This window comes from Amblyraja radiata, chromosome X, assembly GCF_010909765.2.
Source record: "Amblyraja radiata isolate CabotCenter1 chromosome X, sAmbRad1.1.pri, whole genome shotgun sequence".
NCBI classification, from domain to species: domain Eukaryota; kingdom Metazoa; phylum Chordata; class Chondrichthyes; order Rajiformes; family Rajidae; genus Amblyraja; species Amblyraja radiata.
Window position 1 is genome coordinate 3388559 of NC_045999.1, and position 71909 is coordinate 3460467.

The following is a 71909-nucleotide window of genomic DNA, read 5'->3' on the forward strand; positions in this document are numbered from 1 at the left end:
CATTCACTGCCCGAGCAGAATTGCAGGACGGGATCATACAGGCAAGTTCCAAAGGACGATTTAATTGACAAAATAACTGCACTACATCCATGGAAATGACCGCCATTGTAAATAGGGATTCATTGTCTTTACATATTGGTCACCCCTCCTCAATTAACATCACGATCTTTTCACGATTCGCATAACTCACGTTCTATAAGTACATTCAATGATTCAGTACAGTAAACCGCATTTCAGCTTGCAGTATTCTCTGTAATAAGTAAAGTGGAAGCACAACAGCTATGAGCAAAGTAAAGATTCTCCTGTCATTAAATATCGATGAACAACACAAACATGGCTTTTGGCCCTCAGGTTTTTTTTTTTACTTGACCTACAAGAAGGAGATAAAACTAGGAGCCAGAGTCAAGCTCTGCGACCCATCATATACGGGTTGCCACAATGACCCGCTCCTTATGCACACAAGGCAGAAAACACAATACAGGACTTCCAATATCACTCACTGCAGCGCTTTGATGAAAGAAGAAGCGGAATTTAGTTTAGTGATAGATTAGAGATAGTGCGGAAACAGGACCTTTTGTCCACAACGACCAGCGATCCCTGCACATCAACACGACCCTACACACACACTAGGGATAATTTACACTTATACCAAGCCAATTAACCTACAAACCTGTATGCCTTCGGAATGCGCGAGGAAACCGGAGCACCCGGGAAAACCCACGCGCTCACGGGGAGAACGTACAAACTCCACACAGACAGCACCCGTAGTCAGGATTGAACCCGGGTCTCCGGCGCTGTAAGGCAGCAACTCTACCGCTGCGCCACCGTGATACACAAAAAGTATTTTTCGGTGCTGGTGTTAACAAAATACAATTTTGGTGATGGAAAAGTCAAACTAAAGTAAACTTCATACAGATGTGTTTGGAAGTGCCAGGAATTTTCAGCTACATTGGGAATTTCTCACTGATAATTTTCGATGGGTTGTCTACGCCATCTATACTTCTGCCTCAACCAGTAACAGGAGAGGAGCAGAGAAAGCTCCCTTCAACATTCAGCAGCTCCCAGAGCCGGCAGTTTTCAGTTACCGAAGATAGACACAAAAAGCTGGAGTACCTCAGCAGGTCAGGCACAAGGAGTAGGTGACGTTTCGGGTCGAGACACTTCAGACCCGACACGTCATCCATTCCTTCTCTCCAGAGATGCTGCCTGACCCGCTGAGTTGCTCCAGCATTTTGTGTCTATCTTAGGTGTAAACCAGCATTTGCAGTTCCTTCTTTCATATTAAGCATTCAGTTAACACCCATCTGAATTCATCAGTCAATGTTCCAGTCGAGGTAGCAGTTAGAACTAAGTGTCAAAACTGGAAGGAATCAATTAACCATGCATTTAAAACAAAGTTCATACTCCAATTCCAATATTTCAGACATTTCTATATTAGACATGGTTTTGAGAAAATTCACATGAAAGAATTGCAGATGCTGGTTTAAACCGAAGATAGAAACAAAATGCTGGGGTAACTCAGCGGGACAGGCAGCATCTCTGTATAGAAGGAATGGGCGACATTTCAGGTCGAGACCCTTTTTCAGACTGAAGAGTGTCACCCATTCCTTCTATCCAGAGATGCCGCCTGTCCCGCTGTTACTCCAGCATTTTGTGTCTACCTTTTTGAGAACATTCTCCAGTCCAAATTCTCCAATCAAGAAAATTCCAGACGAGGCAGTTCTCTGTGAGTTAACGATTCTCCAGAATAATTTACAGTGCAGGAATCACTTTACTCGCTGTATGTACTCTTCCCAATATAGATCGAAACAACTGAACTGTGCAAAGATGAGGGCTAAGCAATTCTTCAGAGGGCTATTTGATGGAGTCATTAACCTGCTCATCTTAAAAACTTCCTATCAAAATGGGCCACAAATGATCGCACATAAAATGCATCCATTATTCAGACCGTAGTGTCCACCGTAAACTCGCAGAGTAATTAGTGACTGCGAGATGTGCAATTATTTTACACCCCCCCCCCCCCACCTCCCACCTCACAGTTTAAACACTCAATAGTAAAACGATAATTAACAGGATGCCAAGATGTCTTGCCCACACCGTGCAAGAAGACAGAATTTTGGTGATATCTATATAAAATAATTGGAAGTTTTTTTTAAAAGTTAGTGTTCCAACTGCGTTTAGTTTAGAGAGAATCAGTGTAGAAATTTGGGTCAATATCCTACACACTAGGGGCAATTTACAGAATCAAGAGACAAGCAGTATTGTTGCACTATGTTGTTGATATGAAGATTACTGTGTGAGAACGAGCCCAATTTTTCCGCAGGAACACTTACAAAAGTCAGTGTAGACATTTGAATCAAGCATCTGCTGTGATGAGGATCAGTGCATCAGGTAGCACTAGCTTCAAACTAAGCAAAACAGATATCCACATGCTCAATATACCCTTGCAGGTTCATTTAGGTGGCAACATGTTGTAAAAGCTGATGCGCTCCCAACTACCCCACTCATTGCAAGTGACACCGCTCGCACACAATTTTTTAACCAGGTTTGAAGACATCACATACATTGAGAACAAAATAGTTTAGTTTAGAGATACAACCCTGGCAGCGAGTGTCTTTGAAAACTCACGTCGCCATCATTCCTCAGTAGAAACCTCTCACTTCAAGACACCTTCAAGATAACACCTTTACAACCTGGAACTTATTGATTTGGGGGCTGTGGACATATTCTTCCACTGTGACAATAATTGTAAAGAACCCACTTACAGGGTCTCCAAGGAGACAGTTTAAACATTATGTTATAGACATGATTATGGATACTACATTTGGTACCAGGGTCATTCTTAATTCTGATCATTCCTGTGTACGGTCCCTCCGACAATATCCAAAAGCTGATTCGTACGAGTTATATCTTTAGAGTGCCAATAATAAATGTCGCGTGAGTAAAAGCAAACACAGATTTAAGCTGCTTGCATTTAGAGTTCAATATAGCACTCCTATTACCGCCCATAGGCCATAAATAGTCAATAGGTTGGAGTTAGTTTTCATTTCCCACCCAACTTCCGTCTTGTTCAGGTAATCCTTGCGTCGAGGTTTCGCCAGGACTTCAGTCTTCACAATCCTCCATTGTCAAGTCTCCCATTAAATTCGGTCCTTGCGTACGGGATGAAACAGTGCAATCCATAAACAGTCTGTACAAAATCTTTTTTTGTTGTTGTCCCAGTAAGAGCTGCCGTGTGCAGAATGCGGCGGGTGAACATCTTAGGTTAATGCACAGACATGCACCCTCTGATAACACAAAATCAATCACTTACCCCCAATATTTTGGATCTGTTTCTAATAATATCTTTCAGTTTGAACCAGTGACCGACTCCAGCAATACTGCATCATCGGCGTTCAAATGGCAGCACATCCTGGAGAAATGTACTTACACACATCCGGACACTCAAACAGATACGAACAGACCACATCAATTAATGGGACATGGATGATATACCCAGGTGATAAAGGGGTGAGCAATTACATTCCACACATCAGGTTGTTAAAATTGGACTCGTATATGCAAATATACTTTCCCTGTTCAAAATATATAGATATTCACACAGTCAGGTCTGCAGTGCCGTAGAAATCACAATCGCCCCCAAATTAGCGTCTCCTCCGAGATGGTGCGGGAGGGGCTGTCATTACTGCACAGTACAAGAGCTTTCCCCCTGGCAACAGGCACAGACTGTAGAGGTAAGAGGCTTTGGGGGAATCAGGTCAAGATCTTCATCGTCTGGGATTTCATCCAGGTGGTAGCCGTCTTTCAGGAGCTGACGATTCAAGTCCTGATTCACTTGCTGCTGAAAGAAAAAGGGGCGCCTTTTTTTTTCTCTCCCCCCTGCCAAGCAAGACAATCCCACGCTCAAACTGCACAGCACTCCTCTTATTATTTGGCTCCCACCAAGTAATAAGACAGAGATGGGCACACAAAGTGCTGGAGCAACTCAGCGGGTCGGGCAGCATCTCTGGAGAACATGGATAGGAGACGTTTCTGGTCGGGACCCTTCTTCAAAAAGCTGTCGTCTCAAGTGATGCTGCCTGAGCCGGTGAGTTACTCCAGCACTTGGTATCGATCATTGGTACAAAGCAGCATCTGCAGTTCCTCCTTATTACATTATTAAACGGTTAGCCAGACGAGAATCTGAAGGGCCAACAAGCTAATTACAGAACAAATATAAGATAGACACAAAAAGTGGGAATAGCTCAGCGGGGCAGGCAGCATCTGGATGAAGGTGTGGTAAATTGGATTAGTAAGTATGCAGATGATACTAAGATAGGTGGTGTTGTGGATAATGAAGTAGATTTTCAAAGTCTGCAGAGAGATTTAGGCCATTTGGAAGAATGGGCTGAAAGATGGCAGATGGAGTTTAATGCTGATAAGTGTGAGGTGCTACATCTTGGCAGGACAAATCAAAATAGGACGTACATGGTAAATGGTAGCGAATTGAGGAATGCAGTTGAACAGAGGGATCTAGGAATAACTGTGCATAGTTCCCTGAAAGTGGAATCTCATGTAGATAGGGTGGTAAAGAAAGCTTTTGGTATGCTAGCTTTTATTAATCAGAGTATTGAGTATAGAAGTTGGGATGTAATGTTAAAATTGTACAAGGCATTGGTGAGACCAATTCTGGAGTATGGTGTACAATTTTAGTCGCCCAATTATAGGAAGGATGTCAACAAAATAGAGAGAGTACAGAGGAGATTTACTAGAATGTTGCCTGGGTTTCAGCAACTAAGTTACAGAGAAAGGTTGAATAAGTTAGGTCTTTATTCTCTGGAGCGCAGGTTAAGGGGGGACTTGATAGAAGTCTTTAAAATGATGAGAGAGATAGACAGAGTTGACGTGGACAAGCTTTTCCCATTGAGAGTAGGGAAGATTCAAACAAGAGGACATGACTTCAGAATTAAGGGACAGAAGTTTAGGGGTAACATGAGGGGGAACTTCTTTACTCAGAGAGTGGTAGCTCTGTGGAATGAGCTTCCAGTGGAAGTGGTGGAGGCAGGTTCGATTTTATCATTTAAAAATAAATTGGATAGCTATATGGATGGGAAAGGAATGGAGGGTTATGGTCTGAGTGCAGGTAGATGGGACTAGGGGAAAATAATTGTTCGGCACGGACTTGTAGGGCCGAGATGGCCTGTTTCCGTGCTGTAATTGTTATATGGTTACATGGTTATATCTCTGGAGAGAAGGAATGGGTGATGTTTCGGGTTTCGGATGATCCTTCTCTCCAGAGATGCTGCCTGTCCCGCTGAGCTACTCCAGCTTTTTGTGTCCATCTTCGGTTTAAACCATCATCTGCCACTCTTTCCTAAACATAACAAATAGACTGGTGTGAAGGAGCCACCAAGTGTTTTAATTCCACATAGAAAACTCTAATTTGTCTCCATGTCAGTCTAATTTGTGTCCAATGATTAGAATCCAATGAAGCCCGCTCTGCAGCCCTGCAAGAGATCGGATGGGCCAAATGGCCTTCTGTGCAGCAAGCAAGCATCAAAATATACAAAGGACAAGCGATACACATACAAGCCAGGCAACTGAAGCATTCCAATTTTGCTACATGCAGAAACAGGGTTGATATCTTTACTCGCTGGTCTCTCAATATGTAACCACCAATGCCCAAGGTCTGGAACTTTCATTGAAGTCGCCGCTGAGTGCCCTGCTGAGTGCCCCCCACCCCCATGAACTATCTCCCTCGGATGGTCACGTCGCACAGACACATTTGCACTTTAGACTGTTTTGACTGTTTTACTGTTCTCTTTATAAATCATGTTTCTCGGGGTATCTGAATCTAAATGTTATTAGTTGTTTAAGTTATGACATGGGATGGAAGCTGCATACCAAACCTCGTTGCACATATGTGCAATGACAATAAAATATATTATTATTCACCCAAAAACCTTTATGCTGACGTTTTACTTTCTTGACACAGGATCTGGTTGTTGTGGAACTCTTGGAAGGATGCAGTTACTCACTGTCTCCAAACTTTAAGTCCCAGCCCTTTACTCCAGAGGGTATAATATCTTTCATGGCATCTCCAGTCAAGAAAGATTGGGCTCAGAACCAAGGGCGATATGATGATCAGCTCATTAGGCATGTCTTGCGCAGGAAGGGACTGCAGATGCCAATTTAAACCAAGGATGGACACACAATAAGCTGGAGTAACTCAGCGGGACAGGCAGCATCTCTGGAGAGAAGGAATGGGTGACGTTTCGGGTCGAGACCCTTCTTCAGATCCTTCGTCAAAATATCTGAACTGCAATATCTGAAGTGGTTGAGAACAGGGTTTGGAAAACACTAAAAGTCACTTCTGAAACCCTGTAAAACACGTGACCACTGGGGAGTGGACCTCACTATGAATGTCCACTTTAGAACTGAGACAAAGTACAGAAGCCAAAGGAATGGCTTCATAGATAAAGGATATATGGGAAAAGACTGAGAATTTCTATTTACACCTATTTATACAAGGGCGGCACGGTGGCGCAGCGGTAGAGTTGCTGCCTTGCAGCGCCAGAGACCTGGGTCCGATCCTGCTACTGGTGCTGTCTGTACGGAGTTTGGACGTTCTGCCTGTGACCTGCGTGGGTTATCTTCCTCCCACACTCCAAAGACGCATCAGTTTTTAGGTTAATTGGCTTCAGTAAAAATTGCGAATTGTCCCTAGTGTGTGTAGATATGTTTATTGTGCGGGGATCACTGGTCGGTGCGGACTCGGCGGGCCTGTTTTCGCACTGATTCTTTAAACTAAAGCCTAATTTTATCAAAACAACAAAATTAGCCAAACAAAGTGAAAGTATGATTCATGCTTAGCAAAGCAACGGAGACACCACAACCACACTGGCTGAAAGAACAGTAGCAGAATGAATATAAAAAGCTGGAGTAACTCAGCAGGACAGGCAGCATCTCTGGGGAGAAGGAATGGGTGACGTTTCGGATCGAGACGTCTGAAGAAGGGTCTCAACCCGAAACGTCACCCATTACTTCTCTCCAGAGATGCTGCCTGTCCCGCTGAGTTACTCTAGCTTGTTGTGTCCATCTTCGGTTTAAACCAGCATCTGCAGTTAACTTCCTGCACAGTAGCAGAATTAACCATTGCTTTCATAGAGAAGCAGAGATAAAGGGGAACAAACTGCGGGGTTGCAGATGGCAAGAGCAGGGAAAGTAAAAGCTCAGATAGATACAAAATGTTGGAGTAACTCAGCGGGACAGGCAGCATCTCTGGAGAGAAGGAATGGGTGCCATTTCAGACTGAAGAAGGGTCTCGACCGAAATATCACCCATTCCTTCTCTCCAGACATGTTGCCTGTCCCGCTGAGTTACTCCAGCATTTTGCGTTTAGCGTCGATTTAAACCGGCATCTGCAGTTCTTTCCTGAACAAAACGCTCACATAGGCCCATTGACCAAATCATGGCTTCTTTCAATGAGACATTCATTTTATGATGCCTCTGCTTCATTCAGCTCACCTCTGCAGAAGAATAGCCCGATGATGAATAATACTTGGATTCAAACTCGCCCTCACTGGAAAACAACACAAAGAAACCAGTTTGTGATACATGCGATTAAACCACAAGAAGTAACATTTCACAGAAACTTACTCGATATAAATCTTCCCGTAACATAAAATTTTAAACAGCAAAAGATGGAACTTGCAAACATCAATTTCTCTGTGTTTGGTTCATAATTAATAGGGGCAGAATTAGGCCATTCGGCCCATCAATTCTACTCCGCCATTCAAACATGACTGCTCTAACTCTCCCTCCTAACCCCATTCTCCTGGCTTCACCCCATAACCCCTGACACCCATACTAATCAAGACTTCTGCGGTAGAAACATCCATTGACCTGGCCTCCGCAGCCTTTTGTGTGGCAACTAATTTCACAGATTCGTCACCATCTGACTAAAGAAATTCCTCCTCATCTCCTTCCTAAACACAATATTTACTGGAGTAACTCAGCGGGTCAAGCAGCATCTCTGGAGAAAAGGTTTAGGTGATGTTTCGGATCAGGATGCTTGCTCGAGCACGAGAGGAGTGATGGGAAGCCCACTGATACCCAGCTTGATGCTGCTACTGTGATCAAACCATCAGCAGACTTAAACAAGCAGATGTGAAAGCGTTTTCCTTGTGAAGGCTTTCAAAACCAATGTGAACCATCATCGATACAACAGTAGTCACTTAAGCAATCATGTCTTCGTGAGACAGCAGAGGTGGTAGTCAGTGCCAAGATGCACAACACTACTTCAGTACATATCTTTTCCATGCTACGAGTTTGGAATCACAACTACCCGTTTACAAACCCAATGACTATGTGCCACTCCACCACCAAATTCTAAATTACTGCTTCATCTATCCAATCTTCCCCATTTGTCTGTGGCACAGTGGCGCAGCGGTAGAGTTGCTGCCTCACAGCCCCAGAGACCCGGCTTTGATCCTGACTACGGGTGCTGTCTGTACGGAGTTTGTACGTTCTCCCCGTGACCTGCGTGGGTTTTCTCCGGGTGCGCCAGTTGCCTCCCACACTCCAAAGACCTACAGGTGTGTAGTTTAATTGGCTTTAGCAAAATTGTAAATTGTCCCTAGTGCGTGTAGGTAGCGTTATTGTGCGAGGATCGCCGATCGGCGCGGACTCGGTGGGCCAAAGGGCAAGTTTCCACGCTGTATCTCCAAACTGTATCTCAATGTACGTAATAGCTTCAAAGTGAGTAAATCTTAATAAAATATTGCGTGCACTCTTAAAATCCGTCCATGATTAGACGTTAACCCTCACCTGTCTGATTCCAAGGAAACTAACGATTCATCCGGGTTTTGTTTCAAGGCAGAGTATCCTTTATTGAATTTTACTAGCCTATAAATGAAAGAAAAGGAACAAAGACATAATGGGTAAAACAAACTAAATGTTATTAAAACCAGCACCTCCCCTGTTGGCTTCTTTGAGTCTTTTACTTGAATTTGCTCAATTGTGAGTTAAGAGACATGAGCGTTTTGTCACATATACTGAAACGGAGCAATGGAATTCTTGTGGGGAAACAAGGAAGTGCAGATGCTGGTTACACGAAAGGACACAAAATGCTGGAATAACTCAGCGGGAACAAGGAAACTGGAGTACCCGGAGAAAACCCACGCAGGTCACGGGAAGAACGTAATAGCCCTGCCCCACGGTACGAGTTCATTCCAAGAGCTCTCCAGCGTTAAAAAAAATCAAACTCGTGGTAAGCACGGAGAATGAACGTAGCGGGTACGTCGGAGCTCGGGAACGTCTCTTAGCAGCTCGTAACATTAACGGCAGGTACTCGGGAAGACTTGCTAACAGCAGGCAAGCACGGGAAGACTCGTGTAGATTTTTCAACATGATGAAAAATGTCCACGAGAGCCCCGAGTGCCGACGAGTGGCCATTACCGTAAATCTCCGAGTTCGAATCAGGGCAAACTCGGGAGAGCTCTTGGAATGAACTCGCACAGTGGGACAGGGGTTCAACGCTGCCAAATAGAAAAAATATCAGAAATTATAACCAATAATCAGTACTAGCCCAAATGACTTGGAACATGATGCTGAAAGAGAAAAGTATGTCCTTCAATCCAATTTGAAGATTTGTAGGTTAATTTTCCTCTGTAAATAGCTTCTTGTGTGTCGAAGAGACTGCAGATACTGGTGTAAACTGAAGATATAGACATAAAAAACTGGAGTAACTCAGCATGTCAAGCAAGAAAAGGAATAGGTGACATTTTGGGTCTCGAGAGATGCTGTCTGACCCGCTGAGTTACTCCAGCTTTTCGTGTCTACCTTGTGTATGGGTGGACTATTTTCGTTGGTCCATTGTCTAACTGGTGTAAATGGATGATCGATGATTGACATGGACTTGGTGAGCCGAGGAGCCTGTTGTATCGGCCAAATAATGGCACAAGGGAGATGATCATGTACGGTATGAAGGAAGGAAGGAAAAGAGACAACAGGATGAGCGAGAACACCAAAGATATTAATATATCCCTGCAGCTATTTCAGACTACAAGATTTTACCGCATAGAGTATGCTGGTGTATTGGGTCAACAGAGTCAACACCACACTTAGATGAGGAGGCATGGGGGTAGGTAAGTGGGGAGCATTGGGCAACATGTTTAGCTGAAGTGCCTCCTCTAATATTGTGTAACAATTTCAGAACGACCAGACTTGCCTGCAATTGCGGCAGGCTTAGTGTTCAGGGAGGAACTGCAGATGCTGCTTCACACCGAAGATAGACACAAAATGCTGGAGTAACTCAGCGGGACAGGCAGCACCTCTGGAGAGAAGGAATGGGTGACGTTTCGGGTTGAGACCCGTCTTTCTGAAGGCTAAGATACTGAGTCGCCCTGCGATGCAACGCTTTCTACCAAATGCTTTCTTTCTGATGGAGGAGATAATTTTCATTCCCATTAAATTGATTTCCTAAATTATCGCTCCTCTGAGTCACAGCAGCTTAAGGGCGTGTTGGAACAGAGGAAGATGACTAACCTTTTAGTTCCAGACTTGGGCTGGTGTAAGACTGGACCTCCAGCCATTGCTTTCTTCTTGAGAACCCTCTTGGCCAATTCTCGATGCTTCTCTGCAAAAGGGAAAAGCAAGACAAAATTCAACTCGGACAGTGAGTGGCACAGTGGTGTAGCTGGTGGAGCTGCTGCCGCACAGCGCCAGAGACCCAAGTTCGCACCTTCCGTGGGGAATTTGCACGTCCTCCCTATGACTACATTTCAGTTGAGTTTTGTTTATTGTCACGTGTGCCGAGGTATAGTGAAAATCTTTTGTTCGGCGGAAAGACAACACACGATGACAATCACAGTGGACAGCTCGGAGCAGAGATTTTAAATGCGGAGCTGGGAAACATGGGTTTCGTCCGGGTACTGCCGTTTCCTCCCGCATCCCAAACATCTCACCTATCTGTGATAAATGTCAATACCTAGAAGCCAACTTAACTCATACCTTGGTAAATTGCATTAAAATTAAAAGATTTTGGGTGGATATTTTAAAAATTATTTCTGAAGTTGTTAATATCCAATTGGATCCCGATCCAAAATTAATGATATTAGGAATATCAGAACAAAGTATAAAACTTACAACAAATCAAAGAAATTTTCTTGATTACAGTATAATTACTGGGGAAAAATGAATACTAGGATTTTGGAAAAATCCAACAACCCCCCACAAATAAAATGTGGATTAAAGAAATGTCTGAGACCTTACATTTGGAAAAAAATAGATTTGTCTTAATTGACAAACCTTCTAACTTGCACAGAAGCAAAGGAAGACAAAAAAGCTGGAGAAACTCAGCGGGTGAGGCAGCATCTATGGAGCGAAGGAATAATATGGAGCAAATGCATCTATGGGGCAGAAACAAATGTCACTGAGCTATAACCTTTCCTGCTGCTGGGATTTTCAAGAGTCAACTCTGGGCAGTGGAGGGATGACTTCCCTTGTACATTTACGCATGGTTAGAAAACCATGTGCACAGTCACCACCCAAGACAGCAGCATCGCCCAGCACCAAAGTCCATTCTCTGATGACATGGCAAGCGTGCCTTCGTAATGAATAGCTTTCAAAGTGTTGGGGCAAAATGAGGTAACGACACACTGCAAACTACTGCCTGGAGCTATCCACAGATGCTGCACGGCCTGCAGAGTTCATCTGGAGGATTGCGTAGGAAGCAACTGCAGATGCCGATTTAAACTGAAGATCAACACAAAATGCCGGAGTAACTCAGCGGGACAGGCAGCATCTCTGGAGAGAAGGAATGACCGATGTTTCATGTCGAGACTCCTCTTCAGATGCTGAGTTACTCCAGCCTTTTATGTCTGTCTTCATCTTGAGGATTGTTTTGTGCTCCAGATTCCAGCAATCTCGTGTCCCCGACTCATTATCTATTATTATTTTATTATAATATAATATATAATATAATATATAATATATAATATATAATATATAATTAATTTATTAATTTTATATCTATAAAACTCTCGTGCCATCCTTCCGGCTGCCGTCCGGCTGCCTTTCTGCCTTTTGATTCGTGCCCGATACTCGCAGATGTCCAATCCGAATGGCCGATGCTCGCAGATGTCCAATCGGAATGGATCCATTTACATGTACGGCTGCCGGCTGCATTTCTTCCTTTGATTCCTTGCCACGCCGGATCCAGACGCTCAATCTCCGAGATCTTTTCCATTTCGGTAGAGATTTCGCTTCTCTTTCTAAGTATCTCCTCCACATACATTTCGTCGCGTTTAAGTACACGTTTTTAATCACATCCTTCTCCCCTCCCCCCCCAACCCCCAGTATTTCAACAATAAACTCGCTTCTCACCCATACAAGCAGCCATTTCAGCTTCCAACACACTTCGAGACAAAGTTGCAAGACAGGAACACTCTGAACGTTTCACTGCTGCAGCAGGCAGGGGAGGTGCAATTGGATTTTTTTTTTTAATCCACTGCTGAGGGAGGCAGGGGAGTGCTGGAATCTTACATTTGGGGACGGCTTCAGTTCCATTGGAGGAGACGGGTGCATGGTGGAATATTGGCTTGGGGGATCACACCATTGGGGGAACAGACCCAACGGGTCTGCACTTGGTCTAGTGTCCAATAAAAGGGACAAATATCCCAATAGTTCTCTCGGGCACTAGTTCCCACCTAACTACAGCCTATCCTTTTAATGCCAGATTCATGAAAGCAAGAATGTTATTGTCCTATCAGGGACACATGACATAAACTCACTTGAACTTGATAATTAAATGATAATATTGTAGGAAATTGCACTATATGCATCCAGGTGAATGGTCCAAAGGGTCTTGACCTGAAACGTCACCTATTCCTTCTCTCTGGAGATGCTGCCAGTCCCACTGAGTTACTCCAGCTTTTTGTGTCTATCTGTATGGGTTGGGCATCTGTATAAAATTAAAAAATCGTCCCGAATGTGTGTAGGGAGTGGATGAGAAAGTGTGATTACATTGAACTGATGCGAGACAAATCCTGGCCTTGCCAACTGTGTCTCGATGCCAAAAATCAAAATCCAGTTGGGTAGCTTGGAAAACATCAATTTAAACCTCACAATATAAATAATTAACGCTAACGCTCGCTTCCATTGCTCGTCACGACTATACCAAAGAACCAAGAAACTTAGATGGATGCAAAACGCTGGAGTAACTCAGCGGGTCAGGCAGCATCTCTGGAGAGTAGGAATAGGTGATGTTTCGGGTCAACAACCTTCTACAGAACAGTCTGAAGAAGGGTCTTGGCCCGAAACGTTGCCTATTCCTTTTCTCCAGAGATGCTGTCTGACCCGCTGAGTTACTCCAGCATTTTGTGGCTATCTTCAGTTTAAACCAGCCTCTGCAGTTCCATCCTACACATAGGCAATCAAGTAAAGTCAAGTTAGCTCGAGTGAATAATCTTACTTCGCCAAAGGGTGCTGAGTTACTCCAGCTTTTTCTGTCTGTCCAGGTTAAACCAGCATCTGCAGTTCCTTCCTACGTAAACCAAGGAACTATAGAAGGGTTTAAGCTTGTGCAGTGCAAGTGTTCAATCAATGATCTCTCACCTCCAGTAATGAAGGAAATAATTCCTTTTGAAGTTTCAAGACAGATTTCCAATTGCCGCAATATATTTTCTTTTGTTGGTTTGCTCGCTTTTATTGAACAGTTTAATCACCAAAGTTTCCTCTCAGATTAATTGCCCCAAAGCCGATGCTGTTGATCTTTTTCAAACTAATGCGTTTGAACAACTAGTAAAGCCAAGCAATTCATCACCACACAACAACTTGAGAATCTGATCCAGAGTGCAATCTTTTCATTCTTAAATTGCAGCTTTTGGCACAGATTTACTTCTTCAGCGCACGCTGGGAAAGCAATATAGTTTACGCTGAGAAAAAGCGAACTGAAGCAGAGACGCAAGGATCTGCAGATGCTGGAATCTCACGTAGAACACAGTCTAAACATTTCCACTCAGATACTTGCACCGATGACCGAGTTATGTAGAAATCTGACTTTTTCTTGTGCAAGAAAAATTGTGAAACAATGCTTGTATTCAGATTTGGTAAAGTCATGCCACCTCACAACCCCAAAACCACTACGAAGGACAACTGTAACAATATTACCTCAAGTCCCAAGGACTGGGAGAGGAGCCAGTTTAAGCTGTTATTTTAACAGGGTACAGAACAATGATTCATACTTAAAATATGAGGATGAAGTTCTGAGACCATAATAACAAACAATCTCACTTGATAATTTGAGTTACTCACAGGGCCAATTTGTACTTTGCATTTGGCAAGCTTTCCTCATCACTATGGGGATTGGAGAGAGAAATTTAAAAGAGACTAGACCAAGGAGGACCCGTTGGGTCCCGTCCCCTCAACACGCAGTTGTGTGTGGGGGGGGGGGGGGGGGGGGATGGAGAGGGAGGGGAGCGGAGGGAGATGGAGGAGGGGGGGGGGGGGGGGGAGGGAGGGGGAGGGAGGTGGAGAAGTTGAAGAGCCAATTTAGCAGATGAAGGCGGTGAAAGATTGCAACCTTCACGTGGTCCGCCCTGTTTCGACGAATGCAAACAACCCGGTGTGCACAGTCAAATAAGATCAAACAGAACAAGTTGTCCTACAACTTTAGGCTGTGCACGCCACATGCAAGAAGACGGTAGGAAGTGTACCGACATAGTGACTCCTTTGTGATGTTATCACTGACATTTTGTACTTTTACAATGGGAAGCTCAGCTTTATCAGTTGCATCAGTTTATAAGTATTGGCAGTGTAGGAAGGAACTACAGATGCTGGTTTACGCCAAAGAGACACAAAATGCTGGAGTAACTCAGCGGGACAGGCAGCATCTCTGGAGGGAAGGAATGGGCGACGTTTTGGGTCGAGATCTTTCTTCAGACTCGACCCGAAACGTCACCCATTCCTTCTCTCCAGAGATGCTGCCGCCTGTCCCCGCTGAGTTACTCCAGCATTTTGTGTCTATCTTCACAGTTGTATTTAGTGTTTACACAGTGAGATAATACATCAAGACAGTAACTGCCCCACCCCTAACGTTGACATAATGGAAGGTTCACGCCTCCCGAGTGCTTCACAGCTAGATTGCAGAATCCTACAACCGTACAAGGAAACAGGCGGCAGACAGAAACACCAGCGCGCAGATGGCAACCAGAATAATTAATGAGCTTGCCGACTCCACTGGCTCAGGGGCTGAATCGCTCAGCAGAAGCGAACCAGGAACAAAAAGTCACAACCCCCCCCCCCCCCCCACCCAATCACACACTGTCCTGGGTTGAGGACATACAATTCCTGCAACGGTACATGGTCAAAGTCCCAGAAGTCCTTACCCAAGTACTCCCCATTCTTTTACCCCCACACACCCCCTCCCCCCAAAGTACTCGCATTAACTCCCCCTCCCATTCCCACACTGACCTTTCTGTCCTGGGCCTCCTCCACTGTCAGAGTGAGGCCCAACGCAAATTGGAGGAGCAGCACCTCATGTTTCGCTTGGGCAGCTTACACCCCAGCGGTATGAACATTGACTTCTCTAACTTCAAGAAACCCTCTCTCTCTCTGTCCCTTCCCCAACCCAGTTCTCCGACTAGTTTCACTGTCCTGCTGTTTGATTTTACTGATCGTACACCACCACATCACCTCCCCCAGCACTAACAATGAACCATTCTACATTTCCTTATCATTGTCTGCTTTGATCTGTCATTTTCACATCTCACCCTTCCACTGACTCTCAGTTTGTAGAAGGGTCCCGACCCGAAAACATCAATCATTCCTTCTCGCTAGAGATGCTGCCTGTCTCGCTGAGTTACTCCAGCATTTTGTGTCTATAGTTGGTGTAAACCAGCATTCCTTGTGTTTAAGAAGGAACTGCAGATGCTGGAAAATCGAAGGTAGACGAAAATGCTGGAGAAACTCAGCGGGTGCGGCAGCATCTATGGAGCGAAGGAAACAGGCAACGCAGGAAGGTCATGCAAACTCCGCACAGACAGCGCCCGAGATCGGGATCGAACCCAGGTGCCTGGCGCTGTGAGGCCACTGTGCTCGTTCATTCCCTCCGCAGATGCTGCCTGACCCGCTGAGTCTGCTCAAGATACCCACAACATCAGTTTTTCGTGTCTCCATTAAAGATAGTTTCTTGTTCAAGAAGGAACTGCAGATGCTGGAAAATCGAAGGTACACAAAAAAGCTGGAGAAACTCAGCGGGTGCAGCAGCATCTATGGAGCGAAGGAAATAGGCAACGTTTCGGCCCGAAACCCTTCGGGTTTCGACCCGAAACATTGCCTATTTCCTTCAGGGTTTCGGCCCGAAACGTTGCCTATTTCCTTCGCTCCATAGATGCTGCTGCACCCGCTGAGTTTCTCCAGCATTTTTGTCTACCATCTGTAGTTCCTTCCTCTGCAACGTACCTACACCCTCAGGGCTGATGCAGTTTGGGGCAGCTCAAGCGACTCCTCATGTCAGCATAACACACCTGAACACATCACACACCTGCAGGCATTCAAAGAGCAAATTGAAGTGACAGATTTGGACTTCTGCAGAACCAACTATTAAAGGGGGTCAAGGAAAGAGCGTTCACGTCGCGGCCCTGTTTCCACCAATCTTTCCACCACCACGCACAAGAAGCACAAGAAGCGACAAGACAGACACCCATTGTATGCAGATGCCGAGAGGTGTGTTCAGCTCTGGCTGAACAACTTCTAATCCTGTGTGTGGACTCGATAAGAAGAAGAAGAACTATTAAAGGGCATCAGTGTAGAGATCCAGCATAGAATAGGCACTTGAGCCCAGAATGCAGGCTGACCATCAATCGCCGGTTCACACTAGATCATTATCCCACTTTCTCATCCACTCCCGACAACACCAAGGGCAATTTACAGAGGGCCAATAAACCTCAACCCCGCATGTCTTTGGGATGTGGGAGGAGACCGGAGCACCCGGAGGAAACTCGTGCGTTCACAGAGAGAATGCGCAAACTCGTAGAAGCATAGACAATAGGTGCGGGAGTAGGCCATTCGGCCCTTCGAGCCAGCACAGCCATTCAATATGATCATGGCTGATCATCCAGAATCAGTACCCTGTTCCTGCTTTCTCCCCATATCCCTTGATTCCGTTAGCCCCAAAAGCTATATCTAACTCTCTCTTGAATACACCCAGTGAATACAGACAGCAGGTAAGGCAGGTAACCCGGGTCTTATTGACCTGAGAACGGTTACGCAGCTGCTCTGCCGCTGCACCACTGTGCCGCTTGAGAGGTTTCAAGCTTTCGTATCGTCTGCCCAATCGAGGGGGGGGGGGGGAACAACTGGGGTGAAAGTGGTCTTTCATGTTACATCTGGGCTCATCTCTTCTAAAGCACAAGTCATGAAAGAGCTAAAAATTCTCCGAGGTTCTGACTCCTGTCAGTCAACTAGCCCACACTCCACAATTATATAATTCACAGCTGAAAATATCCCAACTATCCCAAGTCTTTACCGACATTTTCAATCACTCACTGGCCCAGGGTGTTGTCCCCACTTGCCTCAAGACATCAACCATCGTGCCAGTGCCCAAACAGTCAGCCACAGGGAGCCTCAACGATTTCCGCCCAGTGGTACTCACCCCTGTCATTGCTAAGTGCTTTGAGCGGCTGATCTTGGCTCACCTCAAAGCCAGCCTCCCCCCCACACTGGACCCCCATCAGCTTGCCTACCGGGCCAACAGGTCTACAGAGGATGCCATATCGGCGGCCCTACACTCTGCCCTGACCCACCTGGACAACAACAACTCCTACATCAGGTTGCTGTTCATTGATTTCAGCTCCGCTTTCAACACTGTCATCCCCGCCAGTTTGATCACCAAACTCAGCGGGCTTGGCATCTCCACCTCCCTCTGCAACTGGACACTGGATTTCCTCACCAACAGACCAGTCTGTTAGGGTCAACAACCTCACCTCCACCACTATAACACGTGCCACAGGGCTGTGTGCTCAGCCCTCTCCTCTACTCCCTCTTCACCCACGACTGCATCCCTAAGTACGGATCCAACGCCATCATTAAGTTTGCTGACGACACCACGGTGGTAGGACTGATCAGTGACAACGATGAGTCAGCCTACCGAGAGGAGGTCCAGCACCTGACAACCTGGTGTGCCAATAATAACCTCGTCCTCAACTCCAAGAAGACGAAGGAACTTATTGTCGACTTCAGGAAGGTCAGAGGGGGCAGACATACCCCCATCCACATAAACGGGACTGAGGTGGAGCGCGTCTCCAGCTACAAATTCCTCGGGGTACACATCTCGGAGGATTTGTCCTGGTCCCTCAACACCTCCAAGCTGATCAAAAAGGCACAGCAGCGCCTTTACTTCCTGAGGAGGCTCAAGAAAGCCCACCTGTCCCCCCAGATCCTGACCAACTTCTACAGGTGTACCATCGAGAGCATCCTGACCGCCTGCTTCACGGTATGGTACAGCAGCTGCACTGTTGCGGACAGGAAGGCACTACAACGGGTGGTGAAAACCGCGCAGCACATCATCGGCGCCCCGCTCCCTGCCATGGATGCCCTCCACCGAAAACGGTGTCTGAAACGAGCTGGGAAGATCATCAAAGACCCCTCCCACCCCAATCATGGACTGTTTGCCCTCCTCCCATCAGGGAGGCGGTACAGGAGCCTCAGGTCTCGTACCAGTAGGATGAGGAACAGCTTCTACAATCATACCGTCGCATTGCTGAACTCGGAGTCCCGCCGATAGATTCCTCCGGTCCCTCCGTCCCCATTGTTTAATTATTCTGCATTTTCTATTGTTCTGTATCCTCTTTTTTTTTAAATTTCTATATTGCACTACTACGGACTGACGCAAAACTGCATTTCGTTGTACCGATACTCAGTATTTGTGCAATGACATTAAAGTTGAATTGAATTGAAAAGCATCAAGGCTTACAATGGGCAAGAGCCCCGTGCTGCGGGTTGGATGAATCAATAAACCTATTCATTTGGGTGATGGAGCATGTTGGTACCATCAAGCCTCATGCATTAGGAATGACCGCAGGTCCAAAAGACTGGAATGTAGCCAACCTTTGAAATAAGATATAGACACTAAATGCTGGAGTAACTCAGCCGGTCAAACAGCATCTCTGGAGAAAAAGAGGAGGCGACGTTCCGGGTCGAGACCCTTCTTCAGACCGAGAGTCAGGGGAAAGGAAAACGAGAGATATAGAGACAGTGATGTGGAACAAATGAATGAAAGATATGCCAAAAAATGAAATAAGATCTAGGATTCAGACAAGATAACACGTGCGAGTGTGCACTATCAGGTTACCATTGCTACCTGCAGCCTGTGAGATTATACAGCTTATGTAGTGTCCGGGGGACTCGAGTGCCTGTACTGCCTCACTTGATCAGCTAGCTTGTGACTCACGTAATTTGAGATGTATTGCTGAAGTTCTGGTGCTGGTCGGCAGTTTCTTCTTCTCATTCATCTTGAAGGCAGTCTCATTCTTCCAGCTTTTGTTGTAGCCCTTGAAACGGAACAAATAATGGGGGATGAGAAAACACTAGTTACAATCCAAGTCATCTCCCTCTAAAAGACCACCCTGCCTGGCGAATCTGTTCCTATCATCCAACAGACTGATCTGAGCGCAATCCAAGTCTAGAACTTGGGGGGTCATGTTGCAGTTGTATAAGATGTTGGTGAGGTGGCATTTGGAATACCGTGTTCAGTTCTGGGCACCATGTTATAGGAAAGTTGTCAACAAGCTGGCAAGAATACAGAGAAGATTTACGACGATGTTGCCAGGACTAGAGGGTCTGAGCTACAGGGAGAGGTTGAGTAGGCTGGGACACTTTTCCTTGGAGTGCAGGAGGATGAGGGGTGATCTTATAGAGGTGTGCAAAATCATGAGAGGAATAGATCGGGTCGATGCACAATCTCTTGCCCAGAGTAGGTAAATCGAGGACATAGGTTTAAGGTGAAGGGGAAAACATTTAATAGGAATTTGAGGAGTAGCTTTTTCACGCAATGGGTGGTGGATGTATGGAACAAGCTGACAGACGAGGTAGTTGAGGCTGGGACTATCCCAATGTTTAAGAAACAGTTAAGACAGGTACATGGATAGGACAGTTTTGGAGGGATATGGGCCAAACGTGGGCAGGTGGGACGAGATTAGCTGGGTCACCGTTGGCCGGTGGTGGCAAGTTGGGCCGAAGGGCCTGTTTCCACGCTGCATCACTCGATGACTATAACCTCAGCTCCACCTTCATGCCAATCCCCAAAATTTCCATCCTGTCCTTGTCATAAACCCATCCACCTCAGCCTTAAAGATATTCAAAAAGTGCTTCTGCTCCATTTACGAAGAGAGTTTCATAGAGTTAGTGCTGGATGTGGAAAAAAGAACAATCCCATCCCACCTGCCCACGTTTGGCCCATATCCCTCCAAAACTGTCCTATCCATGTACCTGTCTTAACTGTTTCTTAAACATTAAATGAGTGATCTCTTATTTTAAACCATGATCCCTAGGCCTAGATTCTCTCTCAAGAGACCATCATCTCCGCATCTACTGAGTTACTGACCGGGTAACTCATGCTGGGTGTAAAGAGATTCAGGTTCACGGAAGGCACATTGCTCAGAATGCTGTTTGAACAAAGAGCAAGTGAACTAGGGAAATGTTAAACCCCACAATCGAGAGCCGTGAGGTTGCCTCATCCTTGTTGCAATGTTAGACTTTAGAGATACAGCGTGGAAACAGGCCCTTCGGCCCACCGGGTCCGCGCTGACCAGCTGTCACCCCCCATACACTAACACTATCCTGCAGACTAGGGACAATTTACAATTTTTTCCCCAAGACAATTAACCTACCAACCGGTACGTGGGTGTGGGTGGAAACCGGAGAAAACCCACGCAGGTCACGAGGAGAACGTGCAAACTCCGTACAGGCAGCACCCGTAGTCAGGATCGAACCGGGGTCTCTGACGCTGCAAGGCAGCAACTCTACTACTGCACCACCTCGACCTTCTATTAGAAATTCTCCATCGTAGCCATTCAAATCCAAGGAGGCTTTCTTCAAAAGCAGCTGCATTTGGCTCTACACCCTGGCACCCTTCCAGGCAACCAAGCGATTGCTTTTCATATTTAACACAACTTTTCACAACCATGATTCAATGTACCTCTCAGCACCCCAACTTGCAAACTGGAATGTCAACAACTATCAAAACAAAACAGCCGCATAAAACTTGAGACACAAGTAACTGCGGATGCTGGAATCTTAGGCAAAACATAATTACTGGAGGAACTCAGCAAGTCAGGCAGCATCTGTAGAAGGAAGTGGACAGACGCCCCATTTTGGGCAGGGCCCTTCTTCAGTCTGATTGTAGTAAGTGGTGGTGGGGGGAAGAGGTGGTACAAAGTCAGACGAGTGATAGGTGGAGATAACTCAGTGGGTCAAGCAGCATCTCTGGAGAACGTGGACATGTGATGTTTCGGGTCAGGACCCTTCTTCAGACTGATTAAGCTTCGGGGGAGAAAGCTGGAAGAGAGGTAGTGGTGGGACAAATCCCAGCAAGTGATAGGTGGATGCAGGCAAGGAAGGGGTTTTAGCGGGACATGGGTCAAACACAGGAAAGTGGGACTAGCTAAGATGTGGCATGGACAGGTTGGACCAAAAGGCACACTTCTACAGTGCATGACTCCATGAGACAACAAGTGTGAGATGCGGAGAAAAGCATTGAAGCGTGAAATGTGAAGCCGGATGAAGGAATATGTTTAAAAGGGGGAGCGGGTGGAAGGGACAGGGAGAAATGTGCATCCGGGTGGGACACCAATGCTGCCCGACCCACTGACTTACTCCAGCACTTTGCTTCTTTCTTTGTAAACCAGCAAGAGAGAGTTAGATAGAGCTCTAGGGGCTGGTGGAATCAAGGAATATGGGAAGAAGGCAGGCACCGGTTATTGATTGGGGACGATCAGCCATGATCACAATGAATGGCGGTGCTGCCTCGAAGGGCCAAATGACCTCCTCCTGCACCTATTTTCTATCTGCAATTCCTTTTGCCTGCTTTTAAAATCAAGTAATTATGTGTAAAGATAGACTCAGAACATCTGTTGTCAACAGTTTTAGTAGAATATTTTAAAAGGTGTTTTCATTTTACAAGAAACAAGACTCCTCTGATTTTATGGGACCGTAAAGATGATAATCGCAACTTTGCATTCTGAAGCTATCGTTAAAGGTTTAAAGTTCGAGTGCAACAGAAGTGCTAATGAACCATTTTCCACAAGAGATGCTAATTACAGCTTTTAGTGTGTTCATGCAGTACAAAAACAGGTCGAGTGCAGATTCAGCAGCTGCTGCAATCATCCGGCTCCACCCAAACTCATCAAGGATTTGCAGGTTAAGTGGTGGGTGCAGAAGTGACTTGCTCCAAGTAATCAAGAAACTCCACAACTAATCTTGTAGTAATCTTGGGCACCAGGAAGACAAGTGCATTCATTGTCAAAATGAAGCCCAGTGCCCCAACATGGTCCTTCAGGAGCTGAACCGGGACACACTTTCAACAGTTGTAGCAGCCAGATGCACCAGCAGTGTCCCTGACCTCCCACATCCTGCAAGTATCACACTGAATCATCTCGCCTGTCATTCCTTCGCTGCGTCTCATCCTCTCCAACTATTGGAGTAGTCTCCGCCCTCAGCCTCCTCGCCAAAGACTCTCGACTCAAAGACTCGCACTTTTCTCACAAGGCACTTCCCTCAACAAGGCCGCTCCCCTAGAGCCGACCTTGCTAAATTTAGCTGATAAATTGACTGATTCGTTAACTTGCCGATTTGCTAATTAAATTCCTCAGCCAATCCCCGCACTCACTCCTTCACCTAGAGGGAACGTAGAAACTCCGCCCGGCACCCAGCGTCAGGATCAAACATGGGTCTCTGGCGCTGTAAGCCAACAACTTTACCACTGTTTCACTGTACTTTAGTGAAGGGTCAAGGCAACCACAAATGTTATGACTACACCATGTTAACTAAATAACCTCCAGTTTAGTTGAATTCTATTTATATTAGCAGGACTGTATGCATAAGCTGCAAAGACGATTTAAGTGACTCTGCAGTGGAGTAATGACTGGAAGGAAAGTGATGTGAGTAACTACTCAATCAGAGCCCCACCTGCAACTATACATCTGCACCTTGGGTTAACATATGAGCGTTTGTCAGCACTGGGCCTGTACTCTCTGGAGTTCAGAGGGATGAGGGGGCGCCTCATTGAAACTTACCGAATAGTGAAAGGCCTGGATAGCATGGACGTGGAGAGGATGTTTTCATTAGTGGGAGAGATATAAGATCACCCTCCTTTTCCTGCACTCCAGGGAATAAATTCTTAACTTGCCCAACGTCTCCCTGGATACTCTGGATACTGGGTTCCCTGGATACTTTCAAGAGAGTGCTAGATAGGGCTCTTAAAAATAGCGGAGTCAGGGGTTATGGGGGTACTGATTGGGGATGATCAGCCATGATCACATTAATGGCGGTGTTGGCTCGAAGGGCCTAATGGCCTACTCCTGCACCTATTGTCTATTGCCTAAAGCTCATGCCCTCATGTTCTGGCAACATCTTCATAAATCTTCCACGCATTCTTTCCAGTTTAACAATGTTTCCGACAGCAGTGCGACCAAAACTGAACATAGTTTTGGTCACCCTGCTAATGTGGCCTCACCAACGTCTTGTAGAAATGTAACATAACATTCCAACATCTATACTCAATACCCTGACTGCTGAAACTCAAGTTTAGCAGCAATGAACACCCATCTATTGATTTAACCCATCTTCTCTGCTACACTTCTCAACTTTGCTCACGATAAGATTGTGTGTTACCCACTTGCAGTGGGCAACTTTATGGTCATCAAGGATAACACCACAGACAGTCCTTAACTGATCCATCATGCATGCATGCCGTCAGAATAACAGTGGGTGAGATAGTGAAATTGCACATTCTTCCAGTGACTCATGCGTTTCCTCTGGTTGAAGGTAGACAAAAATGCTGGAGAAACTCAGCGGGTGCGGCAGCATCTATGGAGCGAAGGAAATAGGCAACGTTTCGGGCCGAAACCCTTCTTCAGACCTAAAGAAGACCTCAGACCTTCTACTTCCTCTGGTTGATCTGTTTCACCCCCCCACCCACCACAAAATTGGCCTCAATAAATTGGGATAACATAAAACTAGTGTGACTAATGGTAGACGTGGACTCCATCGGCTGAAAGACATTCTGTCAAGTTGTATCTCTAAACAGTGGATCAACTGTGTAAATAATCCTGGCCAAGTGCCATCTTTAGCATGCATCAATGGAATCAACATGTGCAGGGGATTGTAAACCTCTCCCATAGAAAGCAGGACGCAAAATCTTGTAGAGGAACAAAACTGAAAGATAGCTGGAGAAATAAGCACCTGCAGTTGCTGGTTTAATCCAAAGGACACAGAGTGTTGGAATAACTCAACGGGCAGGCAGCATCTCTGGAGAGTAAGAATGGGTGATGTTTGGGTTGAGGCCCTTCTTCTACCCATCTTGCTGAATTACTGCAACATTATGTGTCCATCTTCAGTGGAAACCAGTATCTGCAGTCCCTTCCTCTACATCTGCCCCCCACAATTCCTTCTGCCACATTAACCCTTGTAGATACATAGAAAATAGGTGCAGGAGTAGGCCATTCGGCCCTTCGAGCCTGCACCGCCATTCAATATGATCATGGCTGATCATCCAACTCAGTATCCCGTACCTGCCTTCTCTCCATACCCCCTGATCCCTTTAGCCACAAGGGCCACATCTAACTCCCTCTTAAATATAGCCAATGAACTGGCCTCAACTACCTTCTGTGGCAGAGAATTACACAGATTCACCACTCTCTGTGAAAATTGTTTTTCTCATCTCGGGCCTAAAAGATTTCCCCCTTATCCTTAAACTGTGACCCCTTGTTCTGGACTTCCCCAACATCGGGAACAATCTTCCTGAATGCCGCCAAATTCCCTCAATACCTGGGGTCGGGCCCAACCCCTCTCCAGACTTGAAGGGGGCACAGCAAACCACTAAAACCTGGAGGTGTGCGTGCGCCCCCAAACAGCCCCCCTCCCCCCTCCAACCCCAAACGCCAAGATTGTGAGGGAGGTGAGGTGGGTGGGGGGAGTGGGAGACCCCATACCCACCCCAGCACCGGGAGGAGCGCCCCAACGTGAGTGTCCCTGCCCCACCAGCGCCGCCATTACCGAGGGCCCGGGTTGCTGTGGTAACGCGCCGTCCACCGGCCGCTGAAGCTCCGCCGCCTCCATCACATCGCCCCGCGCTCGGCACTTCCGGTCAGCTGACAACGTCCGCGGCTCCGCCCCCTAGTGACGTGTCCTAGAGTCCCCGCCCCCTGGTGACGTATAATAGACTCCGCCCCTGGCGACGTGCACTAGAGACCCCGCCCCCTGGTGATGTAACCTAGAGACCCCGCCCCCTGGAGACGTAAACTAGAGACCCCGCCCCATGGCGACGTGCACTAGAGACCCCGCCCCCTGGCGACGTGCACTAGAGACCCCGCCCCCTGGCGACGTGCACTAGAGACCCCGCCCCCTGGCGACGTATAATAGACTCCGCCCCTGGCGACGTGCACTAGAGACCCCGCCCCCTGGTGACGTAACCTAGAGACCCCGCCCCCTGGAGACGTAAACTAGAGACCCCGCCCCCTGGCGACGTGCACTAGAGACCCCGCCCCCTGGCGACGTGAACTAGAGACCCCGCCCCTTGGTGACGGATAATAGATTCCGCCCCTGGCGACGTGCACGAGAGACCCCGCCCCCTGGCGACGTGTACTAGAGACTCCGCCCCCCTGGTGACGTAACATAAACTCCGCCCCTGGCGACGTGCACTAGAGACCCCGCCCCCTGGCGACGTGCACTAGAGACCCCGCCCCCTGGCGACGTATAAAAGAGACTACACCGCCTTGTGACGTGTCCTACAGCCCCCGCCCCCTAGTGACGTATGATGGGCTCCTCTATAATCTTTGGACACAACCACAACGCCCGCCCTCCCAGCATACGTCATTCTGTTCCCGCCCCTCATGACGCGTGATGGAGACCCACCCCCCGGTGACGAGGCCTGAAACCCCGCCTTTCTGTGACGTATCTTGCAGTCCCCGCCCCCCCCCCCCCCCCCCCCCACCGTGAGGTCTATATGTCCCCGCCCCCCGATGACGTCGCGGAGCTCGGCCCCCCTCGTTGACGTGTAATGGTGACCCCGCCCCTCTGTGGCGACCCCCGCATGCAGCCCCCAGGGTCCTAGCGCCCACCCTCCGGCTCAGCATCAGCTCAGCTCCCCCGGGTCCTAGCGCCCCCCCGTTCCACATCCTACTCTCCACCCTCTGGAGAGAAAATACAGGAGTTTAAAGCCTCAGGTGTCCTCTATGGGTGTCAGAGGTCATGGGGAGGTGGCAGGAGAATGGGGGGGCTAGGAGGGAGAGATAGATCAGAATAGACCTGATGGGCCGAATGGCATAATTCTGCTCCTATCCCTTACGAACATGATTTAAGAACAGCTTCTTCCCCACCGCTATCAGACTCCTGAACCCATCACCCCTTTCACATCGAAGATAGACACAAAAAGCTGGAGTAACTTTGTTTGAAGTGATTGATCTTGAGAAGGGTCTCGATCCGAAACGTCACCCATTCCTTCTCTCCAGAGATGCTGCCTGACCCACTGAGTTAGTTACTCCAGCATTTTGTGTCTATGTTGAATGAGAATTTGTTTCTTTCTGCCATCTAGTGCCCCGTTGAAGAATCACACAATCTTGGACAAAGACCCTTCGGCCCACTGAGTTTGTGTCAACCATCAAACATCCATTTACATTAACCCATGTTTTACATCAACCCTATGTTCTACTCTGTCCATATTCTCCTCCACGCCCCCAATATTTATCACGCGCCCCCCCCCCCCATGCAAGAGTCAAGATTTGTTATATTTCATTATCTCATCGTTTCATTCGTTTTATTAAGAATGGTTTTTATTGTTATATGACCCAAAATTCTTACTTGCAGCAGCACAGCAGATATGTAGACAAGGTACTGTGTAAACACTATCATAAGCAACATAAAGAAGTTCACTATATAAAAAAAACAATCAATAATAGTGAAAAGACAACAACAATGCCCCTCAAATCTAAGGTAGACAAAAATGCTGGAGAAACTCAGCGGGTGAGGCAGCATCTATGGAGCGAAGGAAATCCTCACCCACTGAGTTTCTCCAGCATTTTTGTCTACCTTCAATTTTCCAGCATCTGCAGTTCTTTCTTAAACAACCCCTCAAGTCTATGTAGTTCAGAGCTTATAGTGTTTAATAGCCTGATGGCTGTAAGGAAGAAGCTGTTCCTGAACCTGGATGTTACAGTTTTCAGGCTCCTGTACCTTCTTCCTGATGCAGGGGTGAAGTGAGAGCGTGGTCAGGGTGGTGTGGGTCTCTGATGATGCTGGCTGCCTTTTTGACTCCTGTAGACTACTGTAGATCCCTTCGATGGTGGGGAGGTCAGTACCCGTGGACTGGGCAGTGTTCATCGCCTTTTGCAGTCTTTTTCGGCACAATGGATGGCCGATGCTGGAGCCTTGAGCAATAAACAAAGTGCTGGAGTAACTCAGCAGGTCAGGCAGCACCACTGGAGAACATGGATAGGCGACGATTCGGGTCTGGATCCTTATTCAGAGATGCTACCTGACCATCTGGGCTACTCTAGCACTGTGTTTTTCCCTCCACTAAGGATGGGACCCAACCTAAAACGTCATATGCCCTTTCCATCCACAGATGCTGCCTGACCCGCTGAGTTTATCCAGCAGCTTTTTTTACTCAAGATTCTACATCTGCGGTTTCTTGCATTTTCCGCACACCGAAGTTTAGGCTATTTGTCATCTACGTTTTGCTTTGAAGTAAATATGGTGAAATAAGTTGCAGTCCTGCACATCTGTTCTCATTCAGTAATCCCAGAGTGACTCACTGTATTGGCTGGGACATTCAACAGAGTTAAAAAGTAATTTGGGAAATTCCCTGCCATTTTTCACTTTAACACAGACTGACTCTGTATCCTAACCACTGGACAACCAAATCCAACCTTGTCACCTCCCTACCTCCGTCTCCTCCTTTAAGTGCAGTGCCATGGAAACAGGCCCTTCAGCCCAACTTGCGTTTGGCCCAAATCCCACTAAACCTGTCCTATCCATGTACCACTGCCATTGGGAAGAAGGTACAGGAGCCTGAAACCTGTAACGTCCTGGTTCAGGAACAGCTTCTTCCCTTACAGCCATCAGGCTATTAAACACTACAACCTCAAATAGGCTCTGAACTACATAGACTATTAGTGTTATAATTATTATTATTGCACTATTGCTTGTTTTTTGAGTATGTGTGTATGTGTATGTGTACTGTATATATGTGTGTATGTGTGTATTTCTGAGAATGTGTATATTTACACACACTGAACTTTTTTCTCTCTCTTGTTGATTATATTGTTTACAGTGTACTATGCCTACATATTATGTTGTGCTTCTGCAAGTAAGAATTTCATTGTTCTATCTGAGACACATGGCAATAATGCTTCAATTTCTCAAATGTTGCAATAGTCCCTGCCTCAACTACCTCCTCCGGCGGCTTGTTCCATACACCCTACACCATACTATGTGAGAAATTTACTCCTCTGGTTTCTATTACATATTTCCCCCTCAATCTTAAACCTTGAGTCCTCTGGTCCTCGATTCCCCTACTCAGGGCAAGAGACTTTGTGCGCGTACCTGATCTATTCCTCTCATGATTTTGTACGCCTCTATAAGATCACCCCTCGCCCTCCTGCCATTCAAGTCCTAAGCTGCTCAACCCTCGTCCTCCACCTTTGCACGGGCACAGAAGACCCTCTAACAAAACAAAAAAAATGAATTATCAGTTCCTCTAAGCAATCAAGACAGTGATAAGGCAAAAAAACGAAGTATGGCAAATGGCCAAGGAGGAATTGTGCCACTGTAACACGAAGCAGGACTCAAGTTGTATCACGGGAACAGCAACAAATCTCCACATTCTTGTAGTTTACTGTAACTTGGGTGAACCGTATGTTGCAATTTATCAGTTCCCTCAAGGCATGCATTGTGTAATGTGTAGGAATGAACTGCAGACACTGGTTTAAACTGTAGACACAAAAAGTTGGAGTAAGTCAGCAGGTCAGACAGCAAAGTCATAGATTGATACAGCATGGAAACAGGCCCTTCGGCCCAACTTGCCCACACCGGCCAACATATCCCACCTACACTAGTCCCACCTGCCCGCGTTTGATCCATATCCCTCCAAACCTGTCCTATCCATGTACCTGTTTCTTAAATGTTGGGATAGTCCCAGCCTCAACTACCTCCTCTGGCAGCTCGTTCCATACACCCACCACCCTTTGTGTGAAATAGTTACCTCTCAGATTCCTATTCAATCTTTTCCCCTATGTCCTCTTGATCCTCGATTCACCTACACTAGGCAGGAGACTGCCCACTCAACCTCTCCCTATAGCTCAGACCTTCTAGTCCTGGCAACATCCTCGTAAATCTTTTCTACAGCCTTTCCAGCTCGACAACATCTTTCCTATAACATGGTGCCCGGAACAGAACACAATACTCTAAATGTGGCTTCACCATCGTCTTATACAACTGCAACATTGCCTCCCAGCAATTCTGTAGAAAAAGAACAGGTCATGATTCAGGTCAAGACAACCCAAACATCACCTACTCCTTTTCTCCAGAGATACTGTCTGACCCGCAGAGTCACTCCACCTTTTTGTGTCTATCATTGTGTAATATAATTGCTTAATATTGCTTTCTTAAATATTCCTCCTTAAATGTAAAGACATGAATTATCAAGATATTGAAATTATATTTATTTAACAATTTTTTTCTGATTTGATGAAGTTATTTGAATTCCTTCAAACTACATGAAGGAAAATCTCCATTTCCACATACACCAGCCTGGAGCCATTTGCAATTTTCCGTAATTATTTTTTAAACACTCCCCGGACATTAATTTTCCAGTTCTGTCAGATCTCAGAAGATGATCTAAACCAGGTCTAAGTTGGTTGTCAGGACCTGTCTCACACTTGGCAAACTAATAACCCTTTTACCTAATTCAAGGGACTTTACCCCTCCGTATCTGTCATCCGATCCTGTTCTAACACTTTGTAAGCTGTGCGGCAGATCGTTGAAAACATTAGCTACGCAGTGGCGCTGGTTTCCGTCGGGAACGGTGACGGACACACCCCACGTCCCTGTCCTCCAGTTCATGCAGACTTCCGCCGCTGGAAGTCTAGGATGTTGGTGTGTGTGTGTGTGTGCTTTATCATCGTTCCTTACAATGCCGTGTACGACAGTGATCGCAACTTCTACTGAAGTGTGTGGATGGCCGTTGGCTCGCTAGGAGCTCATCCGCCCTTTGCCTGGTCTTGTTTTTGGTCCTGCTGGGGGTCCACAGCCCCCTCCTCACCTGGCAAACCAGGTGGGGGAGACGGTTTAGTCACTGACTATCCGACCATGGAGCGGGTAGCACGGGATTACATGGTACCCGTGGCGGGGGGAACTCCCCCCGACCTGACCTGGTCGGGTATGAGTGCCAAACATTGCCAGAACCAAAGATCTACAATTCCCTTCTACAGCAGCTTTTTACCTCTGTTTTTCTCCTCTACCATGTTTGGACTTACAATCCACTTGCTTTGAACCGTGTTGCCCTGTTATACTTCTTCTCATTTGATTCAGTGTCAAATTAGTCCTAATTTCAACATAGAACAGTACAGCACAGAAACAGGCCCTTCAGTCCACAATGTCTGTGCTGTGTACATGAAGCCTGATCTTCTCTGCCTGCCTGATCCATATTCTTCCATTTCCTGCATATCTAAAAGGCTCTTAAACGCCACTATCGTATCTGCCTCCACCATTACAATTGGCAGTGCGTTCCAGGCACCCACCACTACATGTATATAGAACAAACATAGAGCAGTACAGCATACAGGAACAGGTTTACACTTACAATCCACCTGCTTTGAACCATGTTGCCCTGATATCCCCTGCTATAAATTATTCTTAATTTCAATTTCAATTTATATTTTCGCCAATTTAATTATTTTTTTAACTGAAAAAGATTACTCATGATGCCAGACCCTCTGAGTATTTCCATCCCTTTGTAAATTAGTTCCTTATTTAAACCCATCATCGGCTCTGACCTCCCTTCCATCGAGGGGATCTATCGCAGTCGCTGCCTCAAAAAGGCTGGCAGCATCATCAAGGACCGACACCATCCTGGCCACACACTCTTCTCCCCGCTACCTTCAGGTAGAAGGTACAGGAGCCTGAAGACTGCAACGTCCAGGTTCAGGAATAGCTGCTTCCCCACAGCCATCAGGCTATTAAACTCAACAAACAATATTCAAAACTCTGAACATTAATAGCCCATTGGTACACAAAAATGCTGGAGAAACTCAGCGGGTGCAGCAGCATCTATGGAGCAAAGGAAATAGGTGACGTTTCGGGCCGAAACCCTTCTTCAGACTAATAGCCCATTATATGTTTATTTATACATTATCAGTTTATTTATTCATGTGTGTATATATTTATATAATGGTATATGGACACACTGATCTGTTCTGTATTCATGCCTACTATATTCTGTTGCAAGAAAGCAAGAATTTAATTGTCCTATCTGGGACACATGACAATAAACTCTCTTGAATCTTGAATTGTTCAAATTGGTCTTTCATCTCTTGGTTATTTATGGTGGTGCAATGGGAAATGATTTGCAGAACACCAAAAGCAGTTCATTACATGCTTCCATTGGGTGCCATTATGCTCTCAAGTCAAGTCAAGTTTATTTGTCACATACACATACGAGATGTGCAGTGAAATGAAAAGTGGCAATGCTCGCGGACTTTGTGCAAAAAGACAAACAACCAAACAAACTATAAACACAATCATAAACACACACATATTATTTTACATATTAAATATTGGAAGGAAAAACGTTCAGTAAAGTCAGTCCCTGGTGAGATAGGCGTTTACAGTCCGAATGGCCTCTGGGAAGAAACTCCTTCTCAACCTCTCCGTTCTCACAGCATGACAACGGAGGCGTTTGCCTGACCGTAGCAGCTGGAACAGTCCGTTGCTGGGGTGGAAGGGGTCTCCCATGATTTTATTGGCCCTGGAGTTGCACCTCCTGATGTATAGTTCCTGCAGGGGGGCGAGTGAAGTTCCCATAGTGCGTTCGGCCGAACGCACTACTCTCTGCAGAGCCTTCTTGTCCTGGGCAGAGCAATTCCCAAACCAGATGGTAATATTCCCGGACAAGATGCTTTCCACAGCCGCTGAGTAGAAGCACTGGAGGATCCTCGGAGACACTCTGAATTTCCTCAATTGCCTGAGGTGGTAAAGGCGCTGCCTTGCCTTACTCACGAGTGCTGCGGCGTGTGATGTCCATGTCATATCCTCAGAGATGTGGACTCCCAGATATTTAAAACAGCTCACCCTATCCACAGTATTCACATTTATCCTCAATGGTGTGTATGGTGTCAACCTGTTGTCTCAGTAATACCACTCTTGGAAAGCAAGTAACTTGCTTGCACTGATGTTTGGACTTGGCATGTGTTACGACCATTGCATCAGGAGAAAATTCAACAGGAGTTCTTTAATACACCAATGTATTACGTGGCTAAAATTGTGTGCATGTAACTTGATTGTCCCTGACTCTTAATGTATAAGGAACTGCAGATGCTGGCTGGTGTACACCAAAAATAGACACAAAATGCCGGAGTAACTCAGCGGGTCAGGCTGCATCTCTGGAGAAAAAGAATAGCTGACATTTCGTGTCGAGACCCTTCAGTGTCAGATGAAGGTTCTCGACCTGAAACGTCACCCGTTCCTTTCCGCCAGATATGCTGCCTGACCAGCTGAGTTACACCAGCATTTTGTGTCTATTTTTGGTGTACACCAGCATCTGCAGTTCCTTCTTAAGCAAGCAAAACCGATCATATGCAAGACAACACTCCGGCAGCACCCTGCCTATTATTTCAGCACGTGAAAAAGATAATTTCACACCTTCCAAGAAAAAAAGCCAGGGACAATAATTGCCAGTGCATTTAATCTGCAGATCACAAAAAGAGGAAATACATTAGACAGATGCAGTTTATAAACAGCTCAAAGGAAACCACACAGAATCTGTTATGATGAAATACCACTTGCTGATTAATTTTAAATGAGTATCTTTTCAGCCAACCTTCATCAATTTTTTAGCTTGTTATCTCGTTGATACTTGAAGAAACTCCAATTTTTATAGGTCAATGTGGAAGCAGAGCAAAAATGGGACAACATTAAAACAGCTCGTGAGACCCAGTATTCTCATTGAATCGTCTACATTCCCTCATGCGATTCAGCATAAACAGGAAGGCTTTGGTGATAACTCACATCCTGCAGTTTTGGTGAAGAGTAAAGGGCCCTGTCCCATTTTCACAACCTAATTCACGACCTTTTTTACTCTTGGACATTTTTCATCAGGCTAGAAAAAACGCCCCGACCTACTTGATGCCACGAGTACCTACGACTAGCGTCACGGGTCTGAAGGTGGGTTTCGTCCTGAAATGTTGCCTATTTCCTTCGCTCCATAGATGCTGCTGCACCCACTGAGTTTTTGTCTACCTTCGATTTTCCAGCGTCTGCAGTTCCTTCTTAAACACTAGCATCACGGCCTGCAACGACCATGCTGCGAGTATGAGTCAAGGGCAAACTCGGCAGAGGTCGTGAAAGTGGGACAGGACCTTAACAGCAAAGATCTATGAAAAAGCAATGAACCCACTCAATGGCGGTGTTGTGAACGTGGCAGTTCAAATCTCGCTGGCAACCAGCGGAAGTTCACAATTACATGGGTTTTGCTGGACTGCAAGAGAATTTCACAATGTGGTTTCAAATGCAGGTTTCTGCTGCAGCTATCATTTACTACTCAAGCTTGACGTTCTTTGTGGTGTTTGTTGATTGAGGCATTAGGATGTTGTTGTTGACATTACGAGGGTTTCACCAATTTACAGGAAGCAGGCAATGCCCATCTATAAAGTAGTGTGGTCATTGTAGAGATATGGGTAAGTGTATTGTGCCTGTCTCTCTCTCTCTCTCACACATACACACACAGACATATTCTGGCTCAACACACAAACCTCGTCCTCCCTCTCTCTTGATCATTTGTCTCCATGTCTCAAAGGGCGGTGCAGTGGTAGAGTTGCTTCCGTACAGCACCAGAGACCCGGGTTCGATCCTGACGATGGGTGCTGTCTGCACGGAGTTTGCACGTTCTTCCGGCGACCGCTTGGGTTTTCTCCAGATTCCTGCCACTGTTGCTCGTTACCCCAGATGGAAGCATCCCCCCCCACTCCATCATCCCAGGAATGACTCCACCCAAAGCCTACAGCCTAGCCCAGAAAACTAACTGCTCAATACCACACAATGACCTTACGATGCAGGATGCTGGTGGTCCATGGATAGGCAGGAGGGTACTAAGCTGCAATTAGGATGCAATCTTCAGCCCATTCGATGTGTGTACGTTATAGAAACATAGAAATTAGGTGCAAGAGTAGGCCATTCGGCCCTTCGAGCCTGCACCGCCATTCAATATGATCATGGCTGATCATCCAACTCAGTATCCCGTACCTGCCTTCTCTCCATACCCTCTGATCCCTTTAGCCACAAGGACCACATCTAACTCCCTCTTAAATATAGCCAATGAACTGGCCTCGACTACCCTCTGTGGCAGAGAGTTCCAGAGATTCACCACTCTCTGTGTGAAAAAAGTCCTTCTCATCTCGGTTTTAAAGGATTTCCCCCTTATCCTTAAGCTGTGACCCCTTGTCCTAAACTTCCCCAACATCGGGAGCAATCTTCCATATCATCCATAACAGGCAACCCAATCTCATTACTTGCACCCACTTGCCCCTGGATCAAGGCTTCACTTTGACAAGCACAAGATGCACTTGTTACCACCACCATCCCATGTCAACAGAAGCTGCTCACGGGCAATTTACAATCCATGATGCTGTATATCTGGGGCACGATACAAAATTCTGACCACGGCCCCACCATCGCAGCCTTGAAACTTTGTTCCTTTGGCAGTGAGCAAAGCAAGGTGGGTGCACCTTCTGTGAAAACCAGGGAGAAATAGTCTGAGGGGTCTCAACCCAAAATGTCACCTGTCCATGCTGCAGATCCACAGAGTTGCTCCAGCAACTCTTGTTTGTGCTCAAGATTCCACCATCTGCAGTCTCTTGAGTCTTCATTGATGGTCTTCATGTTACAGCTTTGCCACCTAGAACAAGTTCATCTGGTGCCTCTGTTACCTCCCCTGTAGGATATTAACCCCTATCTTTTCCAGTGTTAGAGGAAGCCTTCAGTTTCCTCTAACTCTGTTGCAGCATTCTACAGCTAACAGTTTTACATCTCCCAGCTCTGAAAGTTATGGCCAACGCCCAGGAGGACTACAACCAATCTCCAGAAACCATTAAGATGGATAGAAAATAATTCAGATGTTTCCAAACCTCTGGATCACAAGACAGAAGCAGAATCCGACCATCAAGTTTGCTTTACCATACAATCATGGATGATCTATTTTCTCTCTCTCAACCCCACAATCATTGATGCCCTTACTAATCAGAAAAACTATCAATCTTCACATTAAAAATACAATGACTTGGCCTCCACTGCTGTTTATGGCAACGAATTCCAGATTCCAGATGTTAGCATTCATAGCAAAAGGATTTGAGTATAGGAGCAGGGAGGTTCTACTGCAGTTGTACAGGGTCTTGGTGAGACCACACCTGGAGTATTGTGTACAGTTTTGGTCTCCTAATCTGAGTAAAGACATTCTTGCCATAGAGGGAGTACAGAGAAGGTTCACCAGACTGATTCCTGGGATGTCAGGACTTTCATATGAAGAAAGACTGGATAGACTCGGTTTGTACTCGCTAGAATTTAGAAGATTGAGGGAGGATCTTATAGAAACTTACAAAATTCTTAAGGGGTTGGACAGGCTAGATGCAGGAAGATTGTTCCCGATGTTGGGGAAGTCCAGAACAAGGGGTCACAGTTTAAGGATAAGGGGGGAATCTTTTAGGACCGAGATGAGGAAAACTTTTTTCACACAGAGTGGTGAATCTCTGGAATTCTCTGCCGCAGAAGGTAATTGAGGCCAGTTCATTGGCTATATTTAAGAGGGAGTTAGATGTGGCCCTTGTGGCTAAAGGGATCAGGGGGTATGGAGAGAAGGCAGGTACAGGATACTGAGTTGGATGATCAGCCATGATCATATTGAATGGCGGTGCAGGCTTGAAGGGCCGAATGGCCTACTCCTGCACTTAATTTCTATGTTTCTATTCACCACCCTCTGGCTAAAGAAATTCCTTCTCATCTCCATTCTAAACACACACCCATTGACATCGGATGGAAGCTGCATACCAAATCTCGTTGCACCTATGTGCAATGGCAATAAAATATATTATTATTATTATTCTGAGGCAGGAGGAATGGAAGGAGAGAGAAAATGTAGAAGTTACCTAAAATTAGAAAAATCAATGTTCCTACCGCTGTGTTGTGGGCAACCCAAGCAAAATGAGGTGCTATTCATCAAAATTTGTTTGTGGCCTCACTCTGACAATGCAGGGCTAGGACAGAAAGGTCAGTATAGGAATGGGAAGGAGAGTTAAAATGGCTCACGGAACATAGAAAATGGGTGCAGGTGGGCCATTCGGCCCTTCAAGCCAGCACTGCCTTTCAATATGATCATGGCTGATCATCCAGAATCAGTACCCGGGTCCTGCTTTCTCACCATATCCCTTGATTCCGTTAGCCGCAAGAAGTTACATACAATTCTCTCTTGAATACTAAAAAGGGGACCCAATCAGCCTTGGCGGGGTAAGTGCAAGTGTCCCGAGAAGTGGTTGCAGCGCGATGTTTGGTCTCGCCGATGGACAGGAGACTACATCGGTGCAGTAGATGAGGTTCAATAACTAGACCAACACTGACTCAAAACTTTGCCTACAAATATTTCTTACAGATTTTCAATCAGTCATCAATGAGGTGGGTGAAAGCTAACTCCCCAGATTCTTCTCAAAATAGTGTGAGCAAGCTACCCAAGTGGCCTCACGGAGAAACAGCATCCGACAACTACCACAGCTGTTAAAGACAGCATTGGCATGAACATTGTCAAGTTGAAGCTGCTGCCACCTGGAAGTGCTAGTGCTTTTGGCAGCCCAGACATTGATGGGGAAATGACTGCGCAAGCATAATCATTGGGATCAGCGGGTGCTCCAACGAAGCAGAAGGTTCGACCAGGCCCGACCCGGAGTTTGATCGCTCTGCACGGGGGAGTTGAGATTCCCCCACCTCCATGCGAGAGCTTGATCGCCCCGACACGGAGGGCCCGATCGACCGGCGGTTATGGGCATGAAGATAGTCCCGTCAACGGAAGACCCGAGACCCCCAACCACGGGAGATCAAAGGGGGGAAGAGATTTAAACTTTTTTTTCTCCTTCCATCACAGTGAGGAATGTGGAGGAGTTACTGTGGTGGATGTTTATGCTAAAATGTACTTGGTGTGTTTTGTTGCTTTTTATTGGTATGACTGTATGGCAAATGAAATTCCTCGTATGTTGCAAAACATACTAGGCTAATAAAGTAATTATGATTATGATGATATAAATCTGTTCAAACAGCAGGTATCAATGTATCAGGCCACTGTTTATTGAACTAAGTTCATAGGGGAACAGAATACATACAACAGAACAGAATTAAATGTCCGATAGTAATATTTCACACTGTATCTTGTATCATGTACAACCACATCAAATGAAGGTCTGGAAACCGTCTGGAAGAGAAAAGATGTTGCATAACGTCAAGCAAATTCCTTTTGATCTCACTCAAACTGAACAAAGTTGCCAATAAATATAGGAAATAGAAAATATAAAGGATATTATCACAATAGAAAACATCAAGGATATTATGTGCAGGAAGGAACTGCAGATGCTGGTTTAAACAGAAGATAGACACAACAAGCTGGAGTAACTCAGCGGGACAAGCAGCATCTCTGGAGAAGGGTCTCGACCCGAAACGTCGCCCATTCCATCTCACCAGAGATGCTGCCCGTCTCGTTGAGTTACTCAAGCATACTATCTTCCCGAGACTTAGTTCTACACATGGCAATAAATAAAGCACAACACAGTGCTGGAGCAACTCAGCAGGTCGGACAGCATCTGTGGAGGGAATATTAAAGAAACTCGCGTTTGTGTTTAATGCAGTAAAATATCCCAAGGTGATTTCATAAGAGAAAACAGAACTTATCCAACCACGTGAGCGAAAATCAGAACTTCCAAAGGTAGGTTAATAAGGGAGAAATGGAAGAATTGGGGAGAAGCATTAAAAACTAGGAACAACGTTCTTGTGTATGGGGGGGGGGGGGCTTAGAAAGTTGAAGGTCCAGCGGGTATTTTAATATGAAGAATAATCCATAGTTAGGCTCATATATTTATTTTAAGAAAGAGCAAAGGAGTATAGAATATAGTATGATTGAGAAAAATCTTTCCAAACGTTACTGAATCTAATAGCTCATCTCTTGTGCAGGTACATGGTCTCCTCAGCAGACACGCCAAATTAAAACTAAATTTCGTGCAAGTCCAAATATTCTCTCGCATTTCAATGAGAACCACATTCGAACAAAGGGGGAACTGGCGCATGGCAGGAATTTGTAACTTTGCATGCGCCCTTTATGTGGCCACTATTTGCATAATGTGGGTAAGCAAGCAAAGAATTTCACTCTGACAATAAAGTTTCCAATTCTAGTTCCCTGACAGATCCTAAAATAGTTTGCTATAATACGCCTTAAAATTACATGCAAAAGTCCTACATTTAAGCACATAATTTTGTTTGCAGGAAAAGGGAACTGCAGATGCTGGAATCGTGAGCAAAAGACAAAGTGCAGGAGGAATTCAGCACGTCAGGCAGCATCTGTGAGGGAGTGGATGGGCGACGTTTCCACTTGCAAACCTTAGAGTCAGTCATACAGCATGAAAACAGGCCCTTTGGCCCAACTAGCACACGCTCTTCAGACTCATTTCTTCCGAGGCCCGAACTGAAATCTCACATCGATTCCCTTCACAGATGCTGCCTAATCCCAAGTTACTCAAACACTGTGTGGTTTACTTAAATTGTTCAGAACCAGATTTGATCTTATAACAGCAGTAATTAGGCAACCAGCATTTTACTTTTACAAGCTGCCCTGACAAATCTAGACATGACATTCTCAGTCCCACCTACAGATCTGCCGTCAGCTGAAATGGCTGCACCTCAAAGATCCAGGCACAAAATAAATGACGCAACAACCATAAGTACAGATTGCGTGGGTCATACAAGCCTGGTTATTAAATGTCAGTAACCTTAGTTGGGAGGGCACAGTGGCGCAGCGTGGTGTTGCTGCCTTACAGCGCTGGGGACAATGGTTCTATCCCGACTGTCTGTACGGAGCTTGTACGTTCTCCCCGTGGGTTTATCTCCGAGATCTTCAGTTTCCTCCCACACTCCAGGTATGTAGGTAAACTGGCTTGGTATAAATGTAAATTGTCCCTACTATGTAGGATAGTGTTAACGTGCGGTGATCGCAGGTCGGTGCCGACTCAGTGAGTCGACGGGCTTGTGTCCGCGTTGTATCTCTAAACTAAACTAAGAAGTTGGCATTTTTGAATGATCACAGGCACAGAGGGCAATCTGAAAGAGGCTGAAGATAGACGCAATGCATCAAGGTGCGTCAAGCAATTACTTTCCATTCAGTGCGAGGGTTGAATCACAAGATCCAGCAATGTATTAAGCATCCAATATCAAATTATTCTTTGCTTTATTGAAAAGTAGTAATGTTGCTCGACTCTGAAATGTTTCACCAACAAAGCAATATTTTGGACTGAGTCATTGGCAACAAAAACCATTAATTACATGAAGATGTCAAATGACGCAATGGTCTAGAAAGGTGGAGTAGGGATCATTTTTTATTGAGGCGACAGTATCTTTAAAAATCTAAACGCTAGTGGAATGAGAAATCTATACCAAAGTCAACGTTTTTCAGAGCCATTTCATTAAAAACAGACAAGTAATTGATGAAGGCAATTGATGAAATTTCCAACTCATTAATAAATGTATCACCTTCTCTAGATTAACCTATCACAAGTAAAGAATGGCGACTCAGTCAGCACCACCCATGGATCATTTTTAATGAAGCCTTGAAATTCGTCCACTACAAAAGTCAACAAGTAAGGACAAAGCGAACTGCTCGTACAACTCGATGGACACAAAATGCTGGAGTAACTCAGCGGGACAGGCAGCATCTGTGGAGAGAAGGAATGGGTGACGTTTTGGTCGAGACCATTCTTCAGATACGTTGACACAAAACGTCACCCATTCTTTCTCTCCAGAGATGCTGCCTGTCCCGCTGAGTTACTCCAGCATTTTGTGTCTATCTTCCGTTTAAACCAGCATCTGCAGTCCCTTCCTACACACTGCTAGTGTAACTCAATGGGTCAGGCAGCACAGTGGAGGCAAAGGGATGGTTAGCAATTCATGACCAGGAACATTGACTGTCCCTCTGCCTCATGTGCTGAGTGACTCCAGCAGTTTTTGTTTTTTTTGCTCCAGATTCCAGCATGTGCAGTTTCTTGCACCTCCAAGACTTTAAGAGTGTCTGAATGCATTAAAGATAAAGCTCTTAAATGCATTAAAGCTCTTAAAGATAGCAGAGTCCCTCAGGGGATATGGTGAGAAGGCAGGAATGGGGAACTGAATGTGGATGATTAGCCATGATCACAGTGAATGGCACTGCTGGCTCGAAGGGCCGAATGGCCTACTCCTGCACCTATAGTCTATCAGGAAGAATCCAAAGACCGGGATCATTCCAGCTTTGTGCACATGGGGATATAGATTCTATTAATAGGAAATTTCTGAATGCTAACAGACCATAATATGGGATCAAGTTAAACTCCTTAAATCAATTGAAAATAATTTAAGAGTTTAGCATATCTTTTAGCTCAATATTTTCCACAGCAAATTATTCAGATTTCACTTTCTGTAGATGACTGTATGATTGTGGCTTAGTGTTAAATATTGTCTGATAACACTCATGCACCACCTTGGGACATGTTATTACATTAAGGCCACCATAGAAATAAAGAATATTTGCTATTATAAAGTAGACTCCAACTATTTTTTTTGGTGGCCAATCCAGTACATTATTTTATTCTTACACATGATTTTATTAACTTAAAAATACAAATTTGAAATGTTGCATATCTTATTACATTAAATTGGTTGAATCATACAAAATATTTAAGCAGTGCTATTCTAAACTCACCAAAGTATAATATTATAATTTGTCTAGACCTATCTCCTCTGGGGTAGGAATTCCGAGTTCGGTTAGCGTGGGCCTGAGTTCTTGAATAACGTACGGATAGATCTCTTTGTGAGGTCCGGCTTTATCCTGTAAAATTGAGAGGAGTCAACGTTAATTCAGCCATATAATGCAATAAACCGGACCACAGCAAAACACCAATAATCTGGCGTACAAATATCCAGCATACGGCACCCTCTTGCAGTCTGAAATGGGAGCAAGGGTAGGTGGCCTGAACGGAGGTAGCAAACACTGGCGGGGTGTGTCAGGTTCTTGGTTCTTGGTTTCTTGGTCCTCCAAAATATTCCAAATGGAATTTAAACTGGAGGTGGTACCTCATGGTGGTACCCCATCTCCACCCTCCCCCACACCTCTCTCCCCCTCCCCTCTCTCCTCCTCCCACCCCCATCCTTCTCTCCCCCACCCCCCTTCCCTCTCTCCCTCCGCCCCCTTCCCCCTACCCCTCTGTCCTTCTTCCACCTCTTCCCCTACCCCTCCCTCTCCCCCCACCCCTCCAGGAAACACTGGTTGGATTTGTGGCCTGTTCTAGTGTACGATGTTCTTGCATGTTTCAGCTCGCTTTGACAAATCATAACATACGCGCTGAAACTTAACATGTTCCACTTCCTGCTGCTGTTTAAACCCCCTTCAAACTCAGGGGGTTTTACTGATTTTTTATCTTATAGAATAGAATAGAATAGTTTCTTTATTGTCATTGTAACATGAACCATGTACAACGAAATTGTAAAATGTCAGCCAGTCAGTGCACCATTCAAACATTTCTAAAAGCTAACGATACATACAAAGTAAAATATTTAAAAAGATAAACAACTAAAATAAATATCATAAAAATAGCACGCATAAACACCCAGCCCTACATCCTTCTGTCGATTTCATGTATGTATGTATCGCCCCTGCGTTCCTTGGCGGCTACATTTAGTGCCTTTATAGCAGTGGGGTAAAAACTGTTTTTAAGTCTGTTTGTCCTTGTCCTTATATTACTGTGCAACGTTTTAAGTGAAAGGATTGCACTGGAGATGTGCCAAATGATTGGAGAATGACTGCATAGCCCGGGAACTAGCATTTGCATGGTTATATTATGGCCTAAAAGAGCTGGCTTATTCCGATGCAAGTAAACAGCTTATTTCAACTTAAAGCAGCAATTCACCAGCACCAACACTGGAGCTAACTTTTATTCTAAATTCACTTTCACATTAAAGTCACTCCCTTCTGTTTTCACCCTTCGTGGAAAAAAATGTATATGTTGAAATCCAAACGGGCGCCTTTGTTTTCTGCAATAATATCATTAATAGTTTGATCAAAGAATATGCTAATTCTGGGGGAAGCCATATTGCTAATTCTAAGGGGTATTAAGAATCAATTGCATAGCGTAAGATTGCAGGCAACGGCACCACAGGGGAGCAGTGTCAGTGGTGCGTAGATTATTCATTGTTTGCTTGCAAAATGCACAGTGGAAATGCAGGGAATAGTCGGGTCACATCTGAGGGAAGAAAAACAGATTTAAAAGGTCTCCAATGAGGTAGACGGTAGGTCAGGACTGCTCTCTAGTTGGTGATGGGATGGGTCAGTTGCCTGTAATAGCTGGAAAGAAACTGCCCCTGAATCTGGAGGCATGTGGCTTCACATTTCAGTTCCTCTTGCCTCAGCCTTCAGACAACAAGCCTCGTCAGCTCAGCCACAGAAGGGCTCCGATTCCGATCTGACCCAGGTAAATGAAGATATGAAGTGCAGCATAGCCAGGAGAGAAAATGGGCTAACAGTAAAGTATCACAGATATTCAGTATTTGCAGCACTTAGCAACTTGCAAGAGGTTACATGTTTAAAGCATCTGAGCAATAAATAGGATATCTGCATTGCAGATTCAAACAGGATGCAGCAACCAAAATTGCCTCCATTTTATAGGTCTGCAAAAAAAAAAAAAATACTACACTATTCTCATGTGCAAACTAAATATCTCACCCAGATATCAACACGCTACAATCTTTTACCTTCATGATTACAAAACAAGTAACTGAAGGTAAAGCCGTTTCAATTCCACTGACCTTCACTGCTTCGAGGATACGGATTGCACTAGCTAGATCATTTAATCTACGGCATGCTCTCAGGGCTGCATCAATAATGTTGGGTTCAGGAACCAGATCGTATCCAATGAGGGTGTTCATTCCTGAAAGTAAAATAGGCATTCACTGCAGCAAAATCAGCAAAGCAGAGGTTTTTCTTAAAACGACAATTTTCAAAGAAATATCAAGCATTTAATGCAATGCAAGTGCACAAAAGAATAGAAGGGACAGGGATCCGATTAGGGAAGTTTAAATTGCATGCTGCAAGGACCAAGAACCCACATATGTCAAAGGTAGACACAAAATGCTGGAGTAACTCAGCAGGATGGGCAGCATCTCTAGAGAGAAGGAATGGTTAACGTTTCGGATGAGACCCTTTTTCAGAGAGTCACTCCAGCATTTTGTGTCTACCTTCGTTTTAAACCAGCATCTGCAGTTCTTTCTTACACCAACATGTATGTCAGTCCAGCTCAGACTGGCACAGAAGCAGAACTTGATTCAGGGACTCTTCTTCGGATGGAACATCCCCCACCCTTTTTCTCCAGAGATGTTGCCTAATCGGTTGAGTTCCTTCAGCGCTTTGTGTCTACGTTTGGTTTCTACGAGCATCTACTGATCCTTTCTACACCCCTTCACTTGTATCCGTCTATCAGGTTCCAGCCCTTGCCCTGCCTTCACCTCCTTGCCAGCAGCCTTTGCCCTACTATAATCAGGATCCCAACCTAAATGTTGCAGCTCCATGTCCTCCAGAGATGTTGCCTGTCCCAACAAATTACTCTGGGACTTTGTGCTTTATGTCCCCGCAATGAAAATAGTTACACAGCAGAATACAAACTGCATTTAGCGCCAACAGTCATCAATCCAAATTGGCTTGGAGCGGCAGTGTATGTCAGACACCACACAGCCATACTGGAGATAGACACAAAAAGCTGGAGTAACTCAGCAGGCCAGGCAGCATCTCTGGAGAAAGCGAATAGGTGACGTTTCAGGACAATTCCCTTCTTCAGACTGAGTTATTCAGACTGCAGTTCCTCACTACTGGATGTCTTGCTCCAAAAGCCTCCAACAAGATCTCAACCCCAACCAAGTGACCCTTCTCACATTCTACACCATCGACAAAATACACTTGCCACAAACCCACATGGCTGCTAATTGGAAACAGACCAAATAGATGGGAAAATTGTATAATTAGGAACAGCATTTTTCAACCATCACGATGTTGGGGAAGTCCAGAACAAGGGGTCACAGTTTAAGGATAAGGGGGAAATCTTTTAGGACCGAGATGAGAAAAACATTTTTCACACAGAGAGTGGTGAATCTGTGGAATTCTCTGCCACATAATGTAGTTGAGGCCAGTTCATTGGCTATATTTAAGAGGGAGTTAGATGTGGCCCTTGTGGCTAAAGGGATCAGGGGGTATGGAGAGAAAGCAGGTACAGGATACCGAGTTGGATGATCAGCCATGATCATATTGATTGGCCGAAAGGCCTACTCCTGCACCTATTTTCTATGTTTCTATGACCATTATTTAACACAGTCCAAATCCTTTCACTGATGGTAAATGGTCATATCAAATTAATTGGTATGTTAAGACACAATACTCTAAATCCACTGAAGTTTGGAGTAAAATAACTCATCAGGCAGCATGCGTACCATATTTTATTGCTGTCCATCGCAACAAATAACCTTTTTACTGCATTCCACTTTGCCTAATGACCCCAATAAATTGGTAAAGAAAAAAAATCTTACACTGCGCCCATTATACTTTCAATTCACCCATCTCACTCAAAATAGCACATGAACAGGCACTCACGTGTCTGCCACAAATTCTGCTTTGTTCCCATCCCGGCCCAATGTCTTGTTCGTTCCCACTCCAGGCAGTACCCAAATTACAGCCTCACAGATACAAACCACTAGAGCACAATTACGGGAAAACAAACAGACTTCGGGAGAAAGTTTGGAAGAAAAATGAATGGACATAAAATTCTCCTTTCACCTCCACAGGATCATAATGCACAATTGAACTGATCACCTGCTTTCAATGGGGCTTGTGTGGGGGCGGGGATATTAATTCACAACTTCACAAGTAATAGGAGTAGAATTAGGCCATTCTGCCCATCGAGTCTACTCCACCATTCAATCATGGCTCATCTCTGGCCCCTAATCTAATTTCCTGCCTTCATCCCATAACCCATGACAAAATTCAGATTTTTTTATGCAAAAATTAATTTGTCACGATTCACATTACAATTCGTCTTCCAACTTTATTCAAGCGGTAGTAAGGAAAGCTTGATTTTTGGGCAATAGACATGGTCTGTGAGGTTGAAACGTTCTCCGAGGGGCAGTGACATCAACAGGCTATCCCAACAGATTTTTCCTTTTACCTTTTCGGAGCTCCCATGCGTCGATGTCAGGCTTGTTGAAGTACGTCACCCAGCGGGCATCAAACTCCTCATCCGTCTCCTGCTTCCCATGTGAATACCATCGGGCAGCAAGGGCAGCTGTCAAAGAAATGCAATGCAAAATCCTACTTTCATCAACCAATATATTCAATGGCCTACTGCTCCACACATACACTTGCTGCAGTTCTTTCATTTCATTAAATAATCACCTTACAGATAATTAAACTGATGGGACACATAGTGACTGCCACCATTAATAAATACCATGCATTACTGTATTATCCTCTTGTGGACATCTCGACCAAGGTCACAATTTATTTCCAGTCTTCAACGTGCAATGCTGAGAATTCAACCTACTACAATACAAGGCTGCTGTAATTTTATTTGTGAAATATTTTTAAGAACAGGTGTGCACATTTTCCAGAATATTAACAAGTAATTTAATTATCATAAACCTGTCTTGTGCAAAGAGAAAATCAAGCCATGCCACAGACTGAACAAAATCACCACGAATGCTCACACAAATACTAGAGATTGAGAGAGAACTAGCTTCCACTGAAAGAATGGCAGATGACCAAGAAGATTACAGTTTGTATCAGTTGCCAAACAGTTCCAAACTCAACAAATCAATCTCAGTTGAAGACTTCAAGATGTTAAAATGCAGATCATGATCAAAGATATGTCAGCGAAGGTTTACCATGTTCATTGTCCCATCCGGGACATATGACTCTTGATGTCTGAACTGTAGAATTTTAAATTGCTCAATGGCAATTAAACAAGGTGGCAGTAAACCAGAAACATTTCAATACATGGCAAAATAAAAATCCTAACCTGATCTTGAGAATGTGAGGAAAGAAAAGATTACAACCGATTCAAATCAGAAACAACCTGTTTCCGATGTCCAGTTCCTCGCATGTTGCAAAAAGACTTCCAAATAACCTGGCCACTGACAATTTGTCCCCTGGCAGATTTTCTGGGGTGGAGGAGCACTCATATTATGCCGGCTCTGCACTGTGCCCAGTAAACGAACGTCAATAATGGGAACAGACACCCGATCCACAATTCTTCTCAACACTTAAAACAAAAGATTGCCTGGAGGTGTGACTTATGAAATTAATCCAGAAAGCAGGACATTAATCTCTTTTGGAATGCAATGCTGGATCAGTAACAATAAATCTTGCCCAATTTATTACAATGCTCATTTTGAAATATAAGGAAACGTTAATTATTAACAGAGCCAAGCCCAAGCAGTTTCCCAGAACCGAAAAAATAAACCCTCAACTTCCTTAAAATGCTTCAAATGAACAGTTTAAGGGCTCACCACCAATGCTCAGCATCTTAACAAATTCAAAAATCAAAAAGGGGTGAAATGCTTCATCAACCAATATTTTCCAATTTCTTCCATTTGAGAGCAATCTTGATAAACATATTTAGAAAAATGATATTTCGCAATTCAACGAGGCCTTTTAAAAATTGCCATTTATATGAATACTGGCAAATGCAAAACTCTACTTGAAGTTCTTAGAGAGCCTGAAGAACAGCCACTATACTTCATAGAATTTTACATCAGATTTCACATGGCCTCTGTGTTTCAATCTTCACCTTTTGACACCTTAAGGGGAAGATTAAAACATGGGCTGGAGACTTAATAAAGAAAATGCCGAGCACAAGCAACAACTCCAGTTGCAACCGAAGGCCTCAGAGAGGTACTGATGTTTTTTATCTGTCCTGTACGCCAAGACATTCCGGGAATAATAGCTGTTCCAAGCAGTTCATGTATCCCACGCCTGAATGCAGACTGATTCAATTAGCTTTCCAAAGTAATTCATTAATATATTTACAACTGGACTCTCTAAATTAATTAACTGAAGTTCAGTCATTTCCTATTCATGCTAGTTTAACAAAGCACGGATGCCAACACAGTAATAAAACCTAAAAATTATATTGGGGCATGCTCTCTATTCCAGAGACAGGTTCTTCATGGCACTGCAAAAAAAATGTATACTCTTAAATGTGTGAGTTGACTCATAAGGTGTTCATTCAGACCCACACAGACCATTGAGCCTTTCAAGCCTGCTTTGCAATTTGATAAGATCATTGCTAATCTGATTGTAACCCCAACAGTGTTATCTTCTAACTACAATAACCTTTCACCCAATAATCCACATCCACCTTAAAAATATTCAAGGACAGTTTCCAGTGCCTCGTGTGAAAGTTTAAAATAATGCACGACCTTCAAAAACTTTAATCTATCCCAAAACAATCCTTACCTCAAGAGTGTCCCCCAAACAGGAAACAATCAAATCAAAAATATCATATGGGACGTGTGTTTTAGATTCCATAAAAGTAGGAGTCTTTTTGACAATTTGAATATAGTGCTGCAGCATTTGTGGACGTGACTTCAGGCCAGAAGTAAAATAACGACCTTGAAATATCCTTCCACCAAATGCAGTGTTAATTTTGGCGGTTGCAGACGGAGGTGGTGACAATTTAGAAATTCTAATGAAAACTAAAAAGAGAACAATCTTCAAATCCCAATACATTAGTCGAGCACATCAGTCACGGGCCTCTGTAAGGCGTGCTTTAAGTCCGCAAACGCTGCATTCTGGCTAACGATTAAGACAGTATTTCATGGTTTCTCGGATTTCTAGTTTGCATCGTTCTTAAACCGCCACAATCACCCAAGGGTCATTAAAGATGTACACAAGGTGACAGCAATACGGGGAGTGGTGGAAGAGGGAGATGTGGGCAAAGGAGGATGCAGGGGGAAGAATCAATCCAAGCCACTGGATGGATTTAAGAGAGAGTTAGATAGAGCTCTAGGGGCTAGTGGAGTCAAGGGATATGGGGAGAAGGCAGGCACGGGTTATTGATTGGGGACGATCAGCCATGATCACAATGAATGGCGGTGCAGGCTCGAAGGGCCGAATGGCCTCCTCCTGCACCTATTTTCTATGTTTCTAATTATATATATCTGGAGTAAGATGAAAAGGTGTTCAGAAAGCCAGTGAATGAAGAGTCTGCAGGGACACAGGGAAGGTGACCTTAATGAGTGGAAGGTGACTGCAAGGAGAAAGATAACGTGCTATTAACTACCGGGGAAGAGGAGGGGGTTTAACAGTGGGTGGGGGAGCTAACATTGGCTGGGCTGAAGATATCCACAAAAGAAGTGTCAGCAGTGTGCAGGAAGTAGGAGGTGTGGTTGGGTGGATAGGATACGGAAAAGGGAAGGGGGGGGGGGGCAGGGAGAACTGTCAGCTGTGTAGTGAGGATGGGGGGTGTTGACTACAAGGTGAGAAGGGTAGGGAAGAGGGGAGGAGTTGAGGGAGGGGGTGACAGAGGGGGTGACAGAGGGGGAGACGGGGTGAGGAGGGTGGAGGGAGGGGGTGACAGAGGGGGAGACGGGGTGAGGAGGGTGGAGGGAGGGTGAGGGGGTGACGGATTGAGGGTGGAGGGTGGAGTGACCGCAGGGTGAGGCTAGCGGTGAGGGGGTGACGGATTGAGGGGGGGGTGACCGCTGCCAGTGGAGGCCGGCCGGCCGGCGTGTGTACCCGTGGTCTCCCCGCCCACAGGCCCGAGGCCTACCTCTCCTGCCGCCGGGTCATTACAAGGACACGGGCCGGTGCGGCTGCAGCGGGGAGAGGGGGAGGTCGGGGGGCCGGGGCTGGGGGCTGATGCCGCCTCACACACACCCCCCCCAGTGCCCGCCATTTTAGGGGGTCGTCACCGCCGCCTCATGCTCTCCGTCTCTCACTCACTCACTCACCCGCCGGCTGGGCCCGGGCCTGGGCCTGGGATGATGGCGACCCCCCACTGACCGCCAGCGCCGCCGCCCTCCTCCAAGCGGCCAGGCCGCCTCTGCTGCTGCTGCTGCACCTCAGCGCCGCTCGGAACATGGCTGCTCGCCGGCTCCCCGCTCCTCAGCTGGTGATCGCCGCCGCTGCCGCTGTCAGGCTGCGAGAAAGAGAGAGAGTGTGCCCGCCCCCCCTCCTCCCTCCACCGGAACTACGTCACCCGCCCCGCACTAGATGTCACTTCTTACCCTCTCCCCCTCGCTCCCCGCCCCGCACTGACGTCATCCGACAACCTCCTCCTGATGTCACTTCCCTCCCTTTCCCTCTCCCGCCCCGCACTGACGTCATCCGACAACCTCCTCCTGATGCACTTCCCTTCCTTTCCCTCACCCGCCCCGCACTGACGTCACCCCTCCCGCCGCCAAGGATGTCACTTGCCCTCACCCGCCCCGCACTGACGTCATCCCTCCCGCCGGCAAAAGGATGTCACTTCCGTCCCTTTCCCTCACCCGCCCCGCACTGACGTCATCCGACAACCTCCTCCCGATGTCACTTCCCTCCCTTTCCCTCACCCGCCCCGCACTGACGTCATCCGACAACCTGCTTCTGATGTCACTTCCGTCCCTTTCCCTCACCCGCCCCGCACTGACGTCATCCGACAACCTCCTCCCGATGTCACTTCCCTCCCTTTCCCTCACCTGCCCCGCACTGACGTCACCCCTCCCCTTCCAGCCGGCAAGGTTGTCACTTCCGCCCCTTTCCCTCTCCTGCCCCGCACTGACGTCAATGTCATTTCCGCCCCTCTCTCACATGTTAGGAACGCTGCCCGACCCGCTGAGTAACTGCAGCCATCCTCCTGTCCTGTTACCACAGTCAAGCTGGATTATCTCCTCTCCCGTACGTGTGTTTGCCAAAACCCCTTCAGCATTAACACTGTGAGATGTGAGTAAACAGCCTGAGATAATATAATAATAATAATAATAAATTTTATTTATGGGCGCCTTTCAAGAGTCTCAAGGACACCTTACAAAAATTGAGCATGTAGAGGAAAAACATGTAAGGGGAATGAAATAAATAGTAGAGACATGACTAGTACACAAAGTAAAGACAGAATTCAATACTGTCTGGAAGAGATGTATCAACAGAGCCATCTCCATCATCAAAGACCCCTACCACCCATCGCATTACATATTCTCCATCCTGCCATCTGGGAAGAGGTACAGGAGCATTAGCTGCAAAACCAGCAGGATGCTCCTCAGCTTCTTCCCGCAGGCTATAAGACTGTTAAACGGACTTTGCCCCCTGCCAAAGTATCGCTCACCAACCACCAACCTGGACAGAGCCATTGTCGTGCCGCTGCCGATCGGAACGCCTGTTGATGTTTAGTTGAGAGTAGTGTTAAACTTGTTCATGATATATGTATTTTTATTTCTATTTATTTTTTACTGCACACTGAATGGACACTGGTTTGAGTAACGTTTTTTTGTTTCCTCTGGGTATGTGAGTACTCAGGAAAATAACAATAAAGATATACAATACAATACAATACAATACAAAACACAATATGAGGCAATTAATGCACAGATGAAAAGGGAGGGGGACGTGGGGCTAAGGATAGGCAGAGGTGAAGAGATGGGTCTTGAGGCGGGACTGGAAGATGGTGAGGGACACGGAATTGCGGATCAGTTGGGGGAGGGAGTTCCAGAGCCTGGGAGCTGCCCTGGAGAAGGCTCTGTCCCCAAAACTGCGGAGGTTGGACTTGTGGATGGAGAGGAGACCGGCTGATGTGGATCTGAGGGACCGTGAGGGTTGGTAGGGGGAGAGGAGGTCAGTGAGATATGGGGGGGCCAGATGGTGGAGGGCTTTGTAGGTGAGGACCAGGATTTTGTAGGTGATCCGGTGGGAGATGGGAAGCCAGTGAAGTTGTTTGAGGACTGGAGTGATGTGATGCCAGGATTTGGTGTGGGTGATGAGTCGGGCGGCTGCGTTCTGGACCAGTTGGAGTCGGTTGATGTAGGTGGAGCTGATGCCAAGGAGAAGTGAGTTGCAATAGTCCAGTCGGGAGGAGATGAAGGCATGGATGAGTCTTTCAGCGGCGGGAGGTGTGAGAGAGGGTCTGATTTTGGCGATGTTGCGGAGGTGAAAGAAGGAGGTTTTAATGACATGGCGGATGTGAGGCTCAAGGGGAAACCAGCAAGGTTATGAGGAGAATAACCTTGTTCACAAGGTCACAAGTTACAGGGGTAGAATTAGGCCATTCGGACCATCAAGTCCCCTCTACCATTCAATCATGGCTGATCTCTCTCTACCTCCCAACCCCATTCTCCTGCCCTGTCCCCATCACCTGTGACACCCGCACTAATCAAGAATCTGTCAATCTCCACCTGATAGATTTCCACTGACTTGGCCTCCACAGCCTTCTGTGGCAAAGAATTCCACAGATTCACAACCCTCTGACTAAAGAAATTCATCCTTAACTCCTTCCTAAAATAACTTTTATTCTTTAATTCTGAAGCTGTGACCTCTAGTCCTAGACTCTCCCGCTGGTGGAAACATCCTCTCCACATCCAGGCCTTTCACTATTCTGTATGAGGACGCCCCTCAATCTTCTAAACTCCAGGCCCTGTGTCGTCATAAGCTCAACATATGTTAACCCACTCATTCCTGGGATCGTTCTTGTAAACCTCCTCTAGACCCTCTCCAGAGCCAACACATCCTTCCTCAGTTATGGGGTCCAAATTTGCTCTCGACCCAAAGCGTCACCCATTCTCTTTCTCTGGAGATGCTGCCTGTCCTGCTGAGTTACTCCAACTTTTTGTGTATCTATGGTTTAAACCAGCATCTGCAATTCCTTCTCACACACAAGCAATCTATCTTTGTAGGAACAAACTGCAGATGCTGGTTTACACCGAAGATAGACACAAAATACTGGAGTAACTCAGCGGGACAGGCAACATCTCTGGAGAGAAGGAATGGGTGACATTTTGGGTCGAGACCCTTCTTCAGGCTGAGAGGGAAACATAGAAAATAGGTGCAGGAGTAGGCCATTCGGCCCTTCGAGCCTGCACCGCCATTCAATATCATGGCTGATCATCCAACTCAGTATCCCATCCCTGCCTTCTCTCCATACCCCCTGATACCTTTAGCCACAAGGGCCACATCTAACTCCCTCTTAAATATAGCCAATGAACTGGCCTCAACCACCTTCTGTGGCAGAGAATTCCAGAGATTCACCACTCTCTGTGTGAAAAATGTTTTCCTCATCTCGGTCCTAAAAGATTTCCCCCTTGTTCTGGACTTCCCCAACATTGGGAACAATCTTCCTGCATCTAGCCTGTCCAACCCCTTAAGTTACTAGCGATATGGAAGGATAAGGTGTGATACAGTTAAACAAGTACGTTGGTTCTTTTACTAAGGAAGACACAAACAATCTCCCAGAAATACTAAGTGACTGAGGAGCTAGTGGTAGAGAAGAACTGAAGGGAATCCAGATGGTCAAACATTTGAGACCGTAGCCCAGTTGAGGCACTGCCAGCAGGGAGACTGGTGTCACATCTATACATTCCTGGTCTTGCTGGCCACACAATGCTGTCTGACCTGCTGAGTTACTCCAGCTTTTTGTGTCTAACCAGGTAAGTGATAGGTGGATACAGGTGAGGTGGCAGGAATAAGTTGATTTTTATCTCTCAAAAACTACTGGAAACCCAGAATTGTGACAAGACACAGTTGTGTAGTCTACATCCCAGTGGCCTGAACATTGACTTCTCCAATAGCCCTTCAATGTGATCATGGCTGATCATTCCTAATCAGTACCCCGTTCCTGCCTTCTCCCCATATCCCCAGACTCCGATATCTTTAAGAGCCCTATCTAGGTCTCTCTTGAAAGCATCCAGCGAACCTGCCTCCACCGCCCTCTGAGGCAGAGAATTCCACAGACTCACCACTCTCTGTGAGAAAAAGTGTTTCCTCGTCTCCGTTCTAAATGGCTTACCCCTTATATTTTTTGCCGTTTACTGGTAACAATGTAAATTTACAGATCTTCTTCTTCTTCGTGAGAATGAAACATAAACCAAAGGAATAGTTAGATCTTAAGCCGGGTGTTGAGCAGCCAGGTTGTTATATCTGCAATAATTTGCAGATGAAAGGCAATTTCAAAGGAATAGCTTTGAGATGATTCGCTTTACAATCTACAGGGGGCGTAGGTGAGCCAGTTTGCACACACAAGCTCAAACTGTTCCAAGCAAAGATACTAGAGGATACTAGCTCCTCTAGTATCTTTGGTTCCGAGTGTCTCTCAACTATTTCTACCCACCTTCATTCCAAATCTAAAAGATTCCATGATTCTATCTCTGAATCAGTAGCCCGGAACTCTAGCTGGTAGCCCAGTGACTTGATCAAGATGTTAGTGCCATTAATATAACCTTTGAGGTGCGACAGTAGCCACAGTGCAGGAAGGAACTGCAGATGCTGGTTTACACCGAAGATAGACACAAAAAGCTGGAGTAAAGGACCTGTCCCACGAGCATGCGACTCCATGCGGCAAGCGCAACCTAACGTGGTCGCTTGAGCCGTACGGCCTCGCGGGGCCGGTCCCACTTCGATCGCCGGAGCCGTATGGAGTTGTGCGGAGCTGGTCTCGACATCGCGTGGGGCTCCGAAAAACTGACCCTGCCGGCCCGCAGCCACATTGAGGCCATACGCATCGCCTCGACGGGCGTGCGCAGCGTCTCGACGCCGGACGCAGCGTCTTGACGCCGTACTTCACGCGGACTTCGCTCAAAATTCACGTCACTCACTCGACCACCTCGCGGCCCCCGCTTCCGGTTTAGTCGCGCTTGCCGCGTGCAGTCGCATGCTCGTGGGACAGGCCCTTAACTCATCGGTACAGGCAGCATCTCTGGAAGGAGGAAATGGGTGATGTTTCGGGTTGAGACCTTTCTTCAGACAGTGTTTCATCTACAAAAAGTACCCACATTCACACTCTACTGCCCTTGGTTTCAAATCCCAAGTTAATTGACCAGAAGATCACGACAAAAATTGACTAGAAAGTCTATTGCTATGTTGCTAGGTTATTCTCTTGATAAGTGAATGAATAATTCATAGTAGTTTGGAGTCCAAAGCCTTTTCGGTACTTGGAGAAGACTGATCATTGATCTGATTAGATTTGTTATAGGCTGAAAATTGCCTTTTAATGAATGCTTGTCACTTTTTACCCTGTACAAGTATTGAACTTTGGAAATTGCGGGTTTACGAGCAAAACAGATCTATGGTTTCATTACTGAGCCATTAAAAATGGAGTAAAATACTTTTTGTCCTTCTCAGGGGAGAGGGAGATAGAAATTATAATTGTTCTTGTTACGAGCTGTCTGCCAATACTTCTTTGATCCAATAGCCCTGTGGGGCTGATTTCATTAGATTACAAGGCGTTTGCAACCAACTTACGAGACACAAGAAACGGCAGATGCGGGAATTACCCTGAAGAAGGGTCATAGAAACATAGAAAATAGATGCATGAGTAGGCCATTTGGCCCTTCGAACCAGCATCATCATCCAATATGATCATGGCTGATCATCCAAAATCAGTACCCCGTTCCTGCTGTTTCCCCATATCCCTTGATTCCGTTAGCCCTAAGAGCTAAATCTAACTCTCTCTCGAAAACATCCAGTGAATTATCCTACACTGCCTTCTGTGGCAGAGAATTCCACAGATTCACAACTCTCTTGGTGAAAATGTTTTTCCTCGTCTCAGTCCTAAATGGCCTACCCCTTATTCTTACACTGTGACCCCTGGTTCTGGACTCCCCCAACATTTTTCCTGCAACTAGCCTGTCCAATCCTTTAAGAATTTGTATATGCTTCCATATTATACCCTCTCATCCTTCCATATCCCAGTGAATTCCGGACTCTAAACATGCCTGTTGCATCTGAAGAAGGGTCCCCAACCAGAAATGCTGCCCGACCCGCTGAGTTCCTCCAGCAGTCTCGGTGTTGCACCAGTTGCCAAACAGTTTAACCTCCCTCCCGTTCCCACACCGACCTTTCTGTCCTGGGCCTCCTCCACTGTCCTAGTGAGGTCCACTGCAAATTGGAGGAACAGCACCTCATATCTCGCTTGGGCAGCTTACACCCCAGCGGTATGAACATTGACTTATTTTATCTTCAAGTAAACCTTGCTGTTCTTCTCTCTCCATCCCTCCTCCTCTTCCCAGTTCTCCGACCAGTCTAACAGTCCCCGACTACATTTTATCTCTGTTTGCTTTGTTGTCACCTTCTCCCAGCTAACAATGATCTAGTCTACATTTTCCTCCTCTCACCCTGGCCACAAACCCTTTGAATCACTTCCCTCTGGAAGGCGACTCCGGACTGTCAAAGCTGCCACAGCCAGACATAAAAACTGTTTTTATCCATGAGTAGTTGCTCTACTCAACAGCCAAAAATCTGCAGCCTCCCTTTGATCTGCTATTTTGTTGGTTCACATGCTTGATCAATGGTGTTTTATCATCAGTGTTTTATTATTATTAATGTTTAGTGTTTTCTGAGTCACTGTATGTCATGTTGTTACGTGGGCGGAGCACCAAGGCAAATTACTTGTATGTGAATACTTGGCCAATAAACTTACTTACTTACTTACTCTTGTTTTCACGCACTATATCCTTATCTGTGTCTCCCTCTCCCCTGACTCTCAGCCTGAAGAAGGGTCTCGACCCGAAACGTCACATATTCTTTCTCTCCAGAGACAGCAACCATCCAAAGCAGATCGTTTAAGAAGAAACTGCAGATGTTGGAAAATCGAAGGTAGACAAAAATGCTGGAGAAACTCAGCGGGTGCAGCAGCATCTATGGAGCGAAGGAAATAGGCAACGTTTCGGGCCGAAACCCTTCTTCAATCTGACTATTTTTCTTCGCTCTATAGGTGCTGCTGCACCCGCTGAGTTTCTCCAGCACTTTTGTCTACATCCAAAGCAGATGAATGAGGACAAGCAGATTTGCCAAATGTGTAGGAAGGATCTACAGTGGCTGGTTTATACCAAAGCGGGACACAAAATGCTCTTTGGTATAAATGGTCACAACAAGAGTCTGGAAACATGAGGCCATTCTGCGTGACTCCAGGAATACTGAAGAAGGGTCTCGACCTGAAATGCCACCCATTCCTTATCTCGAGAGATGCTGCCTGTCCTGCTGAGTTACTCCAGCATTTTAGGTCGATCTCGTATCTCTATCATATTTAAGCCATGCAGCATTTTAGCCTCCTCTTGCCACACCCTATAGCTAATTCTATTTGCGTAAAATTCATCTTGAGTATTATTTTAAACAGATCCAAACTGTTGGACTGCAAAAGATTGTTAAGGGCTTGGACACGCTAGAGGCAGGAAACATGTTCCCGATGTTGGGGGAGTCCAGAACCAGGGGCCACATTTTAAGAATAAGGAGTAAGCCATTTAGAACGGAGACGAGGAAACATTTTTTCACACAGAGAGTTGTGAGTCTGTGGAATTCTCTGCCTCAGAGGGTGGTGGAGACTGGTTCCCTGGATGCTTTCAAGAGAGAGCTAGATAGGGCTCTTAAAAATAGCGGAGTCAGGGGATATGGGGAGAAGGCAGGAACGGGGTACTGATTGTGGATGATCAGCCATGATTACATTGAATGGCGGTGCTGGCTCGAAGGGCCAAATGGCCTTCTCCTGCACCTATTGTCTAATGTCTGTTGTCTATTGTCCCCTGAACTTCCCTGACTGAATAAACAGCAAAGGAAAGGATGCAGACTGCAGTGGAAATGTGCACAGTTTGTTAACGTCTTGGTGCATTGCTAAAGCCAGTGGCAGCTACAATAATTGTTAAACACTAGATGTGGGTAAGAATATTGATTTCTCGAACTTCAAGTAACCCTTTCATCCCCTCTCTCTCCGTCCCTCCCCCAGCCTCGCCGAACTACTGGTTTCACTGCCATCCTGTTGAGTTTCACCGTCTATATTAACTCATTATCACCCACCCCCACAGCCAACAATGGACCATTGTGGGCTCCACCTCTCCATGATCATCGTTGCTAATTGTATATCTTCCATGTACCTTCTACGTCATTCGTTTCCCTGAAAAAGTGTTTTCTCCGGGTGCTCCGGATTCCTCCCACACTCCAAAGGCGTACAGGTTTTTAAGGTTATGAAAGAACTGCAGATGCTGGAAAAATCGAAGGTAGACAAAAATGCTGGAGAAACTCAGCGGGTGAGGCAGTATCTATGGAGCGAAGGAATAGGTGACGTTTTGGGTCGAGACCCTTCGTCAGTCTGAAGAAGGGTCTCGACCCGAAACGTCACCTGTTCCTTCGCTCCACAGGTTTATAGGTTATTTGGCTTTGGTTAAAAAAAAGAAAATTCGCCCCAGCGTGTGTTGGATAGTGTTAGTGTGCGGGGACCGTTGAGGTCTTGGTTGGATTGCTCTTTGTCAGAGACCTCCCCCTCGACCTTACCGCCATGGGTGGCCCTACCAGGATCATAGCTCCAGACGGCATCGCTCTCAGGATCTCAGGACCACGACAATGTGACAATCCACGGAGAAGTGTGCCTTATCTAAAAGCCTCGTAAAAACGCCACTATCGTATACCTGAAGTTCAAGTCCAAAGCTGTTAAAAATGTGAGTCTTAACTTGGCTATCAATGCCCTTGGTCCTGGCGGCTGCACTGGGTTGGAGGGTGTCAGGAGCTGAATTAACTCAACAGCTGCTCATATTTCTGCGATCTGGAGAGATAGCCCTTAGTTGAAAACTAACCATTGCCGAAAATCTCCTAAACTGTGTTATTACCCGAGCCTCAGGGAGTGAAAGAGATGGATGTGCCATTTGTGTACTGATTTGCTCTGGTCCTTCCACAGAGATTATCAAAGCTCTTCAGGGGAAAGCAGTTTCCAACGTATCCTGAAAAACAAATTATAGCGCTGACTCACTTTGACAATCTGCAGCTTAAAAGTAAAAATATATCTCCACCTTCAGTGCAGTGGCAGAGTTACTGCCTTACAGCGCCAGAAACCTGGTTCGATCCTGCCCACAGGTAGAAAAGAACTGCAGATGCTGGTTTATTTGACGATAGGCACAAAATGCTGGAGTAACTCAGTGGGACAGGCAGCATCTCTGGAGAGAAGGATACCTGTCCCGCTGAGTTAATCCAACATTTTGTGTCTATCCTGACTACGGGTCCTATCTGTGTGGAGTGTGTACGTTCTCCCCGTGACCTGCATGGGCTTTCTCTGAGATCTACGGTTTCCTCCCACACTCCAAAGACGTACAGGTTTGTAGGTTAGACAAAATTGCTGGAGAAACTCAGCGGGTGCTGAGTCTCCAGCATCTGCAGTTTCTTCTTGAACAGGTTTGTAGGTTAATTGGCTTGGTATAAGCGTAAATTGTCCCTTGAGAGTGTAGGATCGTGTGAATGCGCGGGGATGGCTGGTCGGTGCAGAATCGGTGGGCTGAAGAGCCCGTTCCCCGCGCTGTATCTCTAAATGCTAGGCTGTAGAGGAACCACGACTGCAGTTGACAGATTCACTGTGTAGCACCCAAAGTAAGCAGAGTCGTAGGATATTCCTTAATCTTTATCATGTTTAATTAAGCTATCAAATAATTGAATTGCATTCAGATGTGACATGCTGCCATGGTTTTAGCTTGTGAAGCTAATTTGACTGTCAAACGCATAAGATGATTGGCACACAGCTTGAAACCCCTGACTTCACTCACGTCGAACCCCTGGCAACTTTTGCATGAATAATTTAATTCCGTCTTATCGCAAAGGCAGAAATGATGCTGGCAAGAGCGCGTAGTAATCGGGATGAATTTGAGCTAATACGGATTTGGACAAGAGTAATGATTTGTGCTCCTTCGAAGCGGTTTTGAGATTTTGCCGTGCGTTGTCAAAGGAGATTAATCATTGTGACTTGAGAAAGGGTATTGTCATTTCTGCAACAGGCTTGCTATAAATCCCCAGCCAACCACAACTCGATGATAGTATTTCCTTTATCTCCCGTCTTCACCAGCAGCTCAACGTGCCTTGTTTCTTTTGCGCCACACTTATCTAAGCTCCCTTTAATCTAATATTAATTCATCATTCCCTCTCCAGCGCTCTGCTTATTCCCACTATCTTTCCCAAAGTGCGGCACAAAACACTGTAGAACTCGCTCACATTAATTCCACATCAGCCCGGGGTCTAAAATGCCCTCACACTGCCACACGCCTTTACACTCGCAGTGCCAGAGACCCGAGACACGATCCTGACCTGTGTGGAGTTTGCACGTTCTCCCTGTGGCTGCGTGGGTTTCTTCCGGGCGCTCCGGTTTCCTCCCTTATTCCAAAGACGTGTGGGTTTGTAGGTTAATTGGCCCTCTGTAAATTGCTCCTCGCGTGCAGGGAGTGGATGGGAGAGTGGGATAGGACTAGTGTAAACGGGGGATCACTGGTTAGCCCAGATTTGCTTATCTGGATGTGCTGCACTGCACCGATCGCCATTGCAACGTGGACAAACCCCAACACCCATTGTCATCAACAGGAGTGTATAAAATCATGAGAGGAATAGATTGGGTAGATGCACAGGGTCTCTTGCCCAGAGTAGGGGAATCGAGGACCAGGGGACATAGGTTTAAGGTTTAACAACTGGGTGGTTACCGTAATGGCCGCCTCGCCAACAGTCTGTCTCGTCCGGTACACAAAACTGCTGGAGAAACTCAGCGGGTGCAGCAGCATCTATGGAGCGAAGGAAATAGGCAATGTTTCGGGTCGAAACCCTTCTTCAGACTCGTCCCTCCTGTTTTTATTATTTTAAGTATGTCCTAAATGTATGTTTCAATGTTTCTTGGAATGTTTTATGTGGGGGGTGATGGCGGGGGGGGGGTGGGGGTGGGGGGAGATCGGGGGAAACTTTTTCCAGTCACTTACCTCGACGGAGATGCGATTTTTCTCCGTGTCGCATCTCTGTCTCCCCCGCGGCCTCCAACGTGGTGCGGCCTTTCCTGGAGATCGTCCCGGAGCTTCAAGCCACGGGCGCGGTGTAGAATTACCATCGCGGAGCCTGTGATCCTTTGCCGAGGATCACCAGTGAAAGGGCTCCGACCGCCGGGCCTGGGGACTTCAACACCGTGAAAGCCGCGGACTCCGGTAAGGAGAGGCCGACTCGGGAGCTCCATGCTGCTCAACTCCCCTTCCCCCTACTGAGGATATGATGGCATGGTGGTATGTTACAGGGCTTGAATGCAGATAGCCACTCTCACCATCCACAGGCAAGGGTTCGAATCCCACGAGAGAGGCTGAGAGAACTTAGATCGTCAATCAAATCAATATGGAATTAAAAAGCTGGTCATTCAATATCATTTCTAAAACACTCAAAATTCAATTGGAGTCAGATTCAAAATTAATAATATTAGGAATGTCAGAGGAATTAGGATTGCCCTAATTTAACGATATCTCAAAGACGCTTTCTTGACTATGGTTTAATAACTGCGAAAAAACTTAGACTTAAATTCTGGAAAAAGACAACAGTCCCTACAGTGAAGATGTGGATCACAGAAATGACCGAGACACTACATCTAGAAAAAAATAAGGCTTGTTTTGTCCGATAAATCAGACCAATTTTCCAAAATATGGTCTCCTTTCATTGAATTTCTTCAACAACACAAACTCAAAACCGACGCTAGGATCGGGTGAGCGGGCGTAGGGAAGGGCAGTGGGATATATCTCCGCTTTTTTCACTTTTTCGTTAACTCTGGGGTTTTTCTTTTTTATCTTTCGTGTCTTTTTCGAAATTCTTTCTTTTTCTTTTCTTCCTTTCCTTTCTTTTCATTTTTCTTTTTTCCGATTTAGTTATTAGTTAATAAAATGTTAAAACTGAAGCAGTATGAAAATTATATAATTGTTATGTCGATTACTTTCGCCTTGTACAATTGCTTCTAATAAAATAAATATTAAAAAAAAAAAAAAGCTGGTGTCGCTAATGGCGAATCTGGAATTATAGGGTTGTTATAAGAAGCCTTATGGTTCACTAGTGCCCTTCGGGGAAAGGAATCTACCATCCTTGCCCGGAACATGACTTCAAGCTAGCCAACGTAATTGATTCTTAATGGCCCCTCAATTCAAGGGCAATTAGCTTTCGACAACAAAAGCTGACCTTGTCAGGGACTGCCTCATCCGGTGAATGCATAAAAGAACGCACAAACACGCTGACCTCATACACAGACACCCTGCCCTTCTCCAGTTGTGAGCAGATGGGAATACAGATGTGTGCATCTGCTTGCCTGGCCAAATGCGGTTACAAGAAGGATAAACTTAAGGATTTAACTTACAAAATTCTTAAAGGGTTGGGCAGGCTAGATGCAGGAAGATTGTTCCCGATGTTGGGGAAGTCCAGGACAAGGGGTCACAGTTTAAGGATAAGGGGGAAATCTTTTAGGACCGAGATGAGAAAAACATTTTTCACACAGAGAGCGGTGAATCTGTGGAATTCTCTGCCACAGAAGGTAGTTGAGGCCACAGTTCATTGGCTATATTTAAGAGGGAGTTAGATGTGGCTAAAGGGATCAGGGGGTATGGAGAGAAGGCAGGTACAGGATACTGAGTTGGATGATCAGCCATGATCATATTGAATGCCGGTGCAGGCTCGAAGGGCCGAATGGCCTACTCCTGCACCTATTTTCTATGTTTACATATTCTGTTGTGCTGCAGCAAGTAAGAATTTCATTGTTCTATCTGGGACACATGACATTAAAACACTCTTGACTCTTGAATATTGCACTTTCAGATACGGGCACTAAAACATTATTGAACACTAAAAGCTTTTCACTGTACCTCGGTACACGTGACAATAAACTGAGCTGAAACTGAAACCAGGAGGTAGGTTTTACTTTATGGCTTATTGGAAGGTTTCTATACAAATCCAGTATTATTTGTCTAAGAAGGAACTGCAGATGCTGGAAAATCGAAGGTAGACAAAAATGCTGGAGAAACTCAAGCAGGTGCAGCAGTATCTATGGAGCGAAGGAAATAGGCAACGTTTCGGGAGTTTCTCCAGCATTTTTGTGTACCTGTGTTATTTGTCCAGCTTGAATTACAAAGTTGCATCAATATAACTTCCTTGTCAAACACAAAGTGAACAGTGAAAGGCCTGGATAGAATGAATGTGGAGAGGATGTGTCCACTAGTGGGAGAGTCCAGGAACAAAGGGCACGGTCTCAGAATAAAAGGATGTACCTTTAAGAAGGAGACGAGGAGGAATTTCTTTAGTCAGAGGGTGGTGAATCTGTGGATTTCATTGCAACAAGATGGCTGTGGAGGCCAAGTCAATGGAATATTTTTAAACATAGAAAATAGGTGCAGGAGTAGGCCATACTTATTAAGTACTCTGGGATGCAACTTATCATAAGGTGGAGATTGACAGATTTGTGATTGGTACGGGTGTCAGGGGTTATGGGGAGAAGGCAGGAGAATGGGGTTGAGAGGGGAAAGATAGATTTAGCCATGATTGAATGGCGGAGTGGACTCGATGGAGCGAATTCTGCGCCTGGAACATTTGACCACCAGGTTCAAGCACAGCTTCATCCCTTGGGCTCTTGAAGGGTGCACAAGGCCAACCTCAGCAGCCATGATCTTCTCTGGAATCTGCCTTTGATTACACTACAGAGTTCGTTTTTACACTTATTATGGTTGTCTAGAATTACCATTAGTGTATTATTAATTATGATAAATTGTGTATGGCAGTGTTTGCCAGCCTGTTGAGCTGCGGCAAGCAGGAATCTAATCGTCCCCTTTCCGGTACAAACGGCAAGTTAAAACCCTTGGCTCTTAGACACCATACTCTGATCTGTCTTATTGCATATTTCATTCATTAATTTGTTGAAGAGGAAAGGTCAGGGGAAGGGGAAAGATGAGAGGGGAGATGGCAGGGGGAGGGGAGAGGATGGAGGAGAAGGAAGGAGCGGGGGGAGAGGGGAGGAGAGAGGGAAGGGGGAGGGGAGAGGGGAGAGGAGTGGAAGGGGAGGGGAAAGGAGATGAGAGGGGAGGGGGGAGGAGAGATACTGCCTGTCCCTCTGAGTTACTCCAGCATTTTGTGTCGGTCGACAAGTATTCCCGGCCTTTTGTGGAAGGACATTACTCACCTACACATACCCCAACCCGAAAGTAAATGGGGGCACAAGGAACTGCAGAGGCTGGAATCTTGAGTAGAAGACAAAGTGCTGGAGGAACTCAGCGGGTCAGGCAGCATCTGTGGATGGAAGAAGGGCCCTAACCCAAAACATCATCTGTCCATTCCCTCCACAGATGCTGCCTGGCCCTCTGAGTTCCTCCAGCATTTTCTTTGCTACAGGAGAAGTCACTTAAGGAGTATTTTTACATGGCGCATATTTTTTTTTTACCTTGAACAGTGTTCTCTGCTTTTTATCTGGCCCGCTGAACCGACCCCAAAGACAAACCAGCCGCAACATGACCATTTCTGGAGACACAAAGAACTGCAGGTGCTGGAAACTAGAGGAAAACACAAAGTGCTGGAGGAACTCACCCAGTCAGGCAGCGTCTGTGAAGGGAATAGGCAGAACAACTATTCGGGACAGAGTCATTCTGAAGAAGAGTCCCGACCCCAAACATGTCCTCTCCATTCGCCCCACAGATGCTGCCTGACCCGCTGAGTTACTCCAGCACCTTGTGTTTCGCTAAAGTAAATGTATATTGTCACTATAACACACACACACACAAAGATAGACACATAACATATACACACACGTACACACTTGAGCAAATACACACAAACATACACACACACAAGCACACACATTTAAACACACACACATTAACACACTCACACACACACACACTCTTGAACACCCAAACACACGTTAACACACACACACTAACACACATATACACTAACACACACTCACGTACACACATGCACTAACACACACAGACACACACTCACACACTCTTGAACACTCAAACACACGTTAACACACACACACACACTAACACACACATTAACACACATATACACTAACACACATTAACACATATATACACTAACACGCACTCACATACACACACATACACTAACACACCCACAGACACACACACTCATGAACACACAAACACACTGAAACGCACACAGTAGCACACACACACACACACACATACACACCCACACATTAACACACACGCACACACACACTAATGAACACACTAGCACACTGAAACACACACACATTAACACACACGCACTAACACACACACACACACATTAACACACACTCACACTCATGAACACACAAACATACTGAAACACACACACACATTAACACACACATGCTTACACATATTAACACACACTAACACACACACACATTAACACACACACACACACTTACACATATTAACACACACTAACACACACACACACACTAACACACACACTTACACATATTAACACACACACACACTGTTACACTAAAATACAGACACACCAACACAGACTTGATATTGCATATTTGTGTGTTTAATGTTCACAAACTTGTATAAAGTTCTATTATGTGACAGTGATGTGATGCTTACAGCGAGTTACTGCTGGCAGTTCCGTGGGTCAGTGTAGTTACAAGCTGGGTCCATCGGATGTTCTTCCCTGGTGACTTTAGCCACCATTTCGTGCCCCTGCCCGCAGCAGAGTGGGCGCTTGGTGCCTCTAGCAGCCGAGGTGGACCCCTCCTCGCCCCCCTGTCCATCTCGGTGTCCGGGCCAGAGCCCGTGGCCGGAGTCGGGGGCCTGGTAGCCGCTGTCACTCGGGTCCAGGGGCTCCTTGGACAAGAGGATGCAGATTGAGGGGACGTTTTTCAGCAGAGTGAAGTTGTGGGCAGCAGCATCAGCACCTTCAGCATCTTGTAACTGCTGCCGCCTCCACGTCTCCCGCAGGCTTTTGTAGCGCAGTCTGGTGATCTGGTGAAGCCCACCGATCCGCCGTTTCATGATCTCCACGCAGGTGATAGTCTTGGTGACCGCTCGGCCCGAGCCGGTGAAGACTATCTGGCGGGTGGCGAGCAGCTCCATCCTGCCGATGGCGAAGCCCATCAGATTCCTGATCTTGCTGCCTTCCTTCACCCTCATCTCCACCACGTTGAGCGGCAGGTCGTGGAAGGGCAGCTGGCTTTCCTCCTCACTCCCGCGGACCTTGGCGTAATTCTCCATGTGTGTGTGTGTGGAGTGTAGATGGGGGAAAGGGAACCGAGCTGCAGACGCCAGACACACGCACAGAGCTGGAGTTGTTAGCTCAGTGGGACAGGCAGCATCATCTCTGGAGAGAAGGGAACGGGCGACTGGTTAACTCAGTGGGACAGGCAGCATCAGCTCTGGGGAGAAGGAACGGGCGACTGGTTAACTCAGTGGGACAGGCAGCACCATCTCTGGGGAGAAGGGACGGGCGACTGGTTAACTCAGTGGGACAGGCAGCACCATCTCTGGGGAGAAGGAACGGGCGACTGGTTAACTCAGTGGGACAGGCAGCATCATCTCTGGGGAGAAGGAACGGGTCAGAGAGACCCTTCTTCAGGCTGGCATGGGACAAAAAAACACTACCTCCTCCTCCACTCCCGTCAGAGGTCTTCACAAAGGGTCCCCATCTCTCTCCTCGCCGACGTGCCCGTGGGATGAAGTTTTGCAGGAATTGATTGAACAAATTTGGGAAGGCGAAGGTTTCCTCCTTTAACCCTGCAGATCTATCCTCGACTCGCCCCTGGTCTCTCTCTCTCTCTCTACGCCTTGGCACTCGCCCGGCGAGCCTTGGCCACGCTGGACTCCCCGGCCTCTCTCCAGGGACACAGGGAGTGTTGCCTCACCCGGCCTCTTGCTCCGAGTCGCTCCTCTCCTCTGGTTTGGTCGTGGACTCTGCTTGCGTCTCTCTCTCTCTCCCTCTCGCTCTCTCTCACTCTCTCCCCATAGCGCAGAGGCAAGGAACTGCGAATCAATCGCTGTTGTCGCTTCCCTCTCTCCTCCCCCTCCTCTCCCCCCCCCCCTTCTCTCTCCCCTCTCCCCCCTCTCCCCTCTCCCCTCCTCTCTCCTCTCTCCCCCCTCTCCCCTCTCCCCCTCCTCTCTCCCCCTCCTCTCCTCCCTTCTCTCTCCCTCCTCCCCTCTCCCTCCTCCCCTCTCCCTCCTCCCCTCCTCTCTCCCCCCTCCTCTCTCCCCTCTCCCCTCTCCTCTCCCCCTCTCCTCCCTTCTCTCTCCCCCACCCCTCTCCCCCCTCCCCCTCTCCCCCTCCTCTCTCCCCCTCCTCTCGCCTCCCGCCCGTCCTCTCTCACCTCCCCTCTCCCCCCTCCCCTCCTCCCCTCCTATCCTCTCCCTCTCCTCCCTCCCTCTCCTCCCTCCCCTTCCTCCCTCCTCTCTCACCCTCCTCTCTCCCCTCCCCTCTCCCCCCTCCCTCTCCGCCCTCCTCTCTCCCCCTCCTCTCTCCCCCTCGCTCCTCTCCCCCTCTCTCCCCCCTCCTCTCTCCCCCTCCTCTCTCCCCCCCCCCCTCTCTCCCCCCCCTGCTTCCCCCTCCTCTCTCCCCCGTCCCCTCTCTCCCCTGTCCCCTCTCCCCCCCTTCTCTCTCTCCCCTCGCTCTCTCCCCCCTCTCCCCCTCCCCTCTCCTCCCTTCTCTCTCCCCCCTCCCCTCTCCCCTCTCCTCTCTCCCCCTCCCCTCTCCCCCCTCCTCTCTCCCTCCTCTCTCCTCCTCTCTCCCCCTCCTCTCTCCCCTCTCCAAGGGCTTCAAACTCCCACAGCCACTCACTCCAATGCGAATGAATGCACCCACCATTTAACCCCTTCAGCACCAGACTCAGCTTCATTGACCACCCCACCTCCGCCACCGTTTTTCCCAATGACACCCACAACTAAGCTGTAGTGCGATTATTCCCAACGGCGCAGTGTAACTGGAGTAATCTAGAGCCAGACGTACAGTCCCTAGCCCAGATGAACAGATCCTTGAACTACTATCCACCTCTTTGGTGACCCTCGGACTATCCTTGATCGGGCTTTGCTGGCTTTACCTTGCACTAAACGCTATTCCCTTATCATGTATCCATACACTGAAGATGGCCCGATTGTAATCTTGTATTGTCTTTCTGCTAAAGAAGGATTTCGGCCCGAAACGTTGCCTATTTCCTTCGCTCCATCGATGCTGCCGCACCCGCTGAGTTTCCCCAGCACTTTTGTCTACCTTGCCTTTCCGCTGACTGGTTAGCATGCAACAAAAAGCTTTTTGCTGTACCTCGGTACACGTGACAATAAACTAAACTGAACTGAAGCTTTTCCCAAGACACTATTTGGAACCAGAGTCCCAGGTATGATCCTGAATCCGGGTACTGCCTGTACATAGAAACATAGAAAATAGGTGCAGGAGTAGGCCATTCGGCCCTTCGAGCCTGCACCGCCATTCAATATGATCATGGCTGATCATCCAACTCACTATCCCATCCCTGCCTTCTCTCCATACCCCCTGATCCCTTTAGCCACAAGGGCCACATCTAACTCCCTCTTAAATATAGCCAATGAACTGTGGCCTCAACTACCTTCTGTGACAGAGAATTCCACAGATTCACCACTCTCTGTGTAAAAAATGATTTTCTCATCTCGGTCCTAAAAGACTTCCCTCTTATCCTTAAACTGTGACCCCTTGTTCTGGACTTCCCCAACATCGGGAACAATCTTCCTGCATCTAGCCTGTCCAACCCCTTAAGAATTTTGTAAGTTTCTATAAGATCCCCCCTCAATCTTCTAAATTCTAGCGAGTACAAGCCGAGTCTATCCAGTCTTTCTTCATATGAAAGTCCTGCCATCCCAGTAATCAGTCTGGTGAACCTTCTCTGTACTCCCTCTATGGCAAGAGCAGTTGAACGTTCTCCCCGTGACCGCATGGATTTCCTCCGGTTTCCTCCCACATTCCAAAGGCGTGCAGGTTTGTAGGTTAATTCGCTTCGGTAGGATCGAACTAGTTTACAGGGCGATCTTTGGTCCTGGTGTGGACTTGGTGGGTTCTGTTTCCACACTGTATTTCTAACCTAACCTAAACTAAACTAAACTACAGCTGCCAGTTAATACACAAAAGGCCACAAAGTGTTGGAGTAACTCAGCAGCTCAGGCAGCATCTCTGGAGAATCGAATCGAATAGAATAGAATGGCTTTTATTGCCATTCAAACAGACATGGATGGGTGACGTTTCAAGCTCCTTCCTCAGCTCATCTGAAAGGTTGTTAATTCATATATTTAAGTTTCAATAGACAATAGACAATAGGTGCAGGAGTAGGCCATTTGGCCCTTCGAGCCAGCACCGCCATTCAATGTGATCATGGCTGATCATCCCCAATCAGTACCCCGTTCCTACCTTCTCCCCATATCCCCTGACTCCGCTATTTTTAAGAGCCCTATCTAGCTCTCTCTTGAAAGCATCCAGAGAACCTGCCTCCACCGCCCTCTGAGGCAGAGAATTCCACAGACTCACCACTCTCTGTGAGAAAAAGTGTTTCCTCGGCTCCGTTCTAAATGGCTTACTCCTTATTCTTAAACTGTGTGTGGCCCCTGGTTCTGGACTCCCCCAACATGGATGGGTGATGTTTCAAGCCCCTTCCTCAGCTCATCTGAAAGGTTGTTAATTTATATATTCACGTTTCAAAATGTTTCCTTTCCATTTCGAGCCAATTTTTAGCCAATAAATGCTTTCCCGCACAAAGTGCTGCATCACTGGTGATATGTGTTAAATAACTGTTACTGCAACTTCCTCATCAATGACTTTACAAATAATTGAGGTGGCTATTTACAGAACTCGAGGCCTCACACACATTTCAAATCGTCACAGTTCTATTTCCTCATGTGCAAAATATAATCAATTATGTTTAAGGAAGTGGAAGCTGTTCAACGCTCAGCATCAGTGCTCCTTTTATGGTGATCATGCAATTTATCACAAGTGTGGGGAAAGGCCTAATTTTGCTCCTCTGACTGATGAATTTGTGAACTTATGAATTCACTGTCACTGTGGGCAGTGGAGGCCAAGACATTGGGTCTTTTTAAGACGGAGATTGATAGATTCATGATTGTCAAGGGAGTCAAAGGTTATGGGGAGAAGGCAGGAGAATGGGGTTGAGAGGGAGAGATAGATCAGCCATGATCAAATGGCGAAGCAGACTCAATGGTCTAGTTCTACTCCGATGTCTTATGGATTTACAATTCTCGGGGCTTACCCTGACAATTCTAAGCGCAAGTTGTGGAAGAAGAGAATCCAACAGTGCTTGGAAAATCTACAGCAACATTAGGGGCTTAATTCAAAGCTGCAGCTCAAACCTGAAGTGTAGGCTTCAAGAGGTGCCTTTTCTCTGACAGAGATAAATCATTTCTTTAAAGTGGATTTGCTTGCAGGTCTCAAACAGTTTATGCTGTCATTCTGTGAGATGGTAATGTTAGTTTTCATTCTCCTCAAGCGTAATCCCGAACTACCGGTGAACAGAACATGATATTAAAGAAAGCGGGGCTGTCAGCATTTTGCAAGTGTAAGTATTCCAGTTTTCTGCCTTGCAATTAACCGCTCATGCCGATGAAGATTGTGAATTAAATACGATGGGGCTGAAAGGCAATTGTACATCTGACATGTTTCTTCCCAGCTGATATCAGGCAACTGAATCATCCTACCACAACCAGAGAGCAGTGCTGAACTACTATCCACCTCTTTGGTGACCCGCGGACTATCCTTGATTGGACTTTGATGGCTTTACCTTGCACTTATCCTTAAACCCCAGTCCCATGGAACGAGTTCATTCCAAGAGCTCTCCCGAGTTTGCCCTGATTCGAACTCGGAGATTTACGGTAATGGCCGCTCGTCGGTACTCGGGGCTCTCGTGGACATTTTTCATCACGTTGAAAAGTCTTCACGAGGCTTCCCGTGCTTACCATCCGTTAGCGAGTCTCCCCGAGTACCTGCCGTTAGCACTAAGAGACGTCCCCGAGCTCCGACGTACCCGCTACGTTCATTCTCCGTGCTTACCACGAGTTTGATTTTTTGAAAAACTCGGGAGAGCTCTTGGAATGAATTCGTACCGTGGGAAAGGGCTATTATTCCCTTATCATGTATCTACACACTGGTGAATGGAGCGATTGTAATCATGTATTGTCTTTCCGCTGACTGGTTAGCGTGCAGCACAAGCTTTTCACTGTACCTCGGTACACGTGACAGTAAATGGCTTGTCCCACCTGGTGATTTTTTCGGCAACTGTCGGCATCGTTGACCGACGTATCAGGTCACCAAAAAATTCGTGGCGGTGAGGCAGCGTGACGCGGCGTGACGACGTATTGACGTGCGCCGTCTCCTCAAGTATCGCAACGGTTTTTTTTGGATTTTGAAACGTTCGAAATCTTTTGGCGACCCTGATACATCAGTCAATGTCGCCGGCAGTCGCCGAAAAAATTGCCAAGTGGGACAGGCCCTTAAACAAATCTAAACTAAGGTGACAATATGACCATTATTCTTCTTCGGTCAATGTTGCAGTCTAGTTTCGCTTATTGTCACAACCAGATTCGCCAACGTTTTGTGGTTTGCCCAAAAGTGCAGCGTAGGTTCACGAGATTGATCCCTGGGATGGCGGGAGTGTCATATGAGGAAAGATTGATCAGACTAGGCTTGTATTCACTGGAGTTTAGAAGGATGAGGAGGGGATCTTATAGAAACATATAACATTATAAAAGGACTGGACAAGCTAGATGCAGGAAAAATGTTCCCAATGTTGGGCGAGTCCAGAACCAGGGGCCACAGTCTTAGAATAAAGGGGAGGCCATTTTAAGACTGAGGTGAGAAAAAACGTTTTCACCCAGAGAGTTGTGAATTTGTGGAATTTCCTGCCACAGAGGGCAGTGGAGGCCAAGTCACTGGATGGATTTAAGAGAGAGTTAGATAGAGCTCTAGGGGCTAGTGGAGTCAAGGGATATGGGGAGAAGGCAGGCACGGATTATTGATTGTGGATGATCAGCCATGATCACATTGAATGGCGGTGCTGGCTCGAAGGGCCGAATGGTCTACTCCTGCACCTAGTTTCTATGTTTCTAAATTGCAAGGTTGTAGCCGTGCAATATGGCTGATGCCAAGATCGTGACAGAAGAGTAAAGAATAATGAATGAGCACCTTATTGTCATGTGAAATT

General features: G+C 46.3%; 3 protein-coding genes across 4 annotated transcripts; all 3 read right to left on the reverse strand.

Annotated features, from left to right (window-relative positions):
• Positions 1 to 3202: 3202 nt before the first annotated feature.
• fam219b (family with sequence similarity 219 member B) lies at positions 3203 to 25354 on the reverse strand. Of its 2 annotated transcripts, none has more exons than XM_033015150.1 (6): positions 25255 to 25354; positions 19433 to 19532; positions 10528 to 10618; positions 8809 to 8886; positions 7507 to 7561; positions 3203 to 3838 (listed from the first exon to the last, which is right to left on the reverse strand). In XM_033015150.1, the coding sequence occupies exons 1-6, from the start codon at positions 25315 to 25317 to the stop codon at positions 3683 to 3685; spliced, it is 543 nt and encodes a 180-aa protein (XP_032871041.1). In that variant the 5' UTR covers positions 25318 to 25354; the 3' UTR covers positions 3203 to 3682. The 2 variants fall into 2 exon arrangements, with proteins under 2 accessions (XP_032871041.1, XP_032871040.1); XM_033015149.1 differs by having other exon boundaries at positions 3203 to 3841.
• A 12416-nt stretch (positions 25355 to 37770) lies between these two features.
• Positions 37771 to 49938, reverse strand: LOC116968362 (cytochrome c oxidase subunit 5A, mitochondrial). Its single transcript, XM_033015153.1, has 5 exons — positions 49726 to 49938; positions 45942 to 46058; positions 43540 to 43661; positions 41441 to 41566; positions 37771 to 37918 (listed from the first exon to the last, which is right to left on the reverse strand). The coding sequence occupies exons 1-4, from the start codon at positions 49853 to 49855 to the stop codon at positions 41453 to 41455; spliced, it is 483 nt and encodes a 160-aa protein (XP_032871044.1). The 5' UTR covers positions 49856 to 49938; the 3' UTR covers positions 37771 to 37918; positions 41441 to 41452.
• A 15314-nt stretch (positions 49939 to 65252) lies between these two features.
• On the reverse strand, positions 65253 to 65982 carry rpp25 (ribonuclease P and MRP subunit p25). Its single transcript, XM_033014875.1, has one exon. The coding sequence runs from the start codon at positions 65941 to 65943 to the stop codon at positions 65323 to 65325; it is 621 nt and encodes a 206-aa protein (XP_032870766.1). The 5' UTR covers positions 65944 to 65982; the 3' UTR covers positions 65253 to 65322.
• Positions 65983 to 71909: the final 5927 nt, after the last annotated feature.

What these genes read in the sequence shown, in the direction of transcription:
- fam219b (XM_033015149.1), bottom strand. Translation starts at nt 25,317, where the DNA reads ATGGAGGCGGCGGAGCTTCAGCGGCCGGTGGACGGCGCGTTACCACAG. An exon ending in AGCAATACATCTCAAATTAC is followed by an intron (nt 10,619 to 19,432) that starts GTGAGTCACAAG and finishes TCCCTTTTGCAG; the next exon opens with AGAAGCATCGAGAATTGGCC. An exon ending in CGGGCTATTCTTCTGCAGAG is followed by an intron (nt 3,842 to 7,506) that starts GTGAGCTGAATG and finishes TTTTTCTTTCAG; the next exon opens with CAGCAAGTGAATCAGGACTT.
- LOC116968362 (XM_033015153.1), bottom strand. Translation starts at nt 49,855, where the DNA reads ATGTTCCGAGCGGCGCTGAGGTGCAGCAGCAGCAGCAGAGGCGGCCTG. An exon ending in GGCCCGGGCCCAGCCGGCGG is followed by an intron (nt 46,059 to 49,725) that starts GTGAGTGAGTGA and finishes TTTCTTTGACAG; the next exon opens with CTGCCCTTGCTGCCCGATGG. An exon ending in GTATCCTCGAAGCAGTGAAG is followed by an intron (nt 41,567 to 43,539) that starts GTCAGTGGAATT and finishes TCAATTTTACAG; the next exon opens with GATAAAGCCGGACCTCACAA.
- rpp25 (XM_033014875.1), bottom strand. Translation starts at nt 65,943, where the DNA reads ATGGAGAATTACGCCAAGGTCCGCGGGAGTGAGGAGGAAAGCCAGCTG.